Source organism: Nicotiana sylvestris, chromosome 2 (assembly GCF_000393655.2).
Source record: "Nicotiana sylvestris chromosome 2, ASM39365v2, whole genome shotgun sequence".
NCBI classification, from domain to species: domain Eukaryota; kingdom Viridiplantae; phylum Streptophyta; class Magnoliopsida; order Solanales; family Solanaceae; genus Nicotiana; species Nicotiana sylvestris.
The window spans coordinates 182932006-183004094 of NC_091058.1; the positions used below are offsets into that span (position 1 = coordinate 182932006).

At 40.3% G+C, this 72089-nt stretch overlaps 1 protein-coding gene and 1 long non-coding RNA gene across 2 annotated transcripts in view; both read right to left on the bottom strand.

The window, feature by feature from the left end:
* Positions 1–15558: 15558 nt before the first annotated feature.
* On the bottom strand, positions 15559–53367 carry LOC138886431 (uncharacterized). Its single transcript, XR_011405163.1, has 4 exons — positions 53037–53367; positions 52356–52489; positions 41478–41565; positions 15559–16007 (listed from the first exon to the last, which is right to left on the bottom strand). It is a non-coding gene; the product is annotated as an uncharacterized lncRNA (long non-coding RNA).
* Positions 53368–71746: 18379 nt separating this feature from the next.
* The window catches only part of LOC104242481 (UBP1-associated protein 2C-like), a 2329-nt gene continuing 1986 nt past the window's right edge, over positions 71747–72089 (bottom strand). Inside the window, exon 2 of the mRNA XM_009797534.2 lies at positions 71747–72062. The gene's annotated coding sequence lies outside the window, so the exon portion shown is untranslated. The remainder of the gene's footprint in view (positions 72063–72089) is intronic.

The window sequence follows — 72089 nt, forward strand, 5'->3', positions numbered from 1 at the left end:
GATATGTTAATAGTCAAAGAACTGAAGAAGAGTTTCAAACTCGTAGTTGCCGTTGCCGAGTCGGAGTCAAAGTAATGGGGGCACGCCTTAAATATTTAAGGGGTCCCATATATGTACATATATATATATATATATATAACACATATATACAGTATTTTTGTCGATGCTAACGGGTCTTGTGACCCCTCAAGCTAGGTCCGCCTCTGCCGCCACCGATACTTGCAGCATGTCTCTGATTAATCTGAATAAGTTCTTGATCTCTCGTGTTCCCTGATATAATTTCTTAGTTTACAACAGTGCAACATCCTTTCATCACCTTTAACTTTTTAGTGTTGCAAGATGTAGGCAATACGGTACACATGATAGTCAAATCAGTGTCCTTGCATATCAAGCGTCTCATCCAAACGTTTCACTCTTTCCAATCCCTCACCAATCATGAACCGAATTCTCTGCTTGTCATCGCAACTCCAATTATTCTCCATCTCGTCTTATAATCTGCCTCAAATCAGCTAAACACAAAAAAATAATTCGACAAAATTGTGAGCACTATAACAACATATTTGAAAAAGAGGGGAAAAAACCCTTTTTAGTGACCAAAAGAGAGAAAGAACTTATAGCTACAACAATTTCCAAAAACTTTGAACCATTAGAAAGGATTATCAGGCTCATAAATATAGAAGTACAATTTTAAGGAAGAAACAACGAAATAAAATACCTTTTTTTATGGATGATAATTAAAGGAGTATGGCTGATAGCGATAGAATCAACTTTTTGATTCATTTCTTCTTTGCAACATTTTTGCAAAAGCCATAAATTTCTATCACAGCTCTTTTGAGGCAATAAAGTACTACTCCTTCCGTTTCATATTATATGAGATACTTTCCTTTTTAGTCTGTTCCAAAACAAATGACACATTTCTAAATTTGGAAATAATTCAACTTTAAACTCTTCATTTTACCCATTTACCCTTAATAAAAAGCTTTTATAGCCACACAAATGTCATAATCCCACAAACCTTTTACACCTTAAACTTTTAATACCACAAGTTTCAAAAGTCATTCTTTTTTTTTTTTTAAATTCCATGTCGAGTCAAACTACCTCATCTAATATGAAACAGAGGGAGTACCTTTTATTTTTTTCTGGAAGTATTTAGAAGTAACATTAGCTAATATGGCTTAGCAAAGGGCAGGGTTGCAATGAGGAACCGATTAGAACATTTCATTTGGCAATCCTATTTACAAAGTATTTGACGAGTAGTTCTCTAGAGAGGTCATTGTCACATCTCTCAACATTCCATTCATGGAACTCATGAAATAATATATTCTTATCGGAGAGGAAGAGCATCATAAATTGGTTCATAATTTAATTTCAGTTTTATAAACAAACTTCAACAGCTCAGACAACCCAATATGTAAAATTCTATTTGTCACGATCCAAAATTCCAACCTGTTGGGACGACACCTAACACATTACTAGGCAAACCAACAATCACATAACGGCTACACATTTGAATTAAAACATAATTTAATAAGCTGAACTGTGGAAAGTCTCATAAATATCTGATAAGAAAATTGTAACTCTACTACAACCATCCCAAAATTCTGGTGTTATCGAGTGCATGAGCTACTAAGTATCAACATAGTCTGAAGCTCTAGTATAACTGTCTGTGAAAATAGAACAGTACTGAATAAAATAAAAGGAAGGAGAGTCAAGGTCTGGGAGCATCATAGCAGCTACCTCAAAGTCTCCGAGCAGGTACTAGCACCAGATCTAGCAATCACCGTGTCCAGATATACCTGGATCTGCACACAAAGTGCAGAGTGTAGTATCAGTACAACTAACTCAATGTACTCAATAAGTAACAAGATTAACCTTGAGCTGAAAGCAATGACGAGCTTAGAAGGATACAGTCAGAACAAAAATAATGACAACACGGATATAGTAAAGAGAATGACAATAATAACTCAAAGAAATTTCCATATTCAGCTCGTTCACAGTACATAAATTTAGGCATACTATCAAGTTCAACAATTTAAGCCCAACACTGATAAAATATGCCAAGTACAGCTAGCACGAGGAATGTTACGTTTCTATGCCTACATGTCACATATGCATGTTTAATGTAATGTATCATAATGATAATCCCAGGTACTCACACTCTCAGAATACTTAATCTGTCTATCTCAAATTTTCACTCACCACACACAATCACTCAACATTGTACGGGTGCCTGAAATCAATGCCTCTCACCAAAGCCCGTGTACATGAATCAATATGTCTGCGGTCACAGCTGGTATGTCAGACTCGGTAGGGGCGAATACTCCCAAGCGCTAATATAAAGCCTATAAGGCCTGATGCAGCGTGCAGCTGGATCCATAGTAATAAATAAGCCAATAAGGCATGTTGCGGCGTGCAACCCGATCCATAATAATAATAATAGTAACAAAGCTAATATGGCATGCTGCAGCGTGCAGCCCGCTCCACAATAACACTCAAAACACGACTCTCAGGACCACCTCAGTCACCAATCTCTAGAGTATCAAGGCTCTCAACCTCGTGCTACTAAGCCCAAACAATAATATTATATGATGTAACAGTGAATAATAACAGAGACTAAGATATGATATGCAAATGACGGATCATGACTAAGCATAGAATTACAATTTACGCAAATAACTCAAAACAACAGAAATAACCTCACTAGGCCTTAATAGTATAAGCACATAGCCCAAACATGTTTTTTTAACATGAATTACGTTCAATTGCTCTAACAAGTAAGGATTTTACGGATAGAACAAGACTTGCTAACAACACAGTCCAAAAGAATCAACCAAATCACGAATACCACAGTGCACGCCTACACGCCTGTCACTTGACATGTGCGTCACCCCAACACAAATCATATAACACATTATCCAGGGACTTATACCCTCAGTTCCAAGATTATAAGTGTTACTTACCAAGAAGTGCGTAACTCAATGCTCCAATAAACCCTTATCTAGAGAATCGTCCCCCGAACGACTCGAATCTAGTCACAAACAACTTGCAATAATCAATATAAGCTATAGGAATTGATTCCATACGATAAAGCTAAGTTCTTAACCAAATTCAAAAAGTCAACCTCAGGCCCACGCTTCAGAATCCAACAAAATTTATAAATTTCGAATATTCATTTAATAATGAGTCCAACCATACCACAATCATTCAATTTCGACCACAAACCAAACCTCAAATCCTCAAATCTTACTCTCCAATACATAGACCATAAATCCCCCAAATTTCACCTCAAATACACATAATCTAGGTGTAAAAAATAGTGCGTATTCAATATTAATGGATAAAAGTGATCAAAAGTCACTTACCTCTTGAATTTTAGTGAAATACCACTCAAAAATTGCCATAAGCCGAGCTTCTAAAGTCCAAAAATGAGAGAAAGCTCGAAACCCTCGTTTAAATCCTTCTGCCAACCATTCCCGCTTCTGCGGGCTTATCTGCCGCATCTGCGACTCCGTTTTTATTAAAAACACGTCGTTTATACGTAATTTCATTAACCTTCCCGACCAGCCGCTTCTGCGGCCAAATCCCATTTCTACAAATCCAAGGTCCGCTTGAGGGACCGCACCTGCGCATCACCTCGGCTTCTGCGACCCCATATTCCCCTGACCAAAATACGCATATGTGGCAACTTCATCGCATCTGCGAGCTTGCAGATGCGGAAACAATCTCGCACCTATGACCACTGCCTAGCCTAGCCAAAACCCCGCACTTGCGCCTTCATGGCCATATCTGCGGCTATGCGGCCAATTCCACGCAGCTGCGGTTGTACCAGAACTGAAGCCAACAGAAAATCCTCAAGTCTAAAACTCAATCCGATTTCAATCCGAATCACACCCGAGGCCCTAAGACCCCATCCAAACATACCATCATTTCCTAAAATATGATATGAACTTAGTCAAAGCCTCAAATCACATCAAACAACATCAAAAACACGAATTGCACCCCAATTAGCCTATTGAAACTAATGGATTTCCAACTTCTAAAACCAATGCCGAAACCTATCAAACGAATTCTGATTGACCTCAAATTTTTCACCTAAGTCATAAATGACACAAAGAACCTATTCCAACTTACGTAACCAAAATCTGAGCTTGTTATCAACAAATTCAACTCTCGGTCAAACATCTCAACCTTCCAAATCTTCAACTTTCTAACTTCTTCCGATTCAATCCAAAATGACCTACGGACCTCCAAATTAGTATCCGGACATACTCATAAGTCCAAAATAACCATACAAATCTATAGGAAAGATAAAAATGCCATTCTAGAGCCGTTTGCACATATGTCAACTTCCGGTCAATTCTTTAAACTTAGCTTCCAACATTGGGACTAAGTGTCTCCATTCATTTCGAAATATACCCCAGAACCAAACCAGACGCCCCGACAAGTCACATAATCACAAATGAACATGGAATAAGCAATAAATGGGGGAATGGGGATACAATACTCAAAACGACCGGCCTGGTCGTTACATTCTCTCCCTCTAAAACACGTTCACCCTCGAACGGGTATAGAATCATACCTGGAGTCTCAAATAGGTGTGGATATATGCTCTATATCTCCTGCTCGGTCTCCCAAGTAGCCTCATTAATTGGTTGGCCTTTCCATCAAACTTTCACTGAAGCTATTTTTTTTTATCTCAACTTTTGAACCAGCCGATCCAAAATGGCTACTGGTTTCACATCATAAGTCAAGTCCCTATCTAATCAAACCCTTATGGAATTCAGAACATGAGATGGATCAACATAATAATTCTGGAGTATGGAAACATGAAATACTAGGTGAACAACTGATAGACTAGGTGGAAATGCAAGCTTGTAGGCCAGCTCTCCAATCCTCTCAATCACCTCAAAATGGCCCATTTACCTTGGGCTCAACTTGCCCTTCTTCCCAAATCTCATGGCACCCTTCATGGGCGATACTCTGAGCAATACCTTCTCTCTTACCATATATGCAACATCACAAACCCTCCAATTGGCGTAACTCTTATGTCTAGACTATACCATACGAAGCCAATCTTGAATCAACTTGACCTTTTCCAAGGCATCCTGAACTAGATCCGTGCCCAACAACCTAGCCTCTTCAGGCTCAAACTACCCAACTGGAGATCGACACCGCCTCCCATATAAGGCCGGCCATCTGAATACTCGATTGGTAGCTATTGTTGTAGGCAAACTCTGCAAGTGGTAGAAACTGATCCCAAGAACCCCCGAAATTCATAACACAAGTGCGTAGCATATCCTCCAAAATCTGAATGGTACGCTTGGACTATCCCCGTCCGTCTGTCTGGGGGTGGAATGTTATACTCAACTAAACTCATGTGCCTAACTCTCGCTGCACTACTCTCCAAAACTGTGATGTAAACTGCATGTCCCGATCAGAAATAATGGACAATGACATACCGTGAAGGCGGATAATCTTGCGGATATAGATCTCAGCCAACCACTTCAAAGAATAGGTAGTTACAACCAGAATGAAATATGCGGACTTAGTGAACCGGTCCAAAATCACACAAATAACATCGAATTTCTTCAAATTTCGTGGGAGCCCAGCAACGAAGTCCATGGTAACATGCTCCCATTTCCACTTAGGAACCTCAAGTCTCTGAAGCAAACCACCCGGCCTCTAATGCTCATACTTCACCCGCTGACAGTTCAAGCACGGAGACACATACTCCACTATATCTTTCTTCATTCATCTCCACCAATAGTGCTGCCTCAAGTCCTAATACATTTTCACAAAACCGGATGAATGAAATACCTCAAACTTTGGGCCTTCTCACAGATTAACTCACGTAACACATCTATATTTGGCACACAAATGCTACCCTGCATCTGGAACACCCTAACATCTCCAATAGAAACCTCTTTGGCGTCACCTTGTTGTATCGTGTCCTTAAGGACAAGCAAAGTGTGTCATCATACTAACACTCTATGATGAAATCATATAAAGAAGAATGAGAAACCACGCAAGCTAGAACTCGTCTGGGCTCCGAATCATCTAACATCACGAACTGATTGGTCAAGGTCTGAACATCTGATGCAAGTGGTCTCTCACCAACAAGAATATATGCAAGGCTACCATACTCACTGCCTTTTTACTCAAGGCATCGGCCACCACATTGGCCTTCCCCGGATGAACCAACTTGTCACGACCCAGATTTCCCTCCGTAGGGATCGTGATGGCGCCTAACTATTAGGATGCTAGGCAAGCTAATAGATACAATTCTAATAAATTAAACATTAGCCATAATAGTGATTAATAGTAATTAAAACTAAGCCAATATAAAGTGCAGAATTTTTATAACAGTTAAACTCTATTACTCGACTACCCAAAAGATCTGGTGTCACAATCCACGAACTTCTAAGAATTTTCTACAAACACTGATTTAAAAGAAATACATCTGTTCTTGAAATAAAAAGAGACAAGAAATCTAAGATAGAAGGAAGGGGACTCCAGGGTCTGCGAACGCCGGAAGATCTACCTTGGGTCTCCTGTGGACTGAAGGCTGCCCCTCTTTACCCCGAAAGGATGAAAGAGTTTTCGGATAAAGATATGATGGTCAATTTTGACCGAGAAAAATGGTTTGGGAGGATTTAGGCCGCACCCTGGCTTCTGAGTTTCCTACATATTCCTGATTTTACAGGAATCAGGCCGTATATAGTTCAGGATCCATTGGCGGAGTATACCGATAAAGACATTTCAAGAACGGACGTAATATCTAGGACCGGGTGAGTGGACGGTTTACGGGAATGGTTAGGTTTGATATGGCTTGCAGGAAATGGAGCGGTATCGCTCCTACCGGGATGGCCGTTACTCGCCATCTTACCTACAAATAGAAGCAATACAAGTATATACTGTGCATAAATTTAAGCATGATTCAAATTCCCGTTGGACCATGAATGTTGTCTTTAGACGGTTTAGAATGATGTACTGGGCCATGAAGTATATGATAAAGGATTCGCAGGCCATGAAATGATGTTCTCGGGCTATGAGGATGGTGCCTCCAAACCATGACGCCTTTGAATAATGATGTGCAAAAGATTGAAAGAGATCATTAGGCCATGACATGGTGCTCTCGGGCTATGAAGATGGTGCCTCCGAACGATGATGCCTTTGGATAAGTTGGCGATATTTCAGCCCATGAAAGATGCAGTAGTATGATGCTGACAAGACAAAGCTTAGTCTTGAGAATTGAAGGGCAGAGCTCAGCCCGTAAGAGAAGCGAGATAAATAGTGCTTGGGATAGTGCTGAGTTTCGAAGAAAATGGGAGGTAGAGCTTAGCCTCAGAAGGCAGAATGATATCGTTATGCGAAGATGCGAATGTAGATGGAGGTAGAGCTTAACCTCAGAAGGCAGAATGGTAGCCTTATGCAAGTTGGAAGGTAGACTGGTAGCCTTATGTAATGCAGATACAGATGGAGACAACGCTTAACCTCGGAAGGCAGAATGGTAACCTTTTGCAAGTTGGAAGGCAGACTGGTACTCTTATGTAATACAGATGCAGATGGAGATAGCGTTAAGTCTCGGAAGGCAGAATAGTAGCCTTATGCAAATTGGAAGGCAGAATGGTAGCCTTATACAAGTTGGAAGGCAGAATGGTAGCCTTATGCAATGCAGGTGCAGATGGAGACATCGTTTAGTTTCAGAAGGAAGAATGGTAGCCTTATGAAATGCAGAATACAGATGGAGACAGCGTTTAGTCTCGAAAGGTAGAATGGTAGCCTTATGCAGATTGGAAGATGGAATAGTATCCTTATGCAAGAAATAAAATAACAAATGACAATAGAGTTTTCTTAGCTGATAGCAGATTGCGGCATCATGATTATTTGGAGCATTGTGACATACGAGACATCACTGGTGTGTGCTGATAGCAAATGTTGGCAAGTGCAACGGTTCTGAGAACCATATTCTTGAAGAATGTTTGTCCCATGGGCGTACAGTATGTTTAATGATTTCGCAATCCTAGTGCCTCTCCAACTACGGAATTTTGAGGGTCCCCCTTAAAATTCTACCCCAGTTTGATGGGTTGACGTTTTTGACTGCTGCTCGTGCGGTGATCGGCTGAAATTACTTCGGAATTCTGAGGGTCCTCCTTAAAATTCTGCCTCAGTTTCCAATTGCGGGGGGAAATAAATTTTTATTGAATTGTGACCGAACCCATAGGGCTACTTACGTATCCCCTCTTAAACGGTAATTAGGTCAGGCATAGTTCAATTTACATCATATAAGGAAAGCATAGAGATTACACATAGCAGCGTTTGACTGCATTTGAATTGATCGGCTTTGGCCAGACTTCTCCGTCCATTTCTGCAAGTATGAGGGCTCCTCTTGTCAAGACCCGGTGAACCATGTATGGACCCTGTCAGTTGGGAGAGAACTTCCCTTTGGCTTTATCTTGATGCAGAATTTTTTTTAACACCAGCTGCCCCGGTGTGAACTGTCTTGGCTTGACTCTTTTGTTGAAGGCTCTGGACATTCTATTCTGGTAGAGTTGACCATGGCAGATTGCATTCATTCTCTTTCCATCTATAAGGGCTAGTTGTTCATAACGGCCTTTTACCCACTCTGTGTCGTCGAGCTCAGTTTCTTATATGATTCTTAGGGAAGGAATTTCTACCTCAGCGGGGATGACAACCTCTCTACCGTAAACCAACATATAGGGGGTTGCCCCGGTTGATGTGTAGACTATGGTGCGATACCCCAATAGAGCAAATGATAACTTCTCGTGCCACTGCTTATGTTTCTCTATCATTTTCCTCAATATCTTCTTAATATTCTTGTTGGCGGCTTCTACTGCTCCGTTCATCTAAGGCCTGTAGGCTGTGGAATTCTTGTGTCTGATCTTGAAAGTTTTACACATAGCTTTCATCAAGTCGTTGTTGAGATTGGAGCCATTATCAGTAATGATTGACTCTGGGATTCCGAATCGACAAACAATGCGGTCGCAGACAAAGTCTGCCACGACATTCTTAGTCACTGCTCTGTAAGATGCTACTTTTACCCATTTGGTGAAATAGTCGATGACTACTAGGATAAACCTGTGTCTGTTGGAAGTAGTAGGCTCGATTGGTCCAATAACATCCATTCCCTAGGCGGCCAACGGCCACGATGAGCTTGTTGTGTTAAGCTCGCTTGGAGGTACCTTTATCATGTCTGCATGTATCTGACAGCGGTGGCATTTTTGAACATACTGGATGCAGTCTGTTTCCATAGTCATCTAGAAGGAACCAGCCCGGAGTATCTTCTTTGCTAAGACAAAACCGTTCATATGTGGATCGCGGGTCCCAGCATGAATTTCTTCTAGTAACCTGGATACTTCCTTTGCGTCGACACATCTCAATAATCCCAAATCGGGAGTCCTCCTATACAGGATTCCTCCACATTGAAAGAAGTTGTTGGACAATCTCCGAAGTGTGCATTTCTAAGTAGGATTTGCAAGCTCTGGGTACACTCTTTTTGCTAAATATTCCTTGATATCATGAAACCAAGGCTTTCCATCTGCTTCTTCTTTAACATGGGCATAGTAAGCTGGCTGATTTTGGACTTTCACTAGAATGGGATCAATGAAATTCTCGTCCGGATGCTGTATCATAGATGATAAGGTCGCCAATGCATCAACGAACTCATTCTGGATTCTGGGAACATGCTGGAATTCTGTCTTTGTGATCCTCTTTCTCAATTCTGGTATGTGATGCAGATACGGGAGTATCTTGGAGTTCTTGGTTGTCCATTCTTCTCGTACCTGATGTATAAGTAAGTTTGAATCTCCAATTACTACCAGCTCTTAAATGTTTATGTCAATGGCTATTTTGAGCCCCAAGATGCAGGCTTTATACTCGGCCACATTGTTGGTGCAGGGGAACCTGAGTTTGGCAGATACTGGATAATGCTGACCGGTTTTTGATATTAGGACTGCTCCTATGCCAACTCCTTTGAAGTTTGTTGCTCCATCGAAGAACATTCTCCGACCGTCATAGGATTCTGCAATGTCTTCTCCTATGAACGATACCTCCTTATCAGGAAAATACATTTTCAAGGGTTCGTATCCTCCATCCACGGGGTTTTAGCAAGGTGGTCTGCCAGTGCTTGTCCTTTGACTGCTTTCTGAGTTACGTAAACAATGTCGAACTTACTAAACAGGATTTGCCACTTGCCTAGCTTGCCGGTGGGCATGGGCTTCTGAAAGATGTACTTTAAGGGATCCATTCTCGATATGATAATGTAGTATAGGCGCAGAAGTAATGTCTCAGCTTCTGAGCTACCCAAGTCAAAGCACAACAGGTGCATTCCAATAGAGAATATCGGGTCTCGTATGGGGTGAACTTCTTACTGAGATAATAAATGGCTTGCTCCTTCCTCCCCGTTTCATCATGCTGCCCCAGAACACAGCCGAAAGATCCATCCAATACTGCAAGGTAGAGCAATAAGGGTCTACCTAGCTCGGGCGGGACTAAGACTGGTGGTGTTGGCAGGTACTCCTTGATTTTATCAAAGGCCTTTTGGCAATTGTCAGTCCATTTGGTAGCGGCATCCTTCTTTAACATCTTAAAGATTGGCTCACAGATAACTGTAGACTGTGCTATGAATCGGCTGATGTGGTTAAGCCTTCCCAAGAAACTCATCACATCCTTCTTGTTCTTTGGTGGTGGTAGTTCTTGAATGGCTTTGACTTTCGATGGATCCAGTTCTATTTCTTGGCGGCTCATAATAAACTAAGCAATTTCTCAGTAGGAACCCCAAATGCGCACTTTGCGGGGTTTAGTTTCAAGTTGTATCTTCGCAGTCTATTGAAGAATTTCCTCAAATCATCCATGTGGTCAGTGGCCTTTGGGATTTGATAATAACATCATCCACGTATACCTCTATCTCCATGTGTATCATATCATGGAAAATGGTAGTCATGGCCCCCATGCAGGTGGCCCTTGCATTCTTCAGGCCGAATGACATCATCTTATAAGAGTACACTCCCCACGGCGTAATGAAAGCCGTTTTCTCAGCATCTTCATCATCCATCCAGATCTGATGATAACCAGCGAAGCAATCTACGAATGATTATAGCTCATGCTTGGCGAAATTGTCAATCAGGATGTGTATATTTGGCAAAGGGAAATCATCTTTCGGACTGGCCAGGTTGAGAGCCCGGTAGTTGACGCAGACTCTGACCTTTCCATCCTTCTTTGGCACTAGCACAATGTTGGCTAACCATGTCGGGTATTCTACTACCTTGAGAACCTTAGCTTTGATCTACTTATTGACTTCTTCCTTGATTTTCAAACTCATGTCAGGCTTGAACTTTCTGAGCTTTTGTTTTATTGGTGGACACATTGGATCGGTTGGCAGTTTATGAGGCACAATGGACGTACTTAGACCAGTCATGTCATGATATGACCAGGCGAATATGTCCTCATATTCCTTTGGAAATTTCGTGTATTCTTTCTTCTCTGATGGAGATAGGTGAATGCTGATTCGTGTTTCCTTGATGTTTTGTATCTCCTAGGTTGACAATTTCGGTCTCGTCCAGTTTGGACTTAGGTATGTTTTTAAAGTTCTCAACTTCTTTGATAATCTCGTTAGGTATGTCATCCTCCTCTGAAGTAATGTCTGTTTGTTGCGTTGTCTTATTGCATGTCACAGTCATTGGTTCATCAAGACAAGTAATAGTAATGATGTATGGATAAAGTAAGGAGAGATAGCAATAAATATTAAATCATAAGAAAAATCAAACATGCTTTTGATAAATTGAATAATTGTTTTGAACATCGAAGATCTTATTGTGGGAATTGAAAATCCGAAAAGAAAATCATTTAGTAAAAACAATGAATAATGCTTGTTTTAGCCTTGCTACCCTGAGGCACGTCAGACTTTGGTTGTCCTGATGGTCCAATTCTTAAGATGTGCCCCTCTGCTCACAGCTTGTATGGAAGGGCCTTCCTCCCCCTCCTCCTCAAGAATAACACAACAGTCCATATCACTGTCTTCTAGGAACAGGTTCTTCACTGCTGCAAGTCCTTCTTCTTCATCTGACCCATAAATAGTGTCGGCCTGTCGGAAAGTCTGCTCTAGATGCGGTATTGGATGCTCTAGTGGGTAGTAAGGACCGCTCCATGGTGGCGACCAGTTATTGAACTCTTCCCAGGTGTATTCGTATCCTAAACCGAAGGTAGTGCCATGTTTCTTGAGTTTTATGAGTTTAAAGATTCCTGGAGGTTCTTGCCAAGCCCTTTGCCAGGTTTGTACCCACTCTAACTCAGTATACTCTCAATTTTGTTATCCCACCATTTGTCTTTATCCATAGCATTGACCCGCTCAATGTGGTGGTAAGTTTCTCCACCCAGCTTCTTTCTTCCCTTGATCGCCAGAATGGTCTGACAACTATATATAGGGTTGCTACCATCACCATAAATGATCACTTCCTGGTGATTCCATTCGAACTTTACTGCCTGATGCAGCATTGATTCTATGACTCCAGCAGCATGAATCCATGGTCGTCCAGCAGCAAGTTGTAAGACGCTGGTACATCTATCACCTGGAAATCGACCTCGAACTAGGTTGTCCCATCAATAAGCATAGAATAATCTCACCAATGGTGGAAAGAACCATCGAAGGCTTTCACATTGATTGCTCCATCTTTTATCTCATGCAGCCCTTTACCCAACTTCTTGAGTGTTACCAGCGGACAAATGTTAAGACTGGAACCTCCATCGATCAGGATTCTGGTGATGAAATAATCTTCGCATTGCTCGATGATGTGCAGTGCTTTGTTATGCCCCAGCCCTTCAAGTGGCAGCTCCTCCTCAAGAAAGATGATCTTATGGCTTTCCAGAACTTGTCCTACCATATTAGCCACTTACCTGCTAGTGATGTTACTTGGTATGTATGCTTCATTCAGCACCTTTAACAGAGCATTCTTGTGCATCTCAGAATTTTGCAGCAAAGAGAGAATGGATATTTGTGTTGGAGTCTGTTTAACTAGTCGATGACTGAATATTCCTAGGCCTGTATTTTGCTCTAAAGGTCATCCGAACCTGTCTCAATGAGGGGTGGCCGATTAGAGGCCTGCTTGCTTGACTCAGCTTCATGTTTAGGGGTATAGACTACCAGTTCTTGTCATACCCTGTGTTGCGACAATTTTTTCAATCCTGACCTTGTCCTTCCTTCTCACCTCGACTGTATAGTCCCAAGGCACGATATTTGTATAGAATGGTGTTATGGTTGACATCGCCACTGGGATCGGCACGGCTATCCTCTCTCCGAACGGAACATGTGCCTTGGGTGGCAAGACTGCAACCTCAAATGGTGCGGGTGCATTTGCCGGAGACACGAATTCAACCTTAATTGGTGTCTTCTTTGCGGATGGTTCTGCTTCAAACTCAAGTGGTATAAACATATTCACCCCAGCGTCCTTAGACGGTTGGATTTGGACTATGATCGGATTGAGAGTAATTGTTAGTTTCTTTGAGTCATCACCTTCTGTGATCAACCCGATTGATCCCTCGGGATCCCAGTTATCTTCTACTTCAATCATGTGGATACCTCCACCCTTATGGTCTGGCAGAGGGTTGTTGCAGATGTTTGGAGCGGGCTCCTTTTCAACAATGATCTTGTTATCAATCAAAGACTGTAACGTATCTTTCAAGGAGCATCATTCATCGATTGTGTGCCCTTTCATGTCGGAGTGGTATGCACAGGACTTGTTTGGGTTAACCCATTGAGAGGGATTCTTGGGGGTTGCAGCAGGGATGTAGGTGGCATAACCAGTAGATTTGAGCCTCTCATACAGCTAGTCGATGGTTTAGCGATGGTTGTATATTGTTTTGAAGGTCTGCGGTCAAAATTAGGTCGAGGTCTAGGGAAGTTTTGGCGTGTAGGGGGTGATTGATAGTGGGAGGGTTGAGCATTATAAGTTTGGTAGACATGAGCAGATTAGGAGTATCTGGGTAAAGTAGGTTTATATGTAGGAGGCGGAGATGACTGATAAGTTGGTGGAAGAGCTTGGTACGAGGGTGAGGGTGCCTGGTTATTTGGGGTTGGCTAATATATGAGTGGAGGTGTTGGGTAAGTTTGGTATTTGAGGGGAGACTTGGTCCTTCGTGCAACCATCACGGCCCCTACGTCCCTTTTCTTGGACACACCACCGAACTGTAAAGACTTATTTGTAGTTTGCAAAGCCTCAAAGTTTGTAACCATACCGCTGTTAATACCTTCTTCAATTCTTTAACCTAATTTGATAATGTCGGAAAACTTATGGTTCTCAATCATCATCAGCCACTCATAGTACTGCAGGTCCTGAGCCCGGACAAAGAACTTGTTCATTTGCTCCTCTTCTAAGGCAGGTCTGACCTTAGCAGCTTCGGACCTCCAGTGAGTAGCATACTCGCAAAACGTCTCCATGGGCTTCTTCTTCAAATTCTGGATATAGAACACGTCTGGTGCGTTCTCTGTATTAAACCTGAATTTGTCCATAAAGTCAGATGCTATGCCTACCCAGCTTGACCACTTCTTGGGATCTTGGCTGATGTACCAAGATAATGCATCTCCTTTTCGGACTTCTCATGAACAGCTTCATACGGATCATTTTATCCTTCCCTTCTCCGACCAACTTGTCACAATATGTCCTCAGATGGACCCTTGGATCACCCATACAATCAAATATTTCGAACTTATGAGGTTTGTACCCCTCGGGTAGTTCGACATCAAGCTATATGCAAAGATCCTCATAGTTCATCCCCTCGATTCATTTGCTTTCCTCAACGCTTTGAATATGGCTGGTCAATTTCTTAAGTTCCTCGGACAAGTTCCTGATAAGCAGATCCTTTTCATCAGACTCAGGTGTGCATGAGATGGGTCGGGTGGAGTGTGGAATGGTCTCCACGTAGATAAGAGTGTTATGGTAGCCTGGTGTTGGGTATGGAAATGGTCATTAGTGGAGTTTTGAGGTTCTGGGATGAGTAGTGGAGTGGTGTTTGGGGTATGACATGTGTTACATTGGTTCTTTGGTGGAGCAGTGCGATGGTGAGGAGCGGGATGATTCTATTGTTTTGGGATATTTTGAGGAGGTATAGGGTTTTGAGTGTTGGGGAAGTTGATATCTAGGGTGCTAAGGGAAAATGACAAGCTTGCCACATTCTCGTTTGGAACCCGAATACCCTGGCTATCAGTAGCCTCTACCCGTTTAGCTATGTTCTCCTTCCTGATGTTGTTTAATTCTTCCATTTTGCCTTTGTTCTTGCCTTTAATGAGACTAAGAGGAAGAGTGGGTGGAGGGACCTTGGATCTTGTGAAATAATATGATGATGCCAGAGTGCATGAACTAACCTTTGGGAAGGGGAATAATAAAAACAAAAAATAAAACAAAAGGTAATCAAGTTATTTAGAATTATAAAAAGTATTGCAATATTTAAACACATAGTGCGGGAATGTAAAGCGTGTCCTAAGTTGGGAACCTCGTTGCGCCCGAGGTAGGCCTAGCGACAAATTGATTTGGAGAACTTAGAATGCTAAATGCCTCATTTTATTGATAAAGATAGGCGAATCCCAAAATGACACTAAATAAGCAAGAAATAAAAGTCACTAATAGCCATTGGCCTTATTACATTCATAAAGCAAAAAAGTAAATTCCTATCTATTTGGTCCCAGAAGGACCTTCCTCAGGTTGAATGCTCTCGTTGATCAAATCCTCCAGCTCACGTAGGTTCACCAGTAAAAATGCCTTTGCTAGGTGTTCTCCTTCGTTTCCCTCAGCGTTCTGGCAGTTGGCGACTCTCTTCCTCACTTTTCCTTCCAATTCCAGCAGACTGTATTCTAGATATTCCAACTTTTTGCTAGCTTTTGCGGCCCTCTGTTTCCACTCATTGATTTGGTCATTTGATGGAAGACTCCTCCACCAATCTAGTAAGAGTGAGTGTGTGTTAACCATACCGAAGCTGGGGACCTCGTTCTTCATTTTCTGTAAAACAAAAGGGTTAAGACCATACCCCCACCGGACTCGACTATTTAACATCAACAATTAGCATGATGTATTTACTTCTCCAAATAAATGCACAGAATGTGATGATGTCCGTTTAGGTTTAAGGAAACCCAGTGGACTTTGGACAAGGCTATCTTAAAGGATCATTATGTGGACAACATAACTGACCCCTCTAGGTTTGACCATGATGCATGCACAATTCAAATAGAGTAAGGTTTCTATGGGGTTTTAGACTGGTACCCTTGAGCGGACAACTCAAGGGGAAAGGCACGGAACTGTCGACTGCACCGCTGATCAACTAGTTTTACCGCAAATATGCCTTTCCAAATTTAGGGGGTAATGATGTAGGAAGGGCGTAACCACTCATCAAGCATTGCTATAGTATTTGTTTGGCACGAGTAGAGTATGATGTTGAGTATGATTATGAAATAATTAAAAGCATGTTGATATGTATTTGCACGTTAAGAAAGCGATAAATACAGCAGTTTCATAATTTAAAACAGTTATAAAGGAAAGAAACAAGAAAGATATGTCAGTTTTGCTTTTGAAGAAGAAATTAAACTCTTAAAGAAAATAACCAAGTAATTTGCACATAGGGTACAAATTCACAAAAACAATCTATAATGGCAAAAGCCTAGATATCCTCAGCAGAGCCGCCATGCTATCACGCCCCCTTTTTCCCCTTCCACGAAAATCGGGTTCATGACATTTTGGTATTGGACAACTCATTCCTTTTGGGAAAAGGGGTTTGCATTTTTGAAGAGTCACACTCTAACGATTTTAAGGTACGTTAGGGCACCTATAAGCTTCATCTACAACTACCTTTTGGTAATCAGAGATAGGGTAAAGGCTTGAAATTATCCTAAGGGAAAGGTGTTAGGCACCCCTCAGGATCCACTAGTGTGGTTCCCGACCAGAATATTTTTGCAAATTTGTACAATTAGCAAATAAACAAGTATGACTCAAATAGTAGGGGATTTGAGTTTAAATACACAAGTGTTTGAAACCAATTAGGAAAAGGCAAAATTTTGAAAAAGAATTACAATCTAAAGCATGCTTATGAATGTAAAGGGGGTGTCCTAGGTTTGTTTGTAATATAGATCACATCAATGCAATACCCAGTATGACACTCCTCAAGGAGGGTCTACACGTGGTATTAGCGCACCGGTCATCATATCCATATCTACCCTTTCCCGCCCCGTGAAGGTAATTAAAGCGAAGGTTGGTCTCGACCCTTATTGCATGCTATTACTTGTCCCTTCCTATTAGTCTCGGAGGAACTTATATCCTACGGATGAAGGTTCTAGGCGGACCCTAAGGTTTAAAGGTAAAATACTAGGCGACATACAAGAACACATATGACTGCATTTAAAGGGGAAAACACAGAAAACAGACATAAGGCTCAGATATACCTCCACAAATAATGCACATAGACAGCATGACTCATACACAATTAAAGTCTGAAATCAAATCCTATGCATGGTATCTAAGTGATAACAGCAGAACCAGATTTATAACTTAGAAAAGAAGTCTGAATCAAGTTTCCCTACTGATTTTAATAGGTTGACAGTTAAACAAAGGCAATTCTGGTTTTATTTTAAGCAATTGCCTAAGGCTTGCCTAGGCGTAAAGTAGTATACAACAGTTATTCAGAATTATTAAAAGACAGTTGGAAATCATTTTACCCTAAGAGCATGCTATTCTAGTTAATACGAATGCAGAGATTATTGCCAGTCATTTCAAATGGGATAATCAAGTGTAAAGCTGTTTTTTACCTCTTTTATGACCAGTAGTTTACACTAAGTGTGAATGCAAGTACGAATAAGATCCTAAAACATGATATCTAAGATGCATGTATAAACTCATAATGCAGAATTCCTATAGCAGGATTTCTAAATGCACATGGAAAGATTATAGAAATTCCTAGAGCAGGATTTCTAAATGCACATGACAAGATTGTAGAATTTCCTATGAATAGGATTTCTAAATGCACGTGGCAGCGTGGAACATAATAGTAAAGTGCTAATTATTAGCAGATTCTAACACATGATTTTGTGAGGGTGCACATGCTAAAACGATAAACATGAGACATAAATGCATAATTTCTAATGCATGCATGAGCCCTAAGTAGGGTTTCTATTGCGCAATTAGGAACATAAACCTAATAACATGTTTTCTACCCTTAACAACTATAGCATACATATTTACCCCATCCCTTTTCACTAGCCAACCCGAATACTTGTTTACAACAAGTTATTACAGACCAACATTGAAATGAATTACATAATGAAAAATAAGAAGTTACACTATAGGAAGCCTGATTAGGACTTCTTCTCTGAGTTATGTAATCAATCATCTCAAGTTCCAAGATTGTTCATAGCTTTCCCTCATATCTAGGTGTGTCAGAGTTCCCTAAGGACCTCAAGGGATCCTGGTCAGTGCTCACACCTAGATTCCTTAGTCAAGATAGAGTAAGTGCAGTGTGGAAAGGCTAGCTTTCATGTGTCCAAGCTCAGAGGGAGCTCAAGGGTCCCAAGGCAAGGCTCACACAAAAGAGGCAGAACCTAGTATTCTAAGAGTATAGTGAAAGTGCAGAACACATGTTTGATAGGAGTTTGTTTAAAAACTGGACTGACAAGTCCATTTTGAAAGCAATCAATTATAGAGATGATTGAAAGTAGTTGTAGTAGTAAAAAAACTCAAACACCTTAAGATGGGATCACACACAAAATCAGTAGCCACACAGGGGGTCAAGGGATTTGGAGATACAGAGACATTTGACTGTAAACATATAACCCCAGCAAGGGTCTTAGAACTGGTTTAGACATGCTCAGTAATAGTTGATACTAACATAATCACAAACCAGTCAGAAAGAACATAAACACATGGAAGGGATAGGGATTTGGGATTCATAAAATGGTAAGTACACAGTAAGTGATTGACAAGGCATGTTTTGAAAAACACATAAAGGAATGCAATAATCTAAAGGGAAGGGGAGACATAATAGCATGCTAGTAATGTAACTCAACTACAAGTTTCACAACAGAACCACAAGTAGAAGTAGACTAGAAATGAGAGAAACTGAAACAATAAGAAAAGCATGTTGTTGAGGCTTTAAATTGAACTAGGACATACCAGTGGAGATAGAGGTAAACAAATGAAAGAACCAAGGCTTATAGATGATTATCCTTGGCTTGCAGCTGGCCAATAATAGTAGAATGGCACATAATTTTAAAGTAAGAGAGGGGGTTTTGAAAGCCAAGTTCGTGTCTTGTTAATGAAAGACTTATGGTATTTATAATTTTGAAAATAAGTAGAAAATAAGGTAACAAGTAAAGGTTTAACACAATTATGGAAGTAATCATAATTAGAATCCAATAATACAAGTACTTCCCTTTAATCAAGGAATTACATCTCAAACAGATACTAACAGGGATAATTAAGGAAAGAAAATCAGTTTGAGAAGGATTAATTTTTACCATATAAGGGGTAGTAAAAGTATATAGCATGTGATTGAGTCTAAGTACAGAATACACTGATTCGGGAAAAGGATTCAGTAGAATGAAGCATCACAGCAAATAAGGGAATGGAATCAATCAACACGAGTAAAATTTTAGGGGTTTATAAGAAAACCTTGCAATCAAACCATAAATTAAGGAAATCAGGATCAATCAAGAGGGAGTCATGATTCTGCACTTTAACATATAAATAGAGAAGAATGAATAGGCGTATCAGACATGCAAGGTCAGTCATATTGACGAAAAGAAGCAAACTAGATGAACACAAACATACAGAAGTGACATGAGTAAGCTAAGGACTACTCGAAGCATGGTAATCAACAAAGTCAAGTAGTCATGGCTAACATATAGAACCAGAGTGAAAAAACAAACTATCAGGTAAAGAAGATCAGGCCAACACACAGAAATAAGTAAAGGGAGTCTTTGAAACTCACAGTAACAAGTGAAGAAATCTTTAAGAAATTAGGGTTTTAACAGAGTTGAGTTAAAAAACGGTAAGAACTCAGAATCAGTTAAGATAAACAAAGGAAAGGATCTAACCATAAAGAACTCAACCGAAACAGGTATACATACAAATCAAATAAACCAAGATAGTTCCAGAATCCCGGATAGAACCAAAACAAATAGGGTTTTCATCGTGACAAATCAGTTAGAAGAAAACATAAATAAACCATTTAAACATATTAAAATCATATGACAATACTGAAAATCAGAGGAGAAGTCTTTAAAAGAGGTTAAGAAACCCTAATCTTGAAGACGAAGAGTCACTTTGAAAAAATCGGAAAACCTTTGAGAAAAACACCAAAAGGTTCATAATATATACAGATCTAAGAAAGATCTAAAAGAAAATCGGAAAATCTTTAAAGTTAGGGTTTCGGAGAACCCAGAAAAAGTGAGAAAACTTTGAAAAGTTGCTGGTTTAACTGAAAAAGTCACAGATCTTATTCGAACGACCATGGATGGCCGGAAAATAGCATGGGAAACCATGGGAGGTGAGTGAACCACCTCTGGTTCACTTGAAGCCTCAAAACGATGACACATGTTCAAGAGGGAGCCATAAGGCTAGTAGGTGGTGAGACCACCATGGATTCAGGCAAGAAGATGGCCGTAGAAGGTAGATGAGGTTCATCGGAGATGAGGGGAATGGAGAAGGTTCTAGAGAGAACTAGAGATAGAGAGAAAGAGATGAGAGCTGGTTGAGTGAAGAATGAGAGGGTTTGAGGGGGTCGTTTGGGTTTAATTTAGGAAGGGGGGATGGGAACCGTTGATCTGAATGATCAACGGTCAAGATTGAATGGGGTAGGTAGGTTGGGTATGGCTTCGGTTTGGGCTTGGGTCTGGTGGGTTTTTAATTGGGTTGGGGGTCTGGTTGATTTAGGCTAGATTTGAAAGCCAATTTTGGCTATAAGTTAAATAGTTATTTTTCTCCATTTAATTTATAGAAAATAGTAGATAGTTTCTAAAAATAATTTAAAAATGCCAAAATGATTTACAATACATAATTAGAAATTTAAAAATATAGGATCCATTTTTATGCATATAAAACCTAATTAAACCTTAAAAGGGCTAATATTGCAATTATATGCAATTTAGCTTTAAAAATACTAAATATAATTATACAAATATGTAAAAATTACCTTAGCAATATTTTGGCATAAATAGAGAAATTCAATAAATGAATTATCAAAACAATAATTTTGGAAATAATTATTGGGGATTTTATGGATAAAAAGGGAGAAAATAAATCAATTTAAAACCTTTAAAATTATGGAAAAAATAATAAAACCCTTGGACATGCTTATATATGAATATATGCTATTTTGAAGGTATTTTGCATATTTAAAATATATAGGAAAAAATTGGGTATCAACAGGGCCAAGAGGAAGAAGGTAACTGATAAGGACATGAAGATTCCGCTCCGAAGTGTGTCCGATCGAGGTTCTTATATAGGACGAGGCAAGGACCCTCTACTGTAGACTTCCTCCAAGTGTCAGTTTTTTGTTGGTGAGTTCTATATCTTATTGTAATATTACCAAGTCAGGGTTCTAAATGTGTTAGGTTGTTTTATGAGGGCGTAGGGAGCCCCGTCCCGACTTGTATATATATTGTGGTTATGCCTACTTAGAGGTTTTGCAGACATTATCCTGTATATAGTTTTGAGTATGACATGTCTACAGCCTAGTCGACCCCTATGTATATAAACTTTTTTGTAAATTAGTCATGCAAGTTATGTTTTAATATTGTTACCTATATATATGGATGTGGCACGAAATTGCCCGTGATAGATTTGATAATAAACAAGTATAAGATACGTGGTGTTCGGTTGGGTTGAACTTGATATCATAATAGGTATGGATTGGTTGGCCTTTTGTTATGCTAACATCAAGTATAGATCAAAGGTGGTTTGATTTCGGTTCCTATGAGAGTCTGCTTTAGAATGGAAAGGTGATACGACATCGCCAAGAAGTAAATTTATCTCCTAATCTCAAGTCAAGAAAGATGATCAGAAAGGACCATAATTATAACTGAGTTCGGGTTTGGGATGTGGAAGTAGAGTTACCAACCATTCAGTCCTTCCCTGTGGCTGAGGAGTTCCCCGATGTTTCCCCCGATGAACTTTAGGATCTTCCACCTGTTGATACCCAATTTTTCCTATATATTTTTATATGTAAAATACCTTTTAAAACAACACATATATTCAGATATAAGCATATCTCAAGGTCCTATTATTTTTCTCAATTTTTTTTAAAGATTTTTAAATTAATTTTATTGCCCTATTTTATCAAGAAAAACCAATAAGTGTTCCAAAATTGGCATTTTGGTAACTCATTTATTGGATTCTCTTGTTTATAAAATATTGCTAAGGTAATTTTCACACATTTTTTACAAATTTATTTAGTATTTTAAATCTAAATTTTATATAATTGCAATATTAGTCTATTTTAGATTTAATTGCGTTTATAATTACAAAATTGATTCCAGTGATTTTAATTTAATATTTACATATTATTAATTGATTTAGTACTTTTAATTTGTTTCCAGAAATTATTTTACTCTTTAAAATAAATAAGGGAAAAAGTGGCTATTTAAATATTAGCCCCAACTATTTTGATTATAGCCTTAAATCAGCCCCAATTGAACCCAATTCCCAATCTCAATTCCCCAACCCAATTTTAATTTAAACCCGCCCCTGACCCCAATTAGATCCTACCCGATCCAGACCCCTCTCATCCTGGCCGTTGATCTTTGAGATCAACGACCCTTGTTCACTCTTACCTTTTTTAACCCAAACGACCACCCTAACCTTCTCATTTCTCACCTAACAGCCGCATCTGAATCCTCCACTCTCTCAAACACTCTCAAACCTTCTCAAACCCTAGCCGCCTCATACAATCTCCGCCCTGAAAGCCACTGGAATCTATGGCTTCCAAGGCTATAAGAGTCCTACACCGGCCTCCTATGACTCCCACATGCTTGATTTATGAAGATTCAAGGCCTGACCTTGAAGGATTGTACCCAGACCTCTGTCGATTCGAGGTTCCACGGCCATCTTCGGCCTTATTCCGGCGTACCATGGTTGTTCAAGCCTGATTTTGACCTCTCCGACTTGGATCGGTGACTCTTCAAAGCCTTTCTCACTACTGAGGTTCCTCTGAAACCCTAACCCTTCGAGGTTTTCTCCGATTCTTTTAGATCTGTTGTGTATCTATGCTTTCCCTAAGTTTTCAAATGATTTCTCTGGCTTTTCTTTCAAAATTACTTTCAGAACCATTTCTTTTCCGATCTAGGGTTTTTTGGAAAAATGTTTAAGTATTTCTCTGACTTTCTTTCTTTTTTCTTTTGTGTGCATCTGCCTATAATATTTTCTTATATTTTTTTTCTTCTACCACGTTCTTGTATGCTTATTCTACTATGTTTTCTATTCTTGTATGCATCTCCTACTGTGTTTTCCTATACTATGTTCTCGTATGCTTTTCTGTTGTGTTCTGGTACTTTCTTCTACCATGTTCTGATATGTTTCTCCTACTATATTTTTCTACTGTGTTCTTAAGTGTTTTACTATTTTCCTTCTACTAAGTTCTGTTTAAGTTTTTCTAAAAACTTCTCAGCATGTTTCTGCTACTGATCTTATCAGTCTTTTCCATTACGTTTCGTGTTAGCTTCTTCTACTCTATTTTCTTTGAATTCTTCCGCTATGCTTGCATGTTACTTTTCTATCATGTTTCTCACGAGTTTCAGTTGCTGAGAGGAACATGGTAGAGGTTTCAGTTCTTTCTAAGACCTCTGAACCTAATTTGAATCTCTGAAATGAGTTTCAAAACATTTGTTATTCATATGATTCCTGCTCTTGCTAAGCTCTTCTGCACTGGATCTTCTACTGATTTTACAATGACACCATAGTTTTTTTCATGCGTAACATGTTCGTATGTTCCTTATATACGATGAATTTCCCTCTAAAATGGTTTTCAAATTTGCAATTAGTTCAAACTTCCTTCTGAATATGGCTTGATTGATTTCTTTCCATTGTTTTCTGATTTTCTCTATGACTCGGCCTAAGTTAAAACTCTTCTTCATCTTTTCTGACTCGGTTCATTTATGCAAACTCTCAGACCCTTTTGATTTACTGCTTGTTAATTGATTTGCTTGCCTTATTTGCACAAACCGTGTATTTCAAAACCTTGTCCTTAATTAACCTTTATGTACTTGCCCCTAATTGTATGCTTTGCACAAAGTATTTATTCAATTTCTTTCCTTAAATGGTTTTTACCCGTTTTGAATCTGAATCCTTTAATTAAAGGGAGTCTTGTGTAATTGATTGACAATCAGTTCCTCAACTATTTTCTTACCTTATTTCTGCTTGATTTTACACTATAAAAGGCATGACCCTCTTCACAAACAACAACACTTTCACAATCCTTCTAAACTTTTACTTACACATAATAGTATTCTCTCTTCTTGTCTGTACTGTGGCTTTTACAAGACTACTGCATTTTCTCTATTTGTTTCTTTGAAACTGGTATGTCCTAACTGCATTTTCTCTATTCTCTCATCACAATGTGTTCATTTACAGCTTTTATATCCATGTCTACTTTACTGTTTCTGTAAAGTTCAATATTTAAGTTAGTATGCTCATACCTTTATGCCTGTTTCTGTTGCGAATCCTTGCTCCCTATCCCTATTACCTCTATGTGTTTGAGAGTTGTAACTTAAGGCATGACAATGTGAGTTGTCGTCCATGAATAAAGTTTGAACCAATAGGGTCTAAACCTCTAAGCAAACAGGCTAGAGGGTGTGCGAGCATCTCCCATTGCTGGGTGTGCCCATCAGCCTGCTTTTCTTTTGCTCTTGCAAATTCCCCCATTCCCATACACCCTTATGTGTACTGATTTTAAGTTATTCCCCTTTTTCCCTTTCCCCTTTCAGAATTCTACTTTCGCACTTGCACTCCCTCTTAGTTCCTAAGTTCTGCCCCCTCTTGTGATCCTTGCCTTGGGACCTTGAGTTCCCTCTGAACTAGGACACCTGAGGGTTGGCCCTTCCACACTGCACTATGGCTTAATCTGGTGATACATTTGGGTGTAAGCACTGCCCGAAGTTCTTATGAAACTCTTAGGGAACTTTGACAAACCCCAAATGGGAGAAAGGCTTTGAAATATGATCCCTTGGAGTCGGTTTACTTCATACTTCAGATAGGAAGTCTGAATCAGGCTCTCCTTGGTTGTATTTTTAATTTCTGATGTATTTTTCTTTACTTTATTTTCTGGGTTGTAATAACTTTGTAATAAAACTCTCGGGGATGGCTAGTGAAAAGGGAGAGGTAACTATGTATGCAAAAAGGGGTAGATAACCTGCCTATATGAGTTTCTGAATTTCTGCACTTCCATATAGACACCATGTCTATAGGAGTTTCTGAATTTCTGCACTTCCATATAGATACCATGTCTATATGAATCTCTGATTTCTACACTTCCATATAGATACCATGTCTATAAGATTTCTGCATTCTCATATTAGATAACCTGCCTATAGGAATTTCTGCACTCTCATGTAGATACCATGTCTATAATTATTCGAAATCTGAATTCTGCATATGCATGTAGAAAATATGCCTATAGGATTTTCTGAATCTTGCATATCTACTTCTCATTAGGCAAACATGTTTATAGGTCTTAATAACCAACTGCAATTAGATATCATGTTCATATAATACACAGTACCCAGACATCATGTTTATAGGATTTTTGCATTTCATTATGTCTATAAAGGTGTTCTAAAGTGGACAAATGCATAAAAAACATGTCTATAGGAGCTTTAATCTGAATCGTCTCACTCATTTATAAGCCTAAAATCAACAATAATAATGCATTACCAGTTGTAGAATTGGCGATCTTTTGCTAAAAACTCGCCTTTCTTTCTTCAGTATGTAATCAATGCACTTCATTGTTTTTAAAATCGGTAGGCGTTATGCCTATAGGTCTTCGTCCAACACTTAGGCAAGTCGTAGGATAACTTATAAACTGAATCAGATTTTATATGCTACAACCAGCAGGCAGGCCTGATTCGGGCTTCTTATCTGAACTATGTAATAAATCAGTCTGCCTCGACCCTTTAAGTTTTAATCAGACCCTAAATAGTATGTGTAAGTCATGCTAACTACTTGCTTTCTCTGTTTAAAGGAGGTTTGTTTGAGCCTTTTCATTTGTTTATATGTTTCCCCATACTTTCCATATATGTTTTGTTTGTCGCCTTAGTATTTTTACCTTTTGAAACCACAAGTAAGCCCAATATCCCTCCCCTTTAGGATTAGTAGTCCCAAATGCCCCGGGACTGATAGGATTGGGGCGGGTAATAGCATGCAATAAGTAAACCAGACCATTCTGCGCTTTAATACCTTAACAGGTGGGAAGGGTAGATATAGATATGATGACCACGCGGTAACATCACGTGTAGCCCCTCACTGAGGAGTGATTACCGGATGTTGTGTGGGGTGATCCATATTATTTACAAACCTAGGACCCTTTTTCCTTTATTTATTTATTCCGTTGTTTATTCTCAAATTTCAAACTATTTTCTTAAAAAAAATCAGCTTTTCTTTTAGTTCTTTTAACTTCACCTATTTTGTAACCATTAAGTGAAAATCCCCTCTTGTTTGAAGTTCTTATTTGCCTACGTGTTATTTGTACCTAAAGTCACAACAATGGTTTGGCCAGGAACTATACTAGTGGATCCTGAGGGGTGCCTAAAACCTTCCCCTTGGGATAATTTCAAGCCCTTACCCAATCTCTGGTTGCTCAAATCAAACCCTTCTTAGTGTCCTAATGCACTTAAATTATTAGGTGGCGACTCTTCAATTCAAACCCAATTCCCGAAAGGGGATGAGTTGTCCTCCCATTTGTCATAAACCTGATTTCGCGAGAAAAAGGGGGCGCGACAGCATGGCGACTCTTCTTTATGCGCCATTATTTATTTATTTCTTTTAAGCATTCAATTTCCTTTTGGATTGTAAAACTGACTTGTCTTTTTGTCTCTTTCCATTATTACTTTCCTTTACTGCTTTCCTTTACTATCGCTTTAAGTTATGAAAAACTATTGTATTTACTGCATTCATAACGTGTAAATACGTGACAATCTGCTTTAATTATTGCATAATCATGCTCAACATCATATTCCACTCGTGCCAAACAAAATGCCATAACAACGCTTATAATGAGTGGTTGCGCTCTTCTGATATTATCACCCTTTAAATCCGGCAAAGGCATATTTGCAGTAAAACCAGTCGATCAACGGTGTAGTCGACGGTTCCTTGCCTTTCCCTCTTGAGTTGTCCGCTCAAGGGTACCAGTCTAAAACCCTCATAGAAACCTTACTCTGTTTAATTGTGCATGCATCATGGCCAAACCTAGCCGAGTCAGTTGTGTTGTCCGCATAATAACTCTTTAAGATAGCCTTGTCCAAAGTCCATCGGGTTTGCCTGAACCCAAAAGGACATCACCATGTTCTGTGCATTTATTTGGAGAACTAAATGCTTTATGCTAATTGTTAGTATTAAATAGTCGAGTCTGGTGGGGGGTAAGGGCCTAACCCTTTTTGTCTTGCAGAAACATGAGGCACGAGGTCCCCAGTTTCGGTATGATTAGCACACCCCCACTCTTGCTAGACTGGTGGAGGAGTCTTCCATCAAATGACCAAATCAACGAGTCGAAAGAGAGGGCTGCCAAAGCTAGCGAAAAGTTGGAATATCTAGAGTACAGTCTGCTGGAATTGGAAGGGAAAGTGAGGAAGAGAGTCACCGACTGCCAGAACACTGAAGGAAACGAAGGAGAACACATGGCAAAGACATTTCTACTGGTGAACCTACGCGAGCTGGAGGATTTGATTATCGAGAGCATTCAACCTGAGGAAGGTCCTGCTGGGACCAAATAGATAGGAATTTGTTTTTCGCCTTATGAATGTAATAAGGTCAATGGCCACTAGTGACATTTTATTTCCTGTTATTTAGCGTCTTTTTGGTATTCGTCTACTTTTATCAATAAAATGAGGCATTTAGCATTCTAAGTTCTCCAAATCAACTTATCGCTAGGCCTACCTCGGGCACAAAGAGGTTCCTCAAATTAGGACATGATTTACATTCTTGCACTATGTGTTTAAATATCGCAACATTTTTTCTTATAATTCGCACTGACTTGTTACCTTTTTTATTTTTACTTTTGTTTTATTTATTCCCTTCCCCAAGGGTTAGTTCGTGCACTCTGGCATAGTCATCATATTCCACAAGATCAAAGGGCCCTCCACCCACTCCTTCTCCTAGTCCTATCAGAAGCAGGAACAAAGGAAAGATGGAAGATTTGAACAACACCAGAAAGGAAAACTCAACTGAACGGGTAGAGGTCACTCATGGTGCTCAGGTCTCCAAACAAAGTGCGTCCCAACTAGAGCAGAAACCGTTGAAATTTCAGGAGGAACTTGATCAGGTTCGGAATCTGGCAAACTTGTCATTTTCCCTCACCACTCCAAATATCAATTTTCCAAACGCTCAGAACCCAACGCCTCCACAAAACATCCCAAAACCACAAAACCACCCCGCTCCTCACCACCACTACAATACTTGTCACACATTCAATAATACTCCATTGCTCATCCCTGAACCTTCGAATTCCACAAATGACCATTTCTACGCCCACCATAACACCCCCATCTATGTGGAGACCATACCACACTCCACCCAACCCATTTCAAGCACACCCGAGTCTGATGATAAAGACTCACTCATCAGGAACCTGGCTACGGAACTCAAGAAATTGACTAGTCGAATTCAGGGCGTCGAAGGAAGTAAGGGAATTGAAGGGTTGAACTACGAAGATCTTTGCATACAACCGGATGTCGAACTGCCCGAGGGGTACAAACCTCCTAAGTTCGAGATGTTTGATGGTAGAGGGGATCCGAGAGTCCACTTGAGAACATATTGCGACAAGCTGGTCGGAGTAGGGAAGGACGAAAGAATTCGCATGAAGCTTTTCATGAGGAGTCTGAAAGGAGATGCTCTGTCTTGGTACATTAGCCAAGACCCGAAGAAATGGTCGAACTGGGTAAGTATGGCGTCTGACTTTATGGATAGGTTCAGGTTTAACACAGAAAATGCGCCAGATGTGTTCTACATCCAGAATTTAAAGAAGAAGCCCACGGAAACATTCCGCGAGTACACTACTCGTTGGAGATCAGAAGCTGCTAAAGTTAGACCGGCTTTAGAAGAAGAACAAATGAACAAGTTTTTTGTCCGGGCTCAAGACCTGCAGTACTATGAAAGGCTGATGTTGATTGAGAGCCAAAAATTTTCCGACATCATCCAGCTAGGGGAAAGGATCGAGGAAGGCATCAAAAGTGGTATAGTTACAAACTTTGAAGCTTTGCAAGCTACCAATAAGGCTTTATAGTCTGGTGGTAAGTCCAAGAAAAGGGATATAGGTGCTGTAATGGTTGCACAAAGAGCCAAATCCCCTATCAAATACCAAGCCTATCTGATACCTCCACTCACATATCATTATACCCCGAATTACCAAGCACCCTCACCCTCTTACCAAATTCCACCACCTACTTACCAATCACCCCCACCTCCTACATATCAACCTACTTCACCCAGATATTCCCAACCCGAACATGTCTACCAAGCCTACAATGCTCAGCCATCCCACTATCAATCACCTCCCACACGTCAGAACTTTCCTAGACCTCAACCAAATTTTGACCGCAGACCCCCCCAAACAGTATACCGCCATTGTTGAGCCAATTGACCAGCTGTACGAAAGGCTCAAAGCTGCTGGTTATGTTACCCTTCTCAATGGGTCAATCCAAATAAATCCTGTGCATACCATTGCAGCATGAAAGGGCATACCATTGATGAATGTTGCTCTCTGAAAGACAAGATCCAGACTTTGATTGATAATGCGATCATTGTGGCAAAGGATCCTACTCCGAATGTCCGCAACAACCCTCTGCCGGACCATAAGGGTGGAGGTGTTCACATGATTGAAATAGAGGATGATTAGGATCCCAAAGGATCGATCGGTTTAATCACAGAAGGTGACGAACCAAAAAAGCCAATAGCCACCCTTAATCTGATTATAGTCCAGACTCAGTCGTCTGGGGATGTCGAGGTAAACATGTCTGTACCACTTGGGTTTGAAGCACCATCCCCTGCAAAGACGCCAACACCAATTGAGGTCGAGTTTGAGTCTCCAGCAAACGCACCCGCACCATTTGAAGTTGCGGTTCTACCCTCCAAAATACATGCTTCGTTCGGAGTAAAGGTGCCCATTCCAGTAGCAATGTTGACCATAACACCGTTCCATACAAATGCCATACCTTGGGATTACACAGTCGAGACAAGAAGGAAAGGGAAAGCCAAGTTTGGGGAAACAGTTGCGGCATAGGGAATGACAAGAACCGGCAGGGTTTATACTCCGGAGCATTTAGGTGAGTCGAGTAAGCAGGCCTCTGGTCGGCCGACCATCACTGAAACCGGGCCCGATGATCTCTGGAGAAAGATACAAGCCAAGGAATACTCAGTCATTGATCAGCTGAACAAAACACCGGCACAGATTTCTATCTTCGCCTTGCTGCAAAGTTCTGATGCACATAAGAATACCTTGTTGAAGGTGCTAAGTGAGGCATATGTACCAATCAACATCGCCGGAGGAGAAATGGCAAACATGGTAGAGCAGGTATTGGAAAGTCACAAGATTACTTTTCATGAATATGAGCTGCCACCAGAAGGGTTAAGTCACAACAAAGCGTTGCACATCACCGTGCAATGGGAAGATTATTTTATCACTAGGATCCTGATTGATGGAGGGTCCAGCCTCAATATTTGTCCGTTGGTAACAGTTAGAACATTGGGAAGGGGCTGCATGAGATCAAAGACGGGGCCATCAACGTCAAAGCTTTCGACGGTTCCCAAAGGTCCACTATTGGGGAAATTAGTTTGTGATTGCAAATGGGGCCTACTTGGTTCGATGTCGATTTCCAAGTAATAGATGTGCCGACATCTTACAACTTGCTGTTGGGACGACCGTGGATTCATGCCACTGGGGCTGTAGCATCAATACTACATCAGGCAGTGAAGTTTGAGTGGAATCACCAAGAGGTGCTCATTCACGGCGACGGTAGCAATCCCATATACAGTCGCCAAACCATCCCAGCGATCGGAGGAAGAAGAAAGATAGGCGGGAAAACCTATCATCACATCGAGCGAGTCAACGCCATTGACAAAGACAAATGGTGGGACAACAAAATTGAAAGCATATTGAACTGGAGCGGATATGAACCTGACAAGGGACTTGGCAAGAACCTCCAAGGAATCGCCAAGCCTATCAAACTGAAGAAATATGGCACCACTTTCGGTCTGGGATACGAGTGTACTTGGGAGGAATTCAACAACTGGTCGCCACCATGGCGCAGTCCATACTACCTGCTGAAGCAGCCAATACCACATTTGGAGCAGACTTTCTAGCCGGCCGATGTTATCTATGGGTCAGAAGAAGAGGAAGCACTGGCAGCAGTGAGGAATTTGTTCCTAGAAGATGATGACATGGATTGATGTGTCATCTTCGAGGAGGAGGGGAGGAAGGCCCTTCCATATGGGCGGTAAGCAGAGGAGCATGCCTCAATAACTGGACCATCAGAACCACCAGAGCCCGGAGAGCCTCGGGGTAGCAAGGCTGAACAAGCATCATGCACTATCTTTTATTTTTACTAGTTGACTTTCCTTTCGCATTTTAAAATTTTGCAATAAGGTCTTCCAATGTTCAAAATAGTTATGAAATTTATCAAAGCATTTTGGTTTCCTTACAAATCTTACTCTTATTATTTTCTCTCATTACTTTATTTATGCAGCATTACTATTACCTATCTTGATGAACCAATGGTTGTGACATGCAACGAGACAACGCAACAAACGGACATGGATTCAAAGGAAGATGATATACGAGAAGAGATTGTTAAAGAAGTCGAGAACTTTGAGAACAGGCCAAAGTCCAATCTGGACGAGACTGAGATTGTAAACCTAGGAGATGCAGAAAATGTCAAAGAAACACGAATCAGCGTTCACTTATCACCATCAGAAAAGGAAGAGTACACAAAACTTCTAAGAGAATACGAGGACATATTCGCCTGGTCATATGATGACATGAGTGGTATGAGCACATCTATTGTGGCTCACAAACTGCCAACTGATCCGACATATCCACCGGTAAAGCAGAAGCTCAGAAAGTTCAAGCCTGATATAAGTCTGAAGATCAAAGAAAAAGTCGCTAAGCAGGTCAAAGCTAAGGTTCTCAGGGTAGTAGAATATCCAACATGGTTAGCCAATATTGTGTCGGTGCCGAAGAAGGATGGGAAGGTCAGAGTCTATGTCGACTACCTAGATCTCAATCAGGCCAGTCCAAAAGACGACTTCCTCTTACCGAACATACACATCCTGATCGACAATTGCGCCAAACATGAGTTGCAATCATTTGTAGATTGTTTCGCTAGATATTATCAGATCTGGATGGATGAAGAAGATGCTGAGAAAACGGCTTTCATTACGTCGTGGGGATGTACTGCTACAAGATGATGCCATTCGGTTTAAAGAATACAGGGGCCACCTACATGAGGGCCATGACTACTATTTTCCACGATATGATACACAAGGAGATCGAAGTATATGTAGACGATGTTATCATCAAGTACAAGAAAGCCACCGATCACATGGAAGATTTGAGGAAGTTCTTCAGTAGATTGAGAAGGTACAACCTAAAACTGAATTCCGCAAAGTGCGCATTTGGGGTTCCTGCCGGAAAACTATTTGGGTTCATTGTAATTCCAAGGAATAGAACTAGATCCATCAAAGGTCAAAGCTATTCAAGAGTTGCCACCGCCAAAGAACAAGAAGGACTTAATGAGTTTCTTTGGGAGACTTAACTATATCAGCTGGTTCATAGCACAATCTACAGTTATCTGTGAGTCGATCTTTAAGATGTTGAAAAAGGATGCCGCTACCAAATGGACTGATGACTGCCAACGGGCCTTCGACAGAATCAAGAAGTACCTGTCAACACCACCAGTTTTGGTCCCGCCTGATCCAGGTAGACCTCTATTACTCTACCTCGCAGTATTGGATGGAGCGTCCGGTTGTGTTCTGGGGCAACATGATGAAACGGGGAGGAAGGAGCAGGCCATCTATTATCTCCGTAAGAAGTACACCCCGTATGAGGCCCGGTATTCTCTGTTAGAGCGCACCTGTTGTGCTTTGACTTGGGTAGCTCAGAAGCTGAGGCACTATTTATGTGCCTACACTACATATCTCATATCAAGGATGGATCCTTTGAAGTACATCTTTCAGAAGCCCATGCCCACTGGCAAGCTAGTCAAGTGGCAAATCTTGTTGAGTGAATTTGACATTGTCTACGTGACTCAGAAGGCGATCAAGGGACAGGCACTAGTAGATCACCTCGCTGAAAATCCCGTGGACGGAGAATACGAACCCCTGAAAACGTATTTTCCCGACGAAGAGGTATCATTCATAGGAGAAGACATTGCAGAATCTTATGACAGTTGGAGAATGTTTTTCGATGGAGCAATAAATTTCAAAGGAGTTGGCATAGGAGCGGTCCTAGTATCAGAAATCGGTCAGCATTATCCAGTGTCTGCCAAACTCAGGTTCCCCTGCACCAAAAATATGGCCGAGTATGAAGCCTGCATCTTAGGGCTCAAGATGGCCATTGACATGAACATTCAAGAGTTGCTAGTAATTGGAGATTCGGACTTGCTTATACATCAGGTCCGAGAAGAATGGGCGACTAAGAATTCCAAAATACTCCCTTATCTGTATCACGTATAGGAGTTGAGAAAGAGGTTCACAAAGACAGAGTTCCAACATGTTCCCAGAGTCCAGAATAAGTTTGTTGATGCATTGGCTACCCTATCATCCATGATACAACATCCAGATAAGAACTTTATTGATCCCATTCCGGTGAAGATCCATGATCAGCCATCTTATTGTGCTCATGTTGAGGAAGAAGCAGACGAAAAGCCTTGGTTTCATGATATCAAGGAATATTTGACGAAAGGAGAATACCCAGAACTTGCAAATCCTACTCAGAAACGCGCACTTCGGAGGTTGTCCAACAATTTCTTTCATAGCGGAGGAATCCTGTATAGGATGACTCCTGATTTAGGATTTCTAAGATGTGTCGACGCAAAAGAAGCATCTAAACTGCTAGAAGAAATCCACGCTGGGACCTGCGGTCCATATATGAATGGCTTTGTTTTAGCGAAGAAGATACTCCGGACTGGTTACTTCTGGATGACTATGGAGATGGACTGTATCCAATACGTCCGAAAGTGTCACCGCTGCCAGATACATGCAGACAGGATAAAAGTGCCTCCAAATGAGCTTAATGCGACAAGCTTGCCGTGGCCGTTCACCGCATAAGGAATGGATGTTATTGGACCAATCGAACCCGCCGCATCAAATGGGCACAGGTTTATCCTAGTAGCAATTGATTATTTCACTAAATGGGTTGAAGCAGCATCTTACAGGGCAGTGACTAAGAAAGTCGTGGCAGCTTTTGTCCGTGACCATATCGTGTGTTGATTCGGAATTCCAGAGTCAATCATTACTGATAATAGCTCCAACCTCAACAGTGATTTGATGAAATCCATGTGTGAAACCTTCAATATCAAACACAAGAATTCTACAGCCTACAGACCTCAGATGAACGGAGCCGTAGAGGCCGCCAACAACAATATCAAGAAGATACTAAGGAAAATGATAGAGAAGCATAAGAAGTGGCACAAGAAGGTATCATTTTCTTTATTGGGGTACCGCACCACAGTCCGCACATCAACTGGGGCAACCCCCCTACATGTTGGTTTATGGTACGAAAGTAGTCATTCCCGCCGAAGTAGAAATTCCCTCCATATGAATCATACAGGAAGCTGAGCTCGACGATGCAGAATGGGTGAAGAGTCGTTGCGAACAACTAGCTCTTATAGACGGAAAGATAATGAATGCAGTTTGCCATGGTTAGCTTTATCAGAACAGAATATCCAGAGCTTTCAACAAAAGAGTCAAGCCAAGACAATTCACACTAGGGCAGCTGGTATTAAAGAAGATTTTCCCGCATGTCCAACCTAGCAGGGTCCGTACATGGTTCACCGGGTTCTAACAGGAGGAGCCCTCATACTTGTAGAAATGGACGAAGAAGTTTGGCCAAAGCCGATCAAATCAGACGCAGTCAAGCGAAACTATGTGTAACCTTTATGCTTTCTTTTATGATGTAATTTGAACTACGCCTGACCTGATTCCCGTTTAAGAGGGGATACGTAGGCAGCCCTATGAGTTCGGTCACAATTCAATAAAATTTTCATTTCCCCCCGCTATTGGAAACTCTGGTAGAATTTTGAGGAGGACCCTCAAAATTCCGAAGTCGATTCCAGCCATTTATCATTAACAGCCGTCAGAAGCAGCAGCCCAATAAACTGGGGTAGAATTTTGAGGAGGGCCCTCAAAATTCTGGAGCAAGAAAAGTTGCAATGTCTTGAACCACGTCGCAGTCGTCGGTTCATCTAAAGAAAACTAATCTTAATTATGTATTTATGTTACATTTTCTTTACTAAAATCATGCATGTTTGTTTCTGAAATCGCTCTGTTTAGCAACGCTACCCCAATGATACAGGCAGTATCACTAGATCAAAATCGAGCAGGTCAAGCAAAGCCAGCAGGGGACACGAACTAACCTTTCCCCTTTACAAAACACACAATTTTTCTTTGGATGCAGGCACTTGAGTCAAAAAGTCATCAAATATACTATACACTCACGAAACTCGCAATGCTCAGAAATACTACTCTCAGGACCGTTGCACTTACTCATAGCTGCTATCTGCACGCAGTGTCCCTAGCAGACACAGTATCCCCAAGAGTCACGATATCGCAATTTGCTATCAGCTAAGAAAACTCTATTACCATCTGCATTCACTGCATTGTATAAGGCTACCATTCTGCCTTCCAAGGTTAAGCTCTACCTCCATTTGCATGGCTGAAAGATCTCCACTTTATTTACAGTCTGCATGGCTGAAAGATCGCCACTTCATGTACATCTTGCATCGGCTGAAAGATCGCCACTTCATCTACGTCTTTCATGGTTGAAATATCCTCACTTCATCTACATCTTGCATGGCTGAAAGATCGCCACATACTGCATCTGCATGGGCTGAAAGATCGCCTTATACTACATTCTCATGGGCTGAAAGATCGCCAAATTGTCCAAAGGCGTCATCGTTCGGAGGCACCATCTTCATAGCCCGAGCACACCATGTCATGGCCTGAGGATTCCTTTTAATCTTTTGCATATCATTATTCAAAGGCATCATGGTTCAGAGGAATCATTCTCATAGCCCGAGAGCAACATGTCATGGCCTGCGAATCCTTTATATACACTTCATGGCCTAGGACATCATGGTCTAAGGACATCATCCTCACCGTCCAAAGACAACATTCATGGTCCGACGGAAATTTGCGTCATGTTTAAATTTCCGCACAATACATTGTTTATTTGCAGGCAAACAAGCGAGCAACGGCTGCCTCAGTAGGAGCAATCCCGCTCCAATTCCCCCAAGCCCTATTAGACCTTAATCGCTCATCCCATTGCGTCTGTTCTTGAAAAACCTCCATCGGCATACCTCGCCGATGGATCCTGAACTACATATGACCTGATTCCTGTAAGACCAGGGATATGTAGGCAGCTCAGGAACCAGAGCACGGTCATCAAACCATTTCATTCGATCAAAATTGATCATCATATCTTTACCTGACAACTCTTTCATCCTTCCCGGGTAAAGAGGGGCAGTTGTCGATATCCAATTTTTCCCTATATATTTTCATATGTAAAATACCTTTTAAAACAATATATATATGCATATATAAGCATATCCCAAGGTCCTATTATTTTTCTCAATTTTTTTTAAGATTTTTAAATCAATTTTATTGCCCTATTATATATAAAAAAAACAATAAGTGTTCCAAAATTGGTATTTTGGTAATTCATTTATTAGATTCTCTTGTTTATACCAAAATATAGCTAAGGTAATTTTTGCACATTTTTTACAAATTTATTTAGTATTTTAAAGCTAAATTGCATATAATTGTAATATTAGCCTATTTTAGATTTAATTGCGTTTATAATTACAAAATTGATTCCAGTATTTTAATTTAATATTTACATATTATTAATTGATTTAGTACTTTAAATTTTGTTTCCAGAAATTATTTTACTATTTTAAAAATAAATAAGGAAAAAAGTGGCTATTTAAATACTAGCCCCAACTATTTCGATTATAGCCTTAAATCAACCCCAATTGAACCCAATTCCCAATCTCAATTTCCCAACCCAATTTTAATTTAAACCCCCCTGACCCCAATTAAATCCTACCCGAACCAGACCCCTCTCATCCTGGCCGTTGATCTCTGAGATCAACGGCCCCTATTCACTCTTACCTTTTTTAACCCAAACGACCACCCTAACCTTCTCATTTCTCACCTACCAGCCGCCTATGAACCCTCCACTCTCTCAAACACTCTCGAACCTTCTCAAACCCTAGCCGCCTCATACCATCTCTGCCCTGAAAGCCACCGGAATCTATGGCTTCCAAAGCTATGAGAGTCCTACACCGGCCTCCTATGACTCCCACGTGCCTGATTTCTGAAGATTCAAGGCCTGGCCTTGAAGGATTGTACCCAGACCTCTGTCTATTCGAGGTTCCACGGCCATCTCCGGCCTTATTCTGGCGTACCATGGTTGTTCGAGCCTGATTTTGACCTCTCCGACTTAGATCGGTGACTCTTCAAAGCCTTTCTCACTACTGGGTTCCTCTGAAACCCTAACCCTTTGAGGTTTTCTTTGATTCTTTTATATCTGTTGTATATCTATGCTTTCCCTAGGTTTTCAAACGATTTCTCTGGCCTTTCTTTCAAAATTACTTTCAAAACCATTTCTTTTCTGATCTAGGGTTTTCTGGAAAAATGTTTAAGTGTTTCTCTAACTTTCTTTCTTTTTTCTTTTGTGTGCATCTGCCTATACTATGTTCTTATATTTTTTCTTCTTCTACCACATTTTTGTATGCTTCTTCTACTGTGTTTTCTGTTCTTGTACGCATCTCCTACTGTGTTTTCCTATAATATGTTCTCGTATGCTTTTCTGTTGTGTTCTGGTACTTTCTTCTACCATGTTCTGATATGTTTCTCCTACGATATTTTCTACTGTGTTCTTAAGTGTTTTACTATTTTCCTTCTACTAAGTTTTGTTTAAGTTTCTTCTAAAAACTTCTCAGCATGTTTCTACTACTGATCTTATCAGTCTTTTCCATTACGTTTCGTGTTAGTTTCTTCTACTCTATTTTCTTTGAATTCTTCCGCTATGCTCTGTATGTTACTTTTCTATCATGTTTCTCACGAGTTTCAGTTGCTGAGAGGAACATAGTAGAGGTTTCAATTCTTTCTAAGACCTCTGAACCTATTTTGAATCTCTGAAATGAGTTTCAAAATATTTGTTCTTCATATGATTCCAGCTCTTGCTAAGCTCTTCTGCACTGGATCTTCTACTGATTTTACAATGACACCACAGTCTTTTTCATGCTTAACATGTTCGTATGCTCATTATATATGATGAATTTCCCTCTAAAATGGTTTTCAAAGTGAGGTGCATTAAAGACGAGGACGGTCGAGTATTGATGGAAGAGGCCTAGATTAGGCAAAGATGGTAGTCGTACTTTCATAAACTTCTGAATGAAGAGGGGGATAGAAAAAGCCATCTCAACTTTAGGTATTGTAGGTGCATTAAGGTTGGGGAGGTCGTGGGTGCGATAGGTAAGATGAGTCGGGGCAAAGCGACCGGACCAGACGAGATTCTAGTAGATTTTTAGAGATATGAGGGTAGAGCAAGCTTGGTGTGGCTGACTAGGTTGTTTAATGTTATCTTCAGGATGAAGAGGATGCCTAATGAGTGGCGGTGGAGTACAATGGTTCCAGTGTACAAGAATAAATGTGATATACAAAATTGTAACACCTATAGGGGTATCAAGCTACAAAGTCATACCATAAAAGTTTGGGAGAGGGTGGTGGAAGGGAGGATAAGGAGGGAGGTGTCTATATCAGAAAACCAGTTTGGGTTCATGCCGGGTCGTTCTACTACAAAAGCTATCCACCTTATCAGGAGGTTGCTGGAACAATACAGGGATAAGAAGAAAGATTTGCATATGGTGTTTATTGACCTAGAGAAGGCGTATGACAAGGTTCCCATGAACGTCCTTTGGAGATGTTTGGAGGTGAAAGGTGTGCCGATAGCTTACATTAGGGCGATAAAGGATATGTATGATGGAGCTATGACTCAGGTTAGGACTGTGGGAGGTGACTCAGAGCCTTTTCCGGTGGTTATGGGGTTACACCAAGGATCTGCACTCAGCCCGTTCTTATTTGCTCCGGTGATGAATGCACTGACACACCATATCCAATGAGAGGTGCCATGGTGTATGTTGTTCATTGATGATATAGTTTTGATTGATGAGACACGAGGCGGCGTTGGGGATGAGTGTTGGCCAGTCAAGAAGTCACATAACCAGAAGATGAAAGTTGTAGAAATGAGGATTGTTGAGGTGGATATGTGGGCACACTAGGCTGGATAAAATTAGGAATGAAGATATTCGGGAGAAGGTAGGTGTGGCTTCGGTAGATGACAAGATGTGGGAAGCACGACTTAGATGGTTCGGACACATGCAGAGGAGAAGCCTATATGCCCCGGTTAGGAGGTGTGAGCGGTTGGCTTTGGCAGGTATGAGAAGAGGTAGAGGGCGACCTAAGAAGTATTAGGTTGAGATGATCAGACAGGACATGGTGCGGCTCTAAATTTTCGAGGACATGGCTCTAGATAGGAAGGTGTGGAGGTCGAGCATTAGGGTTGTAGGTTAAGGGGTAGTCGAGCATTAGGGTTGTAGGTTAAGGGGTAGTCAGGCAGTCGATTTATGTTGTGTTTCAGACTTTTGTATAATATTTGTGGTACTACTTTTCCATCTATTTGATATCTCTCACGTTGCTGATATTATTTTTTCGGGTTTTGTTGTCACAGATCTATTATTTTAGAGCCGATGTTTTGGCCGAAACAGCCTCTCTACCTCCTCCGGGGTAGGGGTAAGGTCTGCGTACACTTTATCCTCCCCAGACCCCACTGAGTGGGATTTTACTTGGTTGTTGTTGTTGTTCAAGAAGAAGGAGCTAAATTTGAGGCAGATGAGGTGGTTGGAGCTATTGAAAGACTATGATATCACCATCTTGTATCATCCCGGGAAGGTCAATGTGGAGGCCGATACTTTGAGTAGGAAGTCGGCTAGTATGGGTAGCCTTGCGTATATTCCAGTCGGTGAGAGACCCCTTGCTTTGGATGTTTAGGCTTTGGCCAATCCGTTCATGAGGTTGGATGTTTCGGAGCCCAACCGTGCTCTAGCTTGTATAATCGCTTGGTATTCATTACTTGAGTGTATCAGAGATCGGCAGTATGATGACCCTCATTTGCTTGTCCTTAGGTACACAATGCGGCATGGAGATGCCAAGCAAGTTACAGTTAGAGATGATGGATTTTTGAAGATGCATGGTCGTATTTGTGTGCCCAATGTGGATGAACTTAATGAGTTGATTCTAGAGGAGGCCCATAGTTCCCGGTACTCTATTCATCCGGGCACCGCCAATATATATCAGGACTTGTGGCAGCATTATTGGTGGACGAGGATGAAGAAGGATATTGTTGCATATGTAACTCGATGTTTGAATTGTTAGTAGGTAAAGTACGAGCATTAGAGACCTGGTAGTTTGCTTTAGAAGATTGAGATTCCTGAGTGGAAGTGGGAGCGTATCACTATGGATTTCGTTGTTGGACTCCCACGGACTCAGAGGAAGTTTGATGCAGTATGGGTTATTGTGGACAGGCTCACTAAGTCAGCGCATTTCATTCCTGTGGCAGTTTTATTGTCACAACCCAAACCGATGGGCCGCGACGGGTGACTGAGTCCTACCTGTCAAGCACCCCTAAGCATGCGTCTAGGATATGAATCTGTATAAGATCTGTTGAGTTACGAGATGTATAAGGAGGAAATCTGTCCAAAAAAGGCATATATACATATACATACAATATACGTAGGGCGAGCCGACAAGGCTGCTATAGACAACTATATATCTCAAAACTGGAAGTCGTCAAGGCCACATACTACCCAACTAGACATATTATCTACAGACCTCTAATAGAAACATAACTGTACAAAGACGGGACTGAGCCACGTCATACCCATATATATATATATATATATATATATATATATATATATATATATATATACAAACGTATCGTACCAAAATCCAAAGCAGCTCCGAATCAAGTGGAGCATGCCAACTCTCGCTGATCAGGGATCCTAAGAAGGGGGACCGTCAGCTTGCCTACCTGCACATGCGGGCATGAAACGCATGCCCGGTGAAATAGGGCGTCAGTACGAAAATGTACTGAGTATGTAAGGCATGAAAATTAGTACGTAAAAGACATAGATGAAACATGGAATATAGAAACACGTCTTTAAATCTGAATAAATTTATAATTCTGAAACATTTATAATGTCATGCACGTGCGTATAAATGTCATGCCATGCATAGGTATAGGTGTACATAATATCATCAAGCCACTGAGGGCATCCCATCATATTGTCTCGGCCTCTGTGGGCAACATCATCAATATATACTAGCTGATCAGGTGGTGATACATATATAATGCTATAACCTTTTCATATATCTCATATACATATATTTACATATATACGTGTATATAACGCCATCTGATCATGGGTCAATGCACATATATGAAATGCATAAAAAAATACGTAATAATCTCAATATCCCTTCCGGATAAACTTTTCCAACTGCGTATATTTCTGAGACCCATGAACAGAAGATAATAATAATTCTCATGGGGAATCAAGAATATAGACACCCCTACTATTTCTATGAATAGAGTAATTTATGAAAACTGTGTGTTTGCTCGTTTCTTCTATATAATTTGGACCATGTCAAAAGAAAGAAGGGAGGGCCTTAACATACCTGGAATAGGAAAAACTCCGTATAATACTCCATTGGAAAACTTTTGTTGATTGAACGAAATTTGCCTTTGCTCCTTAGAAATTCATGGAAGAAAATATTTTCTGGTTCACAAAATTTTGGAACGAATAACATTGAATTCATTTGATTTTGAAGGAAAACGTTTCTAGTTCTAACCTTTGAATGAATTTGGTACTAAATTGTGATAATATCACATTTGTGGATTATCAGATTCCTACAAGGATAGATTATACCAAAAACCAGAATAGAGATTGAAAAGTGCAGTAAAAAAAATACTTCCATAGTTCTAGAAAAGTTGTCTTCTTAAACAATTGTGATGTTGGGTCTGACACCTATTACGTACACAGGTAACTCCATGGATAGCATATGATTTTTCTATCTTTGCGGAGATAATAATCTTGATTTCTCATAACTTTCATTTAATTTTATTAACTAATAAATAACACTCTTAGATAAGAAAAAGTAAACTTGGGGCATGGGAGGTTAAAAAAAATCTGATTTGACTCCTAAAAAAATATTTATTAAAATGACTTACACTTGCGAGAAATTTGAACACGTTGAATGAAACCTAAACTATTCCATAAGAGGAAAAGCAATGAGAAAATAAAAAGAGACCAAAAGGAGGCAATAATGAAAAGATGTAGTAGTATCTATTAAACTTTTCTTATTCCTTAGGTGTAAGACACCTATTTACAATAGTTATGAGTCACCTTTTAAATTGGTGGCCTTGTGCCACGTGGAGACTGGGTGAAGATTAGTAATCTTTACCCACTTATTAGTTAACTGAGTAATGCCCCGTTACACGATAATTAACTAATTACCTGCATAATTTAAAAATTACCCCAAATTACTTAAAATTCTATTTATTTTTAGTATACTTCATATATACTTTATATATTATACTACGTGGTCGTTTGGTACCTTGCATGGTACTAGTTCATGATTATCGGGTATTATCGCTCGACCCGTATTTTACTCCAAATTGGCCACTTTCAACTAAACTCGTTTTCTTTAATTCATGTACCCTTTATCCTTCATGACACTTATTTATCGCTTGTTACAAATAGCATAAATACATTAACCTCAAGATAATCTCATCCCCGAGTCCATGTCGGTTAACTGAAAATTAAATTTTAACGTACGAAAACGCGAGATGTAGCATCCTTCCCCCTTAGAAACATTCGTCATCGAATGTTCAACTCCCCGTGATCCATATAACTTTGGCAGGTTCGCCTCTGTAACAACACCCCTACCAACTCTCCCCGTAGAAGCTTAATGACCCAACGACATATAAGACCATAATTATGAATAACGACAATGGCCTCACATGACCAACGACAATAACCAACACAAGAATTTATACACGCAGCTTGAGGTTATGACGTCTCAGTCGGACCCTTCTTTGGAGGAGGAAATAGGTAGGGATATCTAGACTTCATGTCTTCTTCGGCCCCCCAAACCATTTCTTCCACATTGTTGTTCCTCCAAAGCACTTTCACGGAGGCTATCTTCTTATTCCGTAACTTGCGGATTTGTCAGTCTAGAATGGCAACCGAAACTTCCTCATATGATAAGTCTTCTGTAATCTGTACGTCATTCATGGGCACCACTCGGGTAGGATCGCCAATGCACTTTCGTAACATAGATACATGAAAGAAACTGGATGGACAGACTCCAATTCCGAGGGCAATTCTAACTCATAGGCTACTTGGCCCATTCTCCAAATGATCCTATAAGACCCAATATACCGTGGGCTAAGTTTGCCTTTCTTGCCAAACCTCATCACACCCTTCATAGGTAAAACCTTTAAGAATACCCAGTCATCAACCTCAAACTCTAAGTCTCGTCGCTGCACATCACAATATGACTTCTGACGACTCTGAGCTGTCAATAGTCAATCCCGAATCAATTTTACTATTTCTATGGCTCGCCAAACCAGGTCTGGCCAATGTAATCCAGATTCTCCAACATCAAACCACCCTATAGACGACCTACACTTTCGTCCGTAAAGAGCTTCATATGGAGCCATCTGAATGCTAGAATGGTAGTTATTATTATATGCGAACTCAGTAAGCGGCAGATGATCATCCCAACTATCTTTGAAGTCTATTATACAAGCTCGTAACATATCCTCCAATGTTTGAATAGTATGCTCAGCTTGTCCATCTATCTAGGGATGAAATGTTGTATTAAGACTTACTTGAGTCCCCAATCTTTTTTGGAAGGACCTCCAGAAGTTAGATGTAAATTGAGCTCCCCTATCCGAGATAATAGATACAGGGACACCATGCAGTCGTACTATTTCTCTGATATAAAGCCTCGCATAATCCTTTGAGGAACATGTAGTTCTAACGGGTAGAAAATGGGCTGACTTTGTAAGCCTATAAACAATCACCCATATCAAATCGAACCTAAGCTGGGTACAAGGTAAGCCTACGATGAAATCCATATTGATTATTTCCCATTTCCAAGTCGGAATATCCATAGCCTGCAATAATCCACCGGGTTTTTGATGTTCAATCTTAACCTGCTGACAGTTAGGGCACTGGGTAACAAACTCCGCTATATTCTTTTTCATTCCATCCCACCAATATACCTCCTTGATATCATGATACATCTTTGTTGCTTTTTGATGGATAGTGAGTTTCTCCAGGATGGTGAGTTTCTCCCATACCTACCGACGCAGCCTTACAATATTAGGGATACATAATCGTCCTCGATATCTGAGGACCCCATCTTCTATAATTTCAAATGGTGTCTTCTTCTTTTGAGGGGTGTATCCCTATAATGAACTAATACAAGATCCTCGTACTGGAGTTCCTTTACTTGTTACTAATGAGGATATTGTCGTATCCTGAATAGAAATTCCAATATGACCTGAGTCTAGTAACCGAACTCCAAGACTAGCTAGCTGGTGAACCTCATGGGCTATTCTCCTTTTTTCTTTCTGGCTATCAATGTGACAGGCTACCCATAGATCTATGGCTGAGGGCGTCGGCTACTACGTTCGCTTTCCCCGGATGGCATGAAATATCAAAGTCATAATCTTTAAGTAGCTCCAACCGTCTTTTTGACGTGAATTCAATTCTTTTTTTTTTCTTGAAGATATACTGAAGGCTCTTATGATCCGCATAGGTATCAACATGAATACCATACAAGTAGTGCCTCCACATCTTTAGTGCATGAATCACCAGGGCTAACTCTTAATCGTGGGTCGGGTAGATCTTCTCGTGCTTTTTTTTAGTTATTTGGAAGCATAAGCTACAATGCCCGAAAGCGGTATAACCGGTGTTGAAGTTAATCCATCCTTCAATGCCCAAAAACTTCATTTGCAAGGATTGGTTCATTGAAACTTAGTTCCCTTCTGAGTTAACTTACATGGGTATCCTAATCTTTTACAATTCAGGAATTTTTCCTCTTTGTAGGCCCAAACTTTATCCTTTATCCATCACAATTACGCCCTTATCCCACTAGTAGGGCAGCATTTCATCTATTCTAACATTACTAGTTTTAGACTCCTTTGAGTTCTTTCAGGCTATACTGAGCCTTCTGTAACTTAGAGAAATCATCAGCTTTATTATGAACTTATTCCCAAGGACTTATCCATTGTTGTTACCTTTTTCACTCATCTTTTCTTATCCTTCCTCCTGTCTTTCTAAAACCTTGTCGCTCTACCATACTTTAGCTTTGCGACCTACACATATCTATTTATACTTATTCGCAACCTTTCTTCAACTTACTTGCATCATATTTCCTTATGTTATTCCGGAACATTAAGCGAGACACCACATACTATTTTGGTCGAAGGTGCTTAGAAGAGAAGAAAATTTTGTTACAAGTTTCCTGTAATAACCTGCCAAACGGAGAAGCTACGAACCTCCGTCGGTGTTATGGGTCTAGGCCAAGCCTTCAATGTCTCACTCTTTTGTGTATTCACCCGGATGCCTTCACCCAAAATAATATGCCTAAGGAAAGTTACAGAGTTCAACCAGAATTCACATTTAGAGAATTTTGCATACAACTTCCCTTTTTGTAGAACTCTGGGTACAATACGCAAGTGATCTGCATGCTCAGCCTTTGAACGAGAATATACCAATATATATCACCGATAAATACGATTACGAACAGATCTTAAAAAGGGCTTGAAAACACGGTTCACTAAATCCATGAATACTACTGAGGCATTCGTTAAACCAAACGACATAACACGAAACTAAAAGTGCCCATATCTAGTCCTGAATGCTGTCTTCGGAATATCTTCATCCTTAACTCTTACTTGATGGTACCCGAATATTACGCCTTGCAGTATTATGATGATATTATGCTCTGCAGTAATATATTACGATGATGTTACCCTTTACAGTAATATATTACGATGATGTTGCGTCCTGTAGTAATATATTACGATGATGTTATGCCTTGCAATATTATATTACGGTGATATCATGGTTCGCAGTATTAAGTTACGACAATGTTGCACCCTGCAGTATTACATTACGGTGATGTTACGCTTTGCAGTAATAAGTTGCGACGATGTTGCACCCTGCAGTATTGTACGTTGAATTTGTCGTAAGGTAATTGACATCAGTCCAAGGAAAAGATTACTTGGGGATTATAAGGATTATAAGTGATGAGTAAATTCGTGAAGGTAAGAGGGTAAGTAATATCGAAGAAAATGAATTTTGTCGAAGTTTGGCATTTTGGGTAAAATACGGCCCGAGCTAAAATACCCGGTATTTATGGACTAGTGTCATACAAGATACTACATGACCATGTTAGTAAGGTGTATAAGGTATGTGAAAAGTGAGTAATATTTTAAGTAAATGGGAATAATTCTCAATTTTGCGGGTAATTGATTAATTACCGGGTAACGAGACATTACCTAATTAATTGGGAATATATTTGGCTAAGATTAATCCTTTCCCTCCCCTCCAAAAATGTGGCAGCAAGCCACTACACTAACTATATGACTCTTAGTCTTGGTTAAATATGTGGCAAGCTAATTTGTGGTATACAAGACATTTATACATCAAAAGGACTCCACCAACGTCTAAGAATGTAAAAAATGGAGTTTTGGGTTTTCTGCTTGGTAAAAGTTGATTCAAATTTTCTATTTCACTTCCCTTTGATATGGCTAGACCATTCTTGTTCATTAAACAAGCATTTAACCAAGTACTGTCATCAGTGTGCTCTTAAAACCCCATATTTTCTAGTTCAAGAATGCCTCATTAAGCAGAAACTTGATTCGTTCCAAGTAATTCAAAGAATTGAAGCTTGATTCGTTCAAGGATTCAAGAACAAAAGCAAGAATTCAATCCGATTTTTGGGGTTCTAAATTCAATCCACGAAGGTTTCCAACAAAAATTGTTAGAATCATCGCAACGTAAAATTATGCGGTTCCAAAAGAGTACTGTGCAATTTTCAAGAATATTATACGGAGTTTTCCCTACTCTAGGTATGTTAAGGCTAAGCTTTTTCTTCATTTTAGCATTATCTCGTAATTACACAAGTTTGATAACGAGGCATAAAGAAAAATTCATATCCCGGAATTTACGTATATTTTGCTAGTCTCGCAAGTTATAATATTTTCTTTATCTGGACTTCATATTCCATTGAGTATTTCCGTCTTCCAGTCAAGAAAGCAGAGAGTTTTTATATACAGTATTAAAGTATTTTTATTACCATCGAGCTATAATCGATGGGCAGGCCCCTATTGGGCAACGTCTGATCAGATAGTAAGTTATATGGTGATCCAACTATGGCCGAGCGCCTGTGAGTGAGCCCAGTTAGTCGAGATACCGAGCCTAGTATGGCCGAGTGCCTATGAGCGAGTCTACTACGGTAGAGCAGTTATATATATACCGAGCCTTATAGGGGCGGATAACTATTTTACTTATATATTGAGAGAGTTGAGTCAGTATCAGCAGGTAAGCATATCTTCAAATTATCTATGACTTCCAGCTACTTGCAGTTATTATAATATCAGTTCAGTTTCAGCTTTCACTATATTGCCTTACATACTTAGTACATTATTTCGTACTCACGTCCTTTTTCTAGGGGCACTGCATTTCATGCGTGTAGGTCAGACAGACAGATGGGCAGGCCACTTCAATAAGTGTTGCCCGAGTTCAGCTTGATCGGTAAGCTCCATGCCTTTCGGAGTTTCCGGGTCTAGAGCCTTATGTACCTCATGTATATATATGTATATATGTTATGAGTAGGTAGGGGAGCTGTTTCAATCATAGTATATCGATTAGTAGAGGCTTGTAGACATATCTTGTCAGTTAGTGCAATATGTTTGGCTTGCAAGCCTTGTATGTATATTTGGTTGGTTTGTCAGCTGTAATAGTTATGACGGCCTTGTCGGCCCAGTTTTATATTAACATTTAGTCAGCATTCACAGTTATCTTGAAATGTAGCCCATGGCCAAAGTATGACATCATATGTTCAGAGTCCCTTAGTTGCAAGTTGGTATGCAAGGATATGTGAGGCACTGAGGTGCTGGTCTCGGCTCCAGGTTCGGGGCGTGACACCAGACCTCAAGTCTATCTTTGAAAAATACTTGGCACTTTGCAACTGATAAAATAAATCATCAATTCTCGGGAGCGGGTACTTATTCTTGATCATCACCTTATTCAACTGCCTATAATTAATACACATTCATAAGGAACCATCCTCCTTTCTCACAAACAACACAGGTGCTCCCCACGGTGACGTACTAGATCTGATAAAGTCCTTTTCAAGCAAGCCCCTTAGTTGTTCCTTTAACTCGTTCAGCTATGCAGGGGCCATTCTATAGGGGGAATAGATATTGGATGCGTATCTGGTAGTAGGTCAATAACAACTCAATTTCTCGCTCTGGAGGTGTCACGCCCCCTTTTTCTTGTGAAATCGGGTTTATGACATTTGGGAAGACAACTCGTCCCCTTTCGGGAATTGGGTTTGAATTGAAGAGTCGATACCTAATGATTTAAGTACATTAGGACACTAAGAAGGGTTTGATTTGAGCAACCAGAGATTGAGTAAGAGCTTGAAATTATCCCAAGGGGAAGGTATTAGGCACCCCTCAGGATCCACTAGTGTGGTTCCCGGCCAAATAATTGTTGTGACTTTAGGTACAAATAACACGTAGGCAAATAAGAACTTCAAACAAGAGGGGATTTTCACGTAATGGTTACAAAATAGGTGAAGTTAAAAGAACTAAAAGAAAAGCTGATTCTTTTTAAAGAAAATAGTTTGAAATTTGAGAATAAACAACGAAACAAATAAATAAAGGAAAAAGGGTCCTAGGTTTGTAAATAATATGGATCACCCCACACAACATCCGGTAATCACTCCTCAGTGAGGGGCTACACGTGATGTTACCGCGAGGTCATCATATCCATATCTACCCTTCCCACCCATTAAGGTATTAAAACGCGGAATGATCTCGTTTACTGATTGCATGCTATTACACGCCCCAATCCTATCAGTCCCTGAGGCATTTGGGACTACTAATCCTAAATGGGAGGGATATTGGGCTTACTTGTGGTTTCAAAAGGTAAAAATACTAAGGCGACAAACAAAACATATATGGCAAGTATGGGAAAGCATATAAACAAATGAAAAGGCTCAAACAGACCTCCTTTAAACAGAGAAAGCAAGTAGTTAGCATGACTTACACATACTGTTTAGGGTTTGATTAAAACTTAAAGGGTCGAGGCAGACTGATTTATTACATAGTTCAGATAAGAAGCCCAAATCAGGCCTGCCTGCTGGTTGTAGCATAAAAAATCTGATTCAGTTTATAAGTTATCCTTCGGCTTGCCTAAGTGTTGGATGAAGACCTATATGCATGATGACTATTGATTTCAGAAACAATGAAGTGAATTGATTACATACTGAAGAAACAAAGGCGAGCTTTTAGCAAAAGATCGCCAATTGTACAACTGGTAATGCGTTATTATTGCTGATTTTAGGCTTATAAATGAGTGAGGCGATTCAGATTAGAAAGGCTTTGAAATATGATCTCTTGGAGTCGGTTTACTTCATACTTCATACAGAAAGTCTGAATCAGGCTCTCCTTGGTTGTATTTTAATTTCTGATGTATTTTTCTTTACTTTATTTTTCTGGGCTATAACTTTGTAATAAAACTCTCGGGGATGGCTAGTGAAAAGGGAGGGGTAACTATGTATGCAAAAAGGTGTAGATAACCTGCCTATAGGAGTTTCTAAATTTCTATATTTCCATATAGATACCATGTCTATAGGAGTTTCTGAATTTCTGCACTTCCATATAGATACCATGTCTATAAGAATCTCTGATTTCTACACTTCCATATAGATACCATGTCTATAGAATTTCTACATTCTCATATTAGATAACCTCCCTATAGGAATTTCTGCGCTCTCATGTAGATACCATGTCTATAATTATTCGAAATCTGAATTTTGCATATGCATGTAAAAAATATGCCTATAGGATTTTCTGAATCTTGCATATCCACTTCTCATTAGGCAAACATGTTTATAGGTCTTAATAACCAACTGCAATTAGATATCATGTTCATATAATACATAGTACCCAGACATCATGTTTATAGGATTTTTACATTTCATTATGTCTATAAAGGTGTTCTAAAGTGGACAACCGCATAGAAAGCATGCCTATAGGAGCAAGTCGCAAGCCTTATTCTCTCTTGCTTTGGCCAATCGGAATAACTTCTTGTCCCCGCCTTTGCCCCCAAGCTCCTTATACAGCCGACCAAATGTAGCAGTCTTATCCTCTATGACCGCTAATTTTGCCTCCTTCCTAGCCTCCTTATATCTTTCTCTGTTCGCTCTCATCTGATCCTCGTCTGTGCTCTCTACTAACTTAATGTAAGCCGCTTTCTTGGCTTCCACTTTACCTTGGACCATGTCATTCCACCACCAATCGCCTCGGTGCCTGCTAGAGTAACCTTTCTAAACTCCCAACACCTCTTTCGCTGCCTCCCTTATACAATCCGTTGTTGCCGTCCACATAGCGCTAGCGTCCCCACCACTCTTCCAGGCACCCATAGTCGTCAACCGCCCCTCCAACTCCCGTGCATTATCCTTAGACAAAGCTCCCTACCTGATTCTCGACTGACCCCATACAAACCTCTTCTTCCTCTTCATCAAGATACCCACGTCCATCACCAGGAGCCTATGTTGATTTGTGAGGTTCTCACTCGGGATCACCTTGCAATCCTCGCACAACCCCTTATCATACCTCCTGAAGAGGAGATAGTCAATGTATGTCTTAGCCACCATACTCCGGAAAGTAACCAAATGTTCCTCTCTCTTAGGAAACATAGACTTCACGATTACCAACTCAAAAGTGCTAGCAAAATCTAACAGTGAGGTACCACCCCCGTTCCTATCACCAAAGCTGAAGCCACCATGCACCTCACCATAGCCACCAGCAGACGACCCAATATGACCATTGAAATTCCCTCCTATGAATAGATTCTCCGTAGGTGGAATACCTCGTACCACCTCATCCATCGCCTCCCAGAAGTGCCTTTTAACCTCCTCGTCCAAGCCCGTTTGTGGGGCGTAAGCGCTAATGACATTCAGAGTGCTCCCTTCAACTACTACCTTAATCGCCATCAATCTGTCATTCACCGCCTAACCTCTACCACCGACTCTCTGAGCTCTCTATCCACCAAAATGTCCACTCTGTTCTTGCCCTTCATGACCCCGGAGAACCACAATTTATACCCGTCTACATTCCTCGCCTTCAATCCTACCCACCTAGTCTTCTGCACACACGCTATATTGACCCTCCTTTTCTGGAGAATCTTTGCCAGCTCTATAGACTTACCCGTCAATGTTCCTATATTCCACGATCCAATTCTCAACCTACAGGAGACCTTGTTCCCTTTACCCCCTTCGGGCCCCGTCCCAACCCTTGACCTTTGCCCTCTCCACCTCTCTACTACCCGAACTCCCCGAGGACATGACCCTACTCTGGCATTACAAACCACAGTCTCTATACCTACAATGGTGTAAAGTTAAAAAAAGAAAAAACACTACATAGACTAGACTGACTAGACTAGTACGAAATATTATGACAACAAAGTAACTAACACATGAGACAGAGAAACAGGAGGCGGGAGGTACCAATTCCCGCGAATAAAACTTGGAACTTTTGACTTGGTATACTCCCGATACTGTGAAACCCGGCGTATAGCTGCTGCTCTACTGCTTGTGCGCATGCACCTCCCTACCGCCGCCAAACAGCCACCAAGTGATACCTGCAAAACACACAAATGCCCATTGAACCAAGAGAATAGGGCGTTCCGACGGCAAATAATTCCGATGGCGAATACGGGTCTTCCCTAATTCCGTTTCAAAAAAAGTTTTTTTTTGAAGAAAGATATGGTGACTATTAATTCAAAATTCACAAAACAAACTTTTCAAGTATAACCAGGTAGGTTGAATTACTATTGTTTCTTTAAGAAATAATTGACAGTTCGAAAATGCATGCTTTTTCTTTCAAGAAAGGAACGAAGACAAAACTTGGAAAGCTGAAAATTTTGAAGGAAACCCAATTCAAATTGCTAGTAAACAAACTGATTTGAGCAAAAATTGGATGAAAAAGTGTCAAGATTTGAACAAAAAATTGGATGAGAAAGTGTCAAGATCTGAGTAAAATCTCAATTCAAAGCAGGAAAAAGTTTGAGTCTGTTGGAATCTGCTACTGAGCAAGAAAAAGTATTAGAAAAATATTGCAGTGGCAAAAAATAAACTAAATAAAACAAAATTGAATTTCTTGCAAATGAAATTAAAGAAAGAAAGGACCAGTTCTGCCGTATTCGGCGAAAGAACGATGGAGTCACCGGATGGAGTGATACGGTGTACGGCAACGAATGTAATGTAAACCAAAGAACCAAAATCAATATCAGACAATGGCTTTCAACTTGAAATCCCTTTTTCTTGTGAAATTGAGAACTAATTTTTGACTTGAAAATAGAAAAAGAGAAGAACTTTTCGGGTATGGATTTTTCAAAATGGATATATGGTCATGTGGTATTATTCTGTACGTGATAATCGCCGGTTATTTGCCGTTTTACGATCAGAATTTAATGCTAATGTACAAAAAAATCTACAAAGGTGAATTCAAGTGCCCGAAATGAATTTTATCCTTCTGAACAAGTACTGCAAACTCTTGTGATTCGTGAACACTTCACACGATACGCCATATAGATAATGTCTCCAAATCTTCAGTGCGCGAACAATGACTGCTAGTTTCAAGTCATGAACTGGATAATTCTTTTCGTGAATCTTCAACTGCCGCGAAGCATATGCAATAACCTTGCCACCCTGCATCAATATCGCACCTAGTCCAATACGAGATGCGTCACAATATACTGTATAGGGCCCTGAACCTGTGGGCAACACCAACATTGGCGTTGTAGTCAAAGCTGTCTTAAGCTTCTGAAAACTCGCCTCACACTCATCCGACCACCTGAACGAGGCACCTTTCTAGGTCAACCTGGTCAGCGGGGCTGTTATAGATGAAAGCCCCACCACAAACCAACGATAATAACCCACCAAGCCCAAGAAACTCCGAATCTCTGTAGCTTCTGTGGGTCTAGGCCAGTCCTTGACTGCCTCAGTCTTCTTAGGATCCACCTGAATACCTTATGCTGATACAACATGACCCAAGAATGCAACTGAACTCAATCAAAACTCACATTTCGAGAACTTAGCGTATAGTTGGCTGTCACTCAAAGTTTGAAGAACGGTTCGAAGATGCTGCTCATGCTCCTCCCAGCTGCTGGAGTATATTAAGATATTGTCAATGAAGACAATCACAAAAGAAATCCAAATACGGCCTAAACACTCGGTTCATCAAATCCATAAATGCTGCTGGGGAATTTGTCAACCCAAATGACATCACTAGAAAGTCATAAATGCCTATACCGAGTGCGAAAAGCTGTCTTAGGGACATCGGATGCCCTAATCCTCAACTGATGGTAGCCAGACCTCAAATCAATCTTTGAAAACACCTTTGCACCCTGAAGCTGATCAAATAAATCATCAATCCTCGGCAAGGGATACTTGTTCTTGATGGTGACTTTGTTCAACTGCCAATAATATATGCACATCCTCATTGATCCATCCTTTTTCTTTACAAATAACACTGGCGCACCCCAAGGCGAGACACTAGGCCTAATGAAGCCCTTATTAAGCAAATCTTGCAATTGTTCCTTCAATTCTTTCAACTCTAGCGGGGCCATACAATATGGCAGAATAGAGATGGGTTGAGTGTCCGGAGCCAAATCAATGCAAAAGTCAATATCCCTGTGAGGTGGCATCCCCAGTAGGTCTGCAGGAAATACCTCTGGAAACTCACGAACAACCGTTACGGAATCCATGGAAGGAACCTCTGCACTGGAATCGTGAACATAAGCCAAATAAGCCAAACACCCCTTCTCAACCATACGACGAGCCTTCATATAAGAAATAACCTTACTAGTAGAATGACCAGGAGTCCCTCTCCACTCCAATCGAGGCAACCCCGGCAAGGTTAAGGTCACGGTCTTCGCGTGACAGTCCAGTATAGCATGATAAGGTAACAGCCAATCCATCCCCAAAATGACATCAAATCGACTATATCCAGAAGTAGGAGATCTACAGGGGTCTAAATGCCCCCAATAATAACCATACACGAGCGATAGACACGATCTATAACAATAGAATCACCCACCGATGTGGACACATATACAAGAGCACTCAAAGAATCACGAGGCACAATCAAATACGTAGAAAAATAAGATGACACATAGGAGTATGTATAACCTGGATCAAATAGAATTGAAGTATCTCTACTGCAAACTAAAATAGTACTTGTGATAACAGCGTCGGATGACTCAGCCTCAGGCCTAGCTGGGAAAGCATAACATCGGGGTTGGGCCCCACCACTCGGAACTACATCCCTGGGACGACCTCCTGCTTGCTGGCCACCACCTCTAGCGGCTTGACCTCCACCTCTAGCTATCTGACCCCTACCTCTAGTTGGCTAAGCGGCCGGTGGAACACCTGGTACTAGAACCATGGCACGAGAACCTTGATGTTGTGAACTGCTCGATGCTCGAGGGGAAAATATAGAAATGTGCCTCGGATCGTCACAAGTATAACAAGACCTCGGCTGTTGAGATTGCTGAGCCTGAAACTGACCCTAACGGCCTGAGTAACCACCTTGAAAACTCTAGAGCGGAGGTGCACTGATAGGAGCTGGTGGTGCACTAGAGGGTAGATGATCAAAATACTGCATATGAGGGCCACGACCACCTGGAGCACCGTGAGAAGCCTGAAGTGATGAATGAAATGGCCTGGGAGGATGGCCTCCACCAAAAGAATCCCTACCTAAAGACGAGGAACCACTGAACCTACCAGAATGACGAGGCCTCTTGTCAGACCCCTAACCACTCCCCTAAGATAAAACTGCCTCAACCCGCCTGGCCATATTGGCTGCATCCTAAAAAGAGATCTCGCTCCCTGTCTCCTTAGCCATCCGCAATCTGATAGGCTGAGTAAGTCCCTCAATAAACTTCATCACTCTTTCTCTCTCGGTTGAGAGTATAAGAAGAGCATGATGAGCCAAATCAACGAACCTAGTCTCGTACTAAGTGACGGTCATAGGACCCTGCTGAAGATGTTCGAACCGCCTGCGGTAGTCCTCTCTCTGAGTAACAGGAAGGAACTTCTCGTGAAATTGCTGAGAGAATTGGTCCCAAGTCAAGGCAGGCGACCCAGCTGGTCTAGTCAACACAAAATCATTCCACCATCTCTTGGCCGACCCTATCATCTAGAATACAACAAATTTGACCCCATTGGTCTCTACTATCCCCATGTTCCGCAATACCTCATGGCAGCGGTCAAGATAATCTTGAGGGTCCTCAGAAGCTGCCCTACTTAAATGCACCGAATGGTGAACTTATCCAACTTCAACAAAGCCTCAGAAGACATAGATGATCCACCAGCGGCCTGAGCCACAACAACTGGCTGAGCTACTCCCACTGGCTGAGCTGCTGGAGTCTGGAACTGAGGTGCCATCTGCTCCGGAGTGTGGGTAGCGGGAGTCTGGGCTCCTCCCCCAGCCTGAGAGACGGCTGGTGCTACAGGGAATGTGCCAGTCTGAGCTACGCTCTCCATAAGGCCCCATTAGACGGACCACAGCATCCTGAAGTGCCGGGGTAGCGATGAACCCCTCGGGAACTTGAGTTGGCCCTACCGGAATGGTCTGAGCCAGAACCTCTTCATCGAACTCCATTTGAGGCTCCACTGCTGGTGCTGCAGCTCGAGCTCTAGGCTGAGCCCTGCCCCTACCTCGGCCTCTAACATGGCCTCGGCCTCGTCCTTTGCCCCTCGTAGAAGATGCCACTGGGGGCTCGGGCTGCTAATCAGCTAATGAAGCAGTACATGTTCTCGCCATCTGCGAAAGAAAAGAGTAGAAGTTCAATTAGCATTGAGAAATCAAATCGCACGATATAGAAGAATAGATGTGAAGTAATTCCTAAACTTTGTATCATCTGGGGGATAAGCACACATGTCCATACCAATCCCTCAAACTCTACCTAGCTTGTTCATGAATTATGAGACCTAGGCAACCTAGTGTTCTGATACCAACTTTCATGACCCGGATTTCCCTCTGTCGGGATCGTAATGGCGCCTAACTATTAGGATGTTAGGCAAGCCAATAGACACAGTTCTAATAAATTAAACATTAGCCATAACAGTGATTAACAATAATTAAAACTAAACAAATATAAAGTGCAGAATTTTTATAACAGTTTAAACTCTATGACACGACTACCCAAAAGATCTGGTGTCACAATCCAAGAACTTCTAAGAATTTTCTACAAACACTGGTTTAAAAGAAATACATATGTTCTCAAAATGAAAAGAGACAGGAAATCTAAGATAGAGGGAGAGGGACTCTAGGGTCTGCCAGCGCCGGCAGATCTACCTTGGGTCTCCTATGGACTGAAGGCAGCAACCCAACTCTAATCACGAGGTTCGGCACCGAGATCCGCATAGAAAGTGTAGAGTGCAATATCAGTACAACCGACCCCATGTACTGGTAAGTGCCGAGCCTAACCTCGGCGAAGTAGTGACGAGGCTAGGACACGACAGCAATATAAACCTGTGTAGTTAAATCATATACGAGAAAATAATTATAGCAGAAATTTAACAAATAATAACGGGAAAGGGGAAACATGCTGAGTGGAAAATCAAATTCTAACAGTAATACAGTAAAGAAACAAAGTAAATATCATGCTTGAACCAACAGAAATAATAACATAGCAACATGTACACGGCATCACCCTTCGTGCTTTTACTCTCGTCCTTACCATAAGAAACAACAAAAACGGCACGACATCACCCTTCGTGCACTAATTCTCTCATAATCATGACACGGCATCACCCTTGGTGCATTAACACTCGCAGAATATGGCACGGCATCACCCTTCGTGCATTAACACTCACTCACAATATCGTGCACGGTATCACCCTTCGTGTTTTACACTCTTCCTCACCCAAACAATAGAAACAATAACAACCCGGCTAGGGGATCAGCAATAACCAACCTCGTTTCAACATTTAACTTCACAATATAAATCCCAACTTGAGTCAATACTCAACCAATATCTACAACAAGGGTAAACATAATAAAACTTGTTTAACATGAAGAATTTACCAATTAAAGCATGAATAGTGCGTATAAAGGAATACCACAATCACAAGTATAAGACTCACTCGCATGTTATCACCCAACAACAACGTATAGATACTCGTCACGCCACCTATACGTCGTACTCAATAACTAACACGTAACAAATAAGGCAACAACACCTACTCCCTCAAGCTAAGGTTAGTCACAACACTTACCTCGATTCCACGGCCAAACTCAAGCATCAAATACCATTTTTCCTTTAGATTCCACCTCCAATCCACTCGTATCTAGCCACAATCAATTCAGTAACAACAATTATTACTAAGGGAATCAACTACAAATGCACAATTTTAGTTTTTCCAAACTTTCCCCCAAAAAGTCAAAAAATCGACCTCGGACCGCTTAGTCAAAACTCGAGGTTCGAACTAAAACCCATTCACCCACGAGCCCAAATATGCAATTAGTTTCGGAATCCGATTCCAAATCGAGGTCTAAATCCCCAGATTTATAAAATCCCTAATTTCTACCCTTAAATAACAAGATTTAGGACTAGAAATCTAATGGGTGTTGATGGAAATGGAAAGGAATGAGTTTTTGAACACGAACCTATGATTTGGTGATGAATTTCCACTTCAAAAAATCGCCCAAGGTCGAGCTCTATGGAAGAAAATATGAAATTTTGGTCTAATCCCATGCTGGTTCTGTTTTTAAATTCGCTGGACAGACCTTCATCGTGTTCGCAAGAGGCCTATCACAATCGCAATATACAGCGGCCTAAGGCCTTCCCGTTCGAGAGTCTATTTACACGTTTGCGTATGGCAACTCCCCCCCCCCCAAGCCATCGCGTTCGCGACCCAGTTGTCGCATTCGCGTAGAAGGACGAGACTCCCCTCCCCAGGTCCCTTGACCATCCCCTTCGCGGGAAACTGATTGCGTTCGCGAAGAGTACCACCCCCAGTGCTTCGCGTTCACGACCAGTCCTCTGCGTTCGCGAAGAAGAAATTTTCCCTTAGCCTGGTTTACACTGCGTGATCGCGAGAGAGGCTTCGTGGTCACGAAGCACAAAACACATGTGCACCTGCAACAACAAAAACAACAGAATTCTCTAAGTTTAAAACATCACGAAGCCTATCTGAAACTCACCCGAGCCCTCGGGGCTCCAAATCAAACATGCACATAAGTCTAAAAACATCATACGGACTTGCTCGTGCGATCAAATCGCTAAAATAACACCTAAAACTAAGGATTTAGTATCAAAATTAATGAAATTCTCAAGAACACTTAAAGTTTCTATTTCCTTAACCGAGGGTCCGAATCACGTCATATTTACTTCATTTCTCACCAAATTTCACACACATGACTTAAATACCATATTTAACCTGTACCGGGCTCTGGAACCAAAATACAAGCCGACACCAATAAGATCAAACATTATTCAATTTCTAAAAACCATTAAATTTCCAATTTAACAATTTTCTTCAAAAATTTATTTCTCGGGCTAGGGACCTCGGAATTCGATTCCGGGCATACGCCCAAGTCCTATATTTTTATACGGACCCTCCGGGACTGTTGAAATACGGGTCCAGTTCCGCTTACTCAAAATATTAACCGAAGTCAACTTAAATTTATTTTTTTAGGGTAACGTGCCCGGACTATGCACGCAAATCGAGGAGAAAAAATGAGGTCTTGAAGGCCTCGGAACCCCGAATTGGGTTCTAAAACACGAGATAATCTTTTGGGTCATCACAACAAAATGGTAATATCATAGACTTTTAATATCTCCAACCATCTCCGCTGCCTCAAACTTAGATCCTTTTGCTTGAACAAGTGCTATATATTCCGATGATCAGTAAATACCTTACAAGACATGATGTAGAGATAATGTGTCCAAATCTTCAATGCATAAACAATGGCTGCCAACTCTAAATTATGAACGGGGTAGTTCTTCTCATGGAGTTTCAATTAGAGTGAAGCATAAGCAATCGCCCTACCTTCCTGCATCAAGAAACACATAATACCAATTCGAGAAGCATCACAATACATTGTATATGAACTCGATGTTGAAGGTAAAACTAGAACTGGAGTTGTGGTCAAGACAGTCTTGAGCTTCCTAACACTCGCCTCACACTCATCCAACCACCTGAATAGGGACCCTTCTAGGTCAATCTAGTCAAAGGCAACAATGGACGAGAAACCCTCCACGAAATGGCGATAATATCCGTCCAAGCTAAGAAAACTCTAAATCTCAGTAGTTGAAGACGATATGAGCCAACTCTAAACTACCTAAATATTCTTTAGATATACCTTGATCCCCTCACTGGACTCCATGTGCGCCAAGAACGCCATAGAATCAAGCCAAAACTCACACTTAGAGAATATAGCATAGAGTTTCTTCTCCCTCAACCTCTGTAGTACAATCCTTAAATGTTGCTCATGCTCCTCTTAGTTGCGTGAGTATACCAGTATATAATCAATGAATATTATGACAAAAGAATCAAGATATGGCTGGAATACAATGTTCATCAGATACATGAATGCTAATATAAAGCCTATTAAGCTTGTAGCGGCATCCAGCCAGATCCACATTAATAAATAAGCCAATAAGTCATGTTGCAGCGTGTAGCTCGATCTACAATAATAATTATAGTAATAAAGCCAATATGGACTACTGTGACGTGCAACCCGATCGACAATAACACTCACAACACGCTCTCAGGCCCACCTCAATCACCAATCTCTCAATTCTCAATGCTCATAACCTCGTGCTACTCAGCCCAAATAATAATAGTAATAATAGTATGTGATGTAATAGTGAATGACAACAGAGATTGTGATATGATATGCAAATGATGGATCATGACTGAGCACATAATTCCAGTTTAAGCAGATAACTCAAAACAACATAAATAACCTCACTAGGCCTCAATAGAATAAGCACATAGCCTAAACATGTTTTTCTAACATGAATTACAGTTCAATTACTCTAACAAGGAAGCATTTCATAGATAGAACAAGACTTGCTAACAACACAGTCCAAAAGAATTAAACAAATCATGAATACCATGGTGTGTGCCCCACGCCTGTCACCTAGCATCTGCGTCACCCCAACACAAACCATATAACATGTTTTCTAGGGATTTATATCCTTAGTTCCAAGTTTATAAGTATTACTTATCTCAAATGCGCAACTCAATGCTCCAACAAACCCTTGCCTAGCGTATCGGCCTCCGAACAACTCGAATATAGTCACAAACAACTTAATATAATCAATACAAGATATAGGAATCGATTCTATACGATAAAGCTAAGTTTTTTAACCAAATTCAAAAAGTCAACCCCAGGCTCATGCCTCGGAACCGACAAAATTCACAAATTCCAAACACCCATTAAATAATGAGTCCAACCATACCAAAATCATTTAATTCCAACCAAAAACTAACCTCAAATCCCCAAATCTTATTCTACAATACATAGACCACAAATCCCCCAAATTTCACCTCAAATACACATAATCTAGGTGTCAAAATCAATGGGTACTCAATATTATGGACAAAAGTAATCAAAAGTCACTTACCACTTGAATTGTGGTGAAATCCCATTGAAAAATTGCCACAAGCCGAGCTTCTAAAGTCCAAAAATGAGAGAAAACTTGAAAGCCTCGTTTAAACCCTTCTGCCTAGCATTCCCGCTTTTGCGGGCTCATCAGAGTCGCTTTTGCAAAATTACGTTAACCTTCTCGACCAGCCACTTCTGCAGCCAGATCCCACTTCTACAAGTCCGCTTTTGTGGTCCAAGGTCCGCTCATACGGGACCGCACCGGCACATCACCTTTACTTCTGCAACCCCACTTCCCCTGACCAAAATCTATATCTACGGCAGCTTCATCGCATACATGGACTCGCAAATACGGAAATAATCTCGCACCTGCGACCACTGTCCAGCTTAGCCAAAACCCCACATTTGTGCCTTTATGGCCCCATCTACGGCCAAATGCACGCAGGTGTGGTCGCACCAGAACCGAAGCCAACAGAAAATCTTCAAGTCCAAAACTCAATCTGATTTCAATTTGAAACACACCCGAGGCCCCTGGACCCATACAAACATACTAACATGTTCTAAAACATGATATGAATTTAGTGTAAGCCTCAAATCACATCAAACAACATCAAATACACGAATCGCACCCCAATTCAAAACTTATTGAAATTAATAGATTTCTAACTTTAAAACCAATGTCGAAAATATCAAATCAATTTCGAGTGACCTCAAATTTTGCAACCAAGTCATAAATTACACAATGTACCTATTCCAACTTTCGGAACCAAAATCTGAGCCTACTATCAATAAAGTCAACTATCGGTAAAATTTCTCAACCTTCAAACCTTCAATTTTCAACTTTCGCCAACTCAAACTAATACAACTTATAGACATCTAAATCAATATTTGTACATATTCTTAAGTCCAAAATCACCATACAAAGCTATCAGAACCATCAAAACTCAATTCTGTAGTCATTTGCACATACGTCAACATCTTATTAACTCTTTCAACTTAAGCTTCCAACCTTCGGAATAAGTGTCCCAATTCATTCCGAAACATCCCCAGAACCAAACTAACCATCCCGGCAAGTCACATAACCACAAATGAACATAGAATAAGAAATAAATAGGGGAACGGGGCTATAATACTCAAAACGACCAACCGAGTCGTTACATTATTGCATTGGAAAAATGACTTGATCATACTACGACAATCATAAAACAACAATTTACTGACGAACAGAAACTATAAAGTAGGAAACACACTTAAATATTACTGACGGACTGGAGTTGTGGTCAAGGCAGTCTTGAGCTTCCGAAAGCTCGCCTCACACTCATCCGACCACCTGAATAGGGCACCCTTCTAGGTCAGTCTAGTCAAAGGTGCAGCAATGGACGAGAAACCCTCCATGAAATGGCAATAATATCTGTCCAAGCTAAGAAAGCTCGAAATCTCAGTAGTTGAAGACGGTAGGAAACACACTTAACAACATAACATGTTAGTTTTAGGTTTTTGAATTAAAATAGGGTGAATGAAAAATGGGTGAAAAAATAAAATTTTGATTTTCTCTCCTTTACAAAGTGGTAGGAGGGAAAAACATTTAGAGGATTTATATACAATTGCACTTCTTCCTACTCTTAAAGGGTTGAGAAGAAGTCAAAGCTCGCACCATCGTCGTCACCACTCAGCTTAGGTTTTGGATTTATAATTTTATTTTCTCGTTTTTTTAGTAAATAGCCATTTTCGTAATGGTCGTTTTACGCAAAAGGTCACCTGTAAGAGTTGCACCTCTTTATTTGAACCCAACCTTTGAATCCAACTTGTTGGTTATAAATACCATGTCATTCCCTCATATTATCCTTACGAAATTCTTAATCTCCTTCCTTTTTGCATTATTTTCTAATTGAATGTAAACAAAAGTAAGTGTGATTTTCTACCGATCTTTGAGTAAGTTGGTCACTAGGGTTTGAAGTACCTCTACACCAGTGAGGGTAATCCATTCTATTATGCAAGAAAATAATCCTAAACCTCATGTACTGGGAGGGGATTACTTTTTTAAAGAAACACTGTGAATTCAGTGGGTTAGGATTTATTTCTATTTCTTCTACATTTCTATTTTTTATTGTTTACAAGTTCCATAGTTTATTTTTCGGATATAGATTATTAACAAGCTTAAGGAACTTAATTCTTAATATTCTATATTCATGTTTATTACATTGTTCGAGAGTGTAATGGTTTTCTACCCCTAGTTTGGAGATTAAACCTTCGTGGTTTTCTACTTTGTCTCTTAACTTTTAGATCCAACCCAACCTTTGGAGATTAAACCTTCGGTGACTGCTAATGCTTCTTCAAGTCGCACAGTGCCTGCACAAATACTGGCACCACAGACAACCTCGAAATTTTTTTCAGGATTGAATTCAAGCAATGGCAGCAGAAAATGTTCTTCTACTTGGTGACTCCAAGTCTTTAGAAATTTATTAAGGGGGACATTTTGGTTCTTCCAGACGGAACTCCACATAATGAACACTTCCTTTTGATTGAGTCATGGAAGCATTCTGATTTTCTGTGCAAGAATTATATTCTTAGCAGACTGGAGGACAATTTGTATAATGTCTATAATAACCTGGAGAAGTCGAAAGAACTGTGGACTGCGCTTGAAAAGAAATACAAAACTAAAGATGTCGGGTGGAAGAAGTTTGTAGCCACAAAATTTCTGGATTATAAAATGGTAGATAGCAAGTCTATTATAACTCAAGTCCAAGAATTGCAAGTGACTATCCATGATCTCCTTGCTAAAGGTATAATCCGAATTAATACTTTTGTTAAAAGTATTAATCATATTATTACTAATGTATTTTTCATTGAAGGCTTCGTCATCAATGAATCATTCCAAGTTGCAGTGTTGATTGAGAAGTTGCCTCATTTATGGAAGGCAAAAATTATCTGAAACACAAACGTAAGGAGATGTCACTCGAAGATTTCATTGTTCGGATGATGATTGAAGAGGACAACAAAGCTGCTTAAAAGAAGGTTCATGGAAACTCAACGATAATGAAAGCAAACATTGTTGAGGATGCTCCACAAAATAACAAAAAGAGAAAGAAGTCATCTGGATCAAAGATTAACCCGAGGTTCAAAGGAAATTGATACAACTGTGGGAAAGCCGGACACAAATTTGCAGATTGTCGTGCTCCAAAGCAGGACTAGAAAAATGGTCAAGCAAACATTATTAAAAAGAACGAGGAAATTGATGACTTATGCAGTATGCTTTCTGAATGCAAGTTGGTAGGAAATCCCAAGGAATAGTGGATTGATTCTGGAGCCATCGTCATGTCTATGTTGTTAGAGAAGTGCTTGCTACATAAGCTCATGTTGGACCCGAAAAGACACTTTTTATGAGAAATTTTGCAAGGGCCAAGATTGAAGCATCTGGAAAGATATTTTTGAAGATGACTTCTAGCAAGGTGGTAACTCTGAATAACATTCTTTATGTTCCTAAAATAAGGAAGAATTTGGTTTCTACCACACTTCTTGTTAAGAACGGGTTTAAGTGCATTTTCTATCTGACAAAGTTGTTATAAGTAAAAATGAGATGTTTGTATGAAAATGTCACCTTTCTGAGGGCCTTTTCAAACTGAATGTAAGGGTCGTTGACAATAATAAAATTTTAGCTTCTTCTTACATTAGTCAAATGATTTATAGTATATACGTTTAAGACATATCAGTTATAAAACCTTGCGCATAATGATTAATTTGGAAATATTGCCCATGTTTGAATGCAACAAATCAAAATGTGTGGAATTCAAGTATGTTAAACATCCTTATAAGTCAACAACAACAACAACAACCTAGTAAAATCCCACGGGTAGGGTCTAGGGAGTGGTAGTGTGTACTCAGACCTTACCCCTACCCCGGAGGAGTAGAGAGGTTGCTTCTGATAGACCCTCAGCTTAAGAAGACGAAAAGAGACAATAGATCAGTAGTAGAAACAGAAGCCAGAAAGATAATACCAGCATCGTAAGAACCAGAAAATAGATGGAAAAGAAAAAGCAATAACCGGTAATAATGGCACGGTACTATAAAAATAGAAAAATAGTATGAACACAATAATAACCACTATCTATCTAAGAAAAAAACACTATCAGACTATCCTCACACCTGGTACAAAGTAGAAAAATGCTCAACTATCTCCTAACCTTCAACCTTAATGTTCGATCTCCACACCTTCCTATCAAGGGTCATATCCTCGAAAATCTGAAGCCGTGCTAACCTCTCCCCAATACTTCTTAGGTCGCCTTTTACCTTTTCTCATACCTGCCAAAACCAACCGCCCACCCTTTTTACCGGGGCATCTAGGATTCTCCCCCGCACATGCCCGAACCATCTAAGCCTCGCTTCCGCATCTTGTCTTCCATGGGAGCCACACCTGCCTTCACCCGAATATCTTAATTACTAATCTTATCCAGCCTAGTATGCCCACACATCCATCTCAACATCCTCTTTCTACTACCTTCATCTTCTGGATATGTGAATTATTGACTGGCTAACACTCTATCCTATACAACTTGGTCGATCTTACCACCACTCTATAGAACTTACCTTTAAGTTTCGGTGGCACATTCTTGTCATACAGGACGCCAGATGCTATCCTGCATTTCATCCACCCCACCCCTCTACGATGTGTGACATCCTCGTTAATCTCCCATTCCCCATGGATAACTAACCCAAGGTACTTGAAACTTCCTTTTTGGGGATGACTTGTGAGTCCACCCGTACATCCATGTCTGCTACCCCTGTCACATCGTTGAACTTGCACACTAGGTATTCTATCTTAGTCCTGCTCAACTTGAAACATTTAGACTCAAGGGTGTGTCTCCAAGCATCCAACCTCTCATTAACGTCGCCAAGCATCTTATTAGACAAAACTATATCATCAACAAATAACAAACACCGTGGCACCTCCCCTTGAATATGGTGTGTCAGTACGTCCATCGCCAGGACTTTTTAAAATAAGTTAGTTGAAAGGATGTAACAACCCCACCGCTCATTTTATATAATTGAGCCATGTTTCCCCTTTGATGTTTCACACATGTGTTTTTATGGTTTTATGACTTACGGGGTAGATTAGTTTTGTTCCGGGAAGGTTTTGGATTGATTTGGGACCCTTTGATTCTTGGCTTAGAAGCCTAAGTTGTGTATGTTGACCAATGGTTGACTTTTGTGAAAATGACCACGGAACGATGTTTGATGATTCTGATAGATTTGTATCGCGATTTTGGACATGGGAATATGCCCAAAATCGAATTCGGAAATCCGTAGCTTGATTTGTGTTGTTTTGCTGAAATTTGGCAATTTGAAGTCTAGAAGTTTGACTGTAGCTTGATTTTTGTCTATCGGGATCGTAATTTGGTTCTTAGAATTGGAATAGGTTCTTTATTCTATTTAGAACTTGTCTGCAAAATTTGGTATTGTTTGGATCTTATTTGATAGGATTCGGACGTTTAGTTGCAATTCTAGAGGTTCTTGAAATTTACTTTGAAATTCATGCATTTTGGTGTCCAATTCGTAGTTTTGGATGTTATTTTTGTATTTTGATAGAGTGAGCGAGTTCGTATGATGTTTTTAGACTTGTGTGGATATTTGGTTTGGAGCCCCGAGGGCTTGGAAGAGTTTCGAACATGATTCAGAATGGTTTGAACTGAAAATGGAATTGTTGGTGTCCTGGTGCTCAGTTATCGCAATTGCGAGCACTGGCCTCTCAATTACGAAGGTGACCGGGGTTGGTCATATGTTGCAAATGTGATTTCCCTTTGCATTTGCGAAGTTAGCAGGCGTGAGGGCTGGTTAGCAATTGCTATTATTTGGTTGCATTTGCGATAGTGGTCAGCTTCACAATTATGACTTTTGTTGAGGCTGTCAGCGCTCGCAAATACGACCCGTGATTTACAAATGCAAGGGCTCGCATGCGAAGGGGAGTCGCAATTGTGACATCAGACCATCCCCTGTCACCTCCGCAATTGCGAGGCTGGTGCTCGCAGTTGCGATATTTAGCGCACCATCAATTCCATTTTTCAGTTCAAACCATTCTGAATCATGTCTGAAACTCATCCGAGCCCTCGGAGCTCCAAATCAGACATCAAAACATAAAAATAACATCCCGACCTACGAATCGGACACCAAAACGTATAAATTTTAAAGTAAATTTGAAGAACCTCTAGAATTGTAACTAAATGCCCGAATCCTATCACATCAACTCCAAATGATACCAAATTTTGCAGAAAATTTCTAAATAGAATAACGGACCTATTCCAAATCCAAAAACCAAATTACGATCCCGATACACAAAAGTCAAGCCAAATTTCAGCAAAATAACACAAATCAACCTACAGGCTTTCGAATTCGATTACAAGCATACGCCTAAGTCCAAAATCACAATGCGAAGCTATGAGAGCCATCAAAACATCATTCCGGGGTTGTTTCACAAAAGTCAACCATTGGTCAACATGCACAACTTATGCTTCTAAGCTAAGAATCAAAGGGTCACAAATCAACCCGAAATGGTCCCGAAACTAAACTAATCAACCCCGTAAGTCATAAAACCATAAACTCACATGTGTGAAGCATCAAAAAGGCAAACGGGCACAATTACCCAAAACGACCGGTCGGGTCGTTATATTATCCCCATCTTAAAACAAACGTTCATCCTTAAACGTGCATAAGGACATACCTGAAGTGATGAATAGATGAGGATAACGACTTCGCATGTCGTACTCGGTCTCCCAGGTCGCCTCCTCAATCGGATGACCCCTCCATTAAACCTTCACTAAAGCCATGTCCTTTGATCTCAATTTCCTGACCTGTCCAAGATAGCCCCTGGCTCCTCAATATAGGTCAAATTCTTGTCCAATTGGGCTGAGATGAAGTCTAAAACATGAGACAGATCCCCATAATTTTAACTCACCAACCAAATAAGCGAAAATAAGTGATAAAAACCATTCATTTTTCAGAAAAATATTTTCCTTCATACCAAACACACTCAAAATTGCGGCCGGAAAACAATCCAATAAAGAGAGAAATGTATATCATAGACGCACCCCAAGTCAGAAGACATGGTCAAAAGTTGCTCAATACCTATTACACATGACTGCAATCCTGAGCAGTAGCAAAATCTCAGGTTCTGGAAGTATTACAACTTTTATCATAATATTTATTTGATAAATAAAAAGTTTTGAATTAACTGAAAGTCCCAGGGACATGAGACAACACTATATATGTCAACTGACTTGGCACAAAAATAGAATGACAAAGAGGACTGTCGGAGGGTTAAGCTAAAATATTCCATCATTTGCGTTGTCTCCTACTATTTGGTGAATATAGCATGAGACAGATCACCATGAGACATGGCCATGGACGCACCCCAAGTCTAAAACATGAGATAGATCACCTTAATTTTCACTCACCAACCAAATAAGCGAAAATAAATAATAAAAATCATTCATTTTTCAGAAAAATATTTTCTTTCATACCAAATACACTCAAAATCGCGGCCGGAAAACAATCCAATAGAGAGAGAAATGTATATCATAGACGCACCCCAAGTCAGAAGACATGGTCAAAAGTTGCTCAATACCTATTACACATGACTTCAACCCTGAGCAGTAGCAAAATCTCAAGTTTTGGAAGTATTACAACTTTTATCATAATATTTATTTGATAAATAAATTACTTTTAAATTAACTAAAAGTCCCGAGGACATGAGACAACAATATATATGTCAACTGACTTAGCACAAAAATCGAATGACAGAGGAGACTGTCGGAGGGTTAAGCTAAAATATTCCATCATTTGCGTTGTCTCCTACTATTTGGTGAATATAGCCAACTCTAAGGCCACTTAAAACGCTTAAAACTTTCGGAATGGTATCAAGATATATTACCACTAGGAATCGATAGAGAAACAATTAGACTATGATACATATTGAAACAATAAATTATGATACATATTTAGACAAAATCGCTCACTCATAGCTGTTGAACCCGGGCTTAACCTCACTAGTGTGATATAGATTTCTGACTATTTGACTGCTCCCACTTTGATAGGTAAAGAGTCCCGAAGATGGCAATAGCATGCACATATTAGTACTGAAAATTTTAATCTTTATGCAGACATTAGTCACAAATATTACGCTGATGTTTACTTGCGAACAGATTGACCGAGACACCCTACTATATTAGCCCAGATTTTTTACCAGAAAACTCTTCTTTGCCTTCTACACTATATTTTTCTATCCTATCTAATGTCATAAAAGTTGAAAAAAGGAAGAAACCAATTAATGGAAGCTTCTGAATACAGCTGCATTGAGATTGAGCTGAAGTTCACCAAGATTAACTAACTTTTGACATTTTATTCTTATTGCTCAAAGTGTACAACAATAGAGTCCTAGATCTAGTACAACAAATTTCTTTTATGGCCTTCGAGCCAGGTCGTCCCACCATTCAGCATTTTCCTCATCTACCGCACCTTGATCTTCGCCAAATTAGCAGCCGTCATTATGTTAGAATTCAATACCTCGGTACCTGCAACATAGCTTTCACTCTCCCCACCCCCATCGCATCTCTGCAATGGTGAGTGGAGAGCCACCAAACAACAAGGAAAAGGATTTTGTTCTGGTGACTACACTTTCACATCAGCAGGGTAGGCAGCAGAGGAACTCAATTGGGTTAAGAAACAAAAAACAAAAAAAATCTAGGCATAACCTTTGCAATTACAATCGGAGACATGCATCATGACATCAAGGACTTACTTAGGATTTAGATGGCAACCGCCAAAGAAATATTTATTTAAATCCAAAAAATCAAACTTTAGACTGAGACGGGTGAGAACTTTGTTTCTGACACATCTAGTTTCCAATTTGGAAATACTTTTTAAAAGTGAATACAACACGTGACCTTAAGCAAGAAATTGGTATGTTCCATAATCCTTTTGACTGCGAATTAAATCTAATACAATTCCAGGAACATTGCTCAAGCAGCGCCAATGAAAGATGAAAATAGGAACTTGTTTCCAATAGCATGTCGAAATCACAACAAAACTAATTCTATGCCCTCATGCCAACCAGGGTAGACCACAGACCATAGCAGGAATAGATAACCATCTTGATTTCAATTTCAAAGAACAAGCAATCACTTTCTGATTATGTATAGGAATTTAACAGGCATCACCACTTAGATTCAATAATAGATCTAAATACAGTGCAAATCATGAACAGGAACCACCAAATAAGCTGAAAATAGATCCAGTATGCTTGAGAAATGGTGAAAGCCAAAACTATGACACAAATGACACATGTTCAATTTGGAGCAAGTACAAAGCTAGTATTAGGTTCAATCGAACACAAATCCTGGAAACAGCAACAGCATAGTGATGTAGACAGGATTCTGCTAAGCTCAAGTCACTGATACATCAAACCACCCGCCCACAAGACAACACACACACAGAGACGCACTTGCATTACGTGTTTGTTAACCCGACTGACTTCACACTATCTCCCTTTCCCAAGTTCACCCACAAAAGAAAACAAGGAAATTAGGAGAGGAAGAAAAGTAACAAGGATCTTCAGATGGTAGAACAAATAATGAGATAATTCCCCAAAAATAAGTGGATTTTTTCCTGGAGTATATTCCAATAATTCCAAACAAGGTGGATTTAAAGGAAAAACAAACTAGAGTTTTCATTTTCTTCTTTTCTGTTTCGACAAGTGATAGCTATGCCACCGGTTATTGAGACAGCTAAAAAATGCAGGCAAATTGGCAAACAGCAGATTTTGGTTCTTGATACCACATAACATTTGCAAGTTTCCAGTCTCCCTAACACCAGTCCAGATGTTTATGGACATAATTCTGATAAAAACAATATGAATATATTGCCCTTGCTTCAGATTATCGATTCAAATCAGTGACTGACAGCATCAAAAAAGACCCTTCTCTTCACTAGTTATTGAGACAACTAGAAAATGCAGTACAGTCACACGGTGTTCATTTTAGAACTTAATACCACAAAACTTTTGTGCTTCTCAATCTTCCAATCACCGCTCCAGATATGTATGAATTAGTATTGTTTTTATTTTAAAATACTATAATTAAAATTAAAATAATATAGAGATTTTGTTTGCATCGAATATTTTGTTTCAGATCATCGAATATAAAGATCCTTCATAGTCTACATATAAAAAAGCTAAGCCAATAATGGCTATCATATAACATGATAGAAGACTTAGAAGAACGCCATATTCTCCAGATCATTAGAAAGATCATTTAGAAAGATTGCCAGATAAGAAACATACAAGAAACGGGAAGTACGGGTAATATTAGATAGCAAAACTGACATAATCCACAATACACTAAACAAAAGATACAGCAATTTTTAAAGTAACCTAGTCCTAGCTTGAATCTAGCAAATATTAACTAACAGCCACACATAGGAGCAGATAGGTGAAGCAGCAACAGATGTACAGCAGTCCATGGCAACAAAGATTTCAGAGTCTGCAATCAGGAAATCAGCACAACCATTTAAAGCATGTTGCGTCCAAGAAGCTCTCAATACACCTGAACAGATATCCATGTACAATTCAA